Source organism: Solanum dulcamara, chromosome 8 (assembly GCF_947179165.1).
Source record: "Solanum dulcamara chromosome 8, daSolDulc1.2, whole genome shotgun sequence".
Taxonomy (NCBI): Eukaryota; Viridiplantae; Streptophyta; class Magnoliopsida; order Solanales; family Solanaceae; genus Solanum; species Solanum dulcamara.
The window spans coordinates 5,107,125-5,179,213 of NC_077244.1; the positions used below are offsets into that span (position 1 = coordinate 5,107,125).

The following is a 72,089-nucleotide window of genomic DNA, read 5'->3' on the forward strand; positions in this document are numbered from 1 at the left end:
CATTCAAAGATAAAATTTGAACCATACTTTCCACTATTGCCCTTTGTAAAATCATAAATATAACTTTTCAAATAGTGTGATTTATCTTCTAGAAAATATAAAACTTCAATAAATGAAAGGGCAAATATGGAAAAAGTTTCAAACATCCATCTTGAACTTTGAACAATTCAATTATTTTGAACAATGAAAAATCCCTTAGAAATTCAACTAATATGAAATATAGGGAGTAAGAAATAGTTATGAATGAATCTATATATTGTTTTATGAAGGTATTAGTCATGTAAAAAATTAATTAATCATGTATTACCTATTCACCTTTTATCCTACATAAAATAATACATAGATTCTCTTATAACTCATACATGTATTAATTATGCGAGTTTCTAAGTTATAAACCAAATATAGTATTAATTATATACATAAATAACTTATTTGGTATCTACCTACCAAACGTCATATAAATTATTAATCTTAATGAAGAAACCTAGACCACCTAACGATTTCAAGAACCCTGTTCTTGCATAAATAACAAAGTAATAACACAGAAAAACATAAGAAACGACGTTATTGTGGAGAACCTCCTTGCTCAAGGGAAGAACAACTAATACCTACACCTCATAGGATTTCAACCAACTTCACTAACTTCACCGAGCGGTTTTAGATTACAACTCAATAATCAAAGGGACTAACTCTAGTACATCAACTCTCAACTAACTAAACTCTCTCAAGAAGTCAAACCCACTTCTTGTTACAAAACTCACTTTCCATCTTAGAGAATTATCACTAAATAACAACTCTAAACAGAAATTCAATCGCTCAAATTTATCAGTAAGAAAATCTAACTCTAGTTCTTCTTTCTTCAACTACTTCGCTCTTGAATGCTCTTGCTCGAAAAAGTCTCAATGTCAAATGTGCAAAAGCCGTTGTGTTCATTGACGCACTTTTCTTTTATAGTGTTTGCAAACCAAGACCTATTTGAGTTCTATAAGGAAAACAATTTACCCAATTAATTCTTTTCCTTATAGGAATTTTGTTACACTCGCTTTCCTTGTTTTTGCCGTCTTGCCTTTTATTTCTAACTTATGTTGTTTCCGCATCTTTAGTTTTTATGTCATGCAACGATGTGAACCTGGTTCACTTTGTCATTATCAAAACCAGAACATTGTCATGTCATCACTGAAAATACAACTCAGATCAAGGAGAAGAGAAGGATGCAGAGAGCAAATTTGGAAAAATAAAGGAGTTGGACATGGCTTTTGATGTGTTTCTTGCTGAATACATCATCGGTCATTTATCAAGATAAGATCCAATTTTTCTTGTCGCAACAGACTCATAATATGTGTCTCTAGTCATCCCAGCCATTAAAGCATCAAAATTTACATTCCATTTGAATTACTTTTGTTTACTGAAATTGAAATAGGACAAAAACTTGCATTATGTAAGAAAAGTCTTCAGTTCTCTTGTTTTGGAAGAAAGTGAAATGAAGTTATTTGTAAAGAACATGTCTTTAACTAAGCTTATGTACAACCTTGGCAATTGCTAATTTGCTACGGAGAAAATTAAAATCCCAAAATCTACTTCACTGGCCAAGAATCAACTCATCATGGATTACTTAAGCTGGTTCTACTACTTGTTTGTAGTGCTCGTAAGTAATATTTAGGTCGTCCTAAGATGACATAGGTCCAATAGGACCTATACTTAACGTGATGAAGCATATTTCTTTTCAAGATTTCAGTTCCAATAATCTCAAATTGAAGCAAAGATCTTACACTTTTCGTAGTGCTATTGTCTCGAATGAAAAAGCATCCGTCCAAATTCCTGATCCCAAGCGAGAAGGCGATGATCTTTACCATCTAGCATGATGAACTATATATGCTTTCCCTGTCCATTTCTTCGTTCCTCAGACTCAAACATCGACTTCTTTTCAAACAACCTTCTCATTTTATTTCGAAGTAAAGTCCAATTCGAGCAATGAGACGACAGATCTCGACAAATCTGCTGATAGTAGTGGCCTTACTTTTATAATCATCCCGGATGAATCAACTGTTGGTATCAGGAAGCACAGGAGAACGTTCGTTTGCTGATATTAATAGTATAAAGGTGACCAAAAAAATTTCTATGATCATCTTTCCTATTCCTTAATGATTGATCAACACCACTACAAAATCCTTTTTTACACTGCACCGAGATATTCCTATCAGTAAGCATAGAAACAACAACAACATGACACAACATAACAAATTATTGTCTCAAGTATTAAACCTTCAAGAGATGGCTAGCTATAGATACAATTAAAAGGCCATATATATAAATATGGTACACAGGATTAGAGTATTTCCGTGAACTCTTTACCCAGAAAATTAAATATGTTAATATATAGCAGTTAAAGTTAGGAAAACATCAAACCAGACCCCTTTTTCTCTTTTTGTCAATAAGTTGAATTGAGCAAGCATACCATCAAAGACAAATTCAATATAGTTACTAAGAGTTAGTATAATTCCAACATATTTTAACTGGATCCAATATTTTTTACACGAACCTTAAAAATATATGTGAAAATTACAAAAGTTTTCCAGAAACTCCAGGTTACTGAGTTCATAATTGCAGAAATTCAATAGTAGGAACATAAATGTTGATTCCATGAAAGTTAAATCATGAATCCATCTTTATGTAGGGATGGTGATTACTATCAATAGGTGTAAAGGCTACCAAGCATTGTAGTTGACTAAGATTTCCTTGGGAGAAATTGTAGTTGACTATGATTTCCGCTATTGACTTTTAAATTACCTATTTTAAATTGTTTCCACATTTATTTTCAAATTTGTTGGGTTTAGGCTGACTTGTCCGATGGGAATGGATGAGTGCCATCACACCCAGATTTCGGGTTGTGACAAATGGTATCAGAGCCCTCAGGTTCATAGGTCTCATGTGTACAAACCAAGTCTAAGTAGAGTGTCAAGGATCGGTATGGAGACGTCTATACGTATCTTCGGAAGGCTATGAAGACTGTTAGGAAAGATCTTCACTTCTTGATTTTCTATCGCGCATCCTTGAAACGATCCAATTCCTATCGCTTCACTACATCCTCTCTCTTATATTGATGACTCGTGCTTGGTCCTGCATAAGTGCAATTGAGATGTCATCACTTGGTTTAGTGTTAGATCTAGTATTGAGGTGGAAGCGATATACTTATAGAAATGATGTGTGGTCAAACTTGAAATGCTCTGCGATCTGAAAGGAATGAGTGAGGTTGTTGTTCATTGGTATGTTTTGAGGATATAGTATTAGAAGGTGAACAATGGTTGAGAGACTGGGTGAACACCTCATCTTGTCTGGTTAGTTATTAAGCAATGAAAAATAGCACTTGTCTGGCTTATTCTGTCACACCCCGGGAGGGTACCCTAGACGTAACCGGCACCCGAAGGCCATTTCTGACCTCCGAGCGAACCACTTGGTACAGTCACTCATTCATTCAAGCACATTCTCTTAGCGGAAACTCAATTAAGGAAATACTTCTCATAACATAAGGGCCGAAGGCCAAACATTTCAAACCAACAAGAGTAGTAAATTAAGACTCATCAAAATAACAGTTCAGTCTCCCACACTCCAGTCTATGAAGCCTCTATTCGGGTCAAAAGGGTGCCAATGACAAGTCCATGGCTACCGACAATCTAAATAAAGAAAAGACAATTAAAAGCGGTACAAGAAGGCCCAATATCCTCCGGAAACTAGGAGGACTCACCGACTGGCTGGAAGTGTAGTGGATCTTCAACGGAGCGCCGGTTGATGATCTCTTGTACCTGTCTCTGCATCATGAAATGATGCAGGCCAAACGGCGTCAGTACATGGAATGTACGAGTGTGTAAAATGGCCGAATACAACGAATATCAATGAAGAATCAATCAACTCGGGAACTCAACTCAAAAGGGATGACAACTCAATCAAATGTCCTAAGTCTAAACAAGGATATGATTTAGACTGGACCAATCATATACAATTCAACTCAATCTGACTCAGAGTGCTATCAAAACTTATTTAGGAGTTTCTCTTAACCGACAACCAACACTTATGAGCCAATGAAGGTACAACGAAACGACATTGTTGCCACTCCCGGTCATACCTTGCCAGGGCATGAACGACGAACACTCATGGATCCAATCCACCCGGATTGACGTCTTTCGAAATATAGGGTCGTTAAAAGTCGACCCTTATATGAACTCGTCCTAAACTTAGCCATGATGGATATTTTGGACTTAGCTCGATCCTAGAGGCCCTTAATGACCCCACATCACCTCTAACGCTCTTAAATTTACTAGGGACTCATCTCAACTCAAGCACATACTTCGAAGTAAACACGATGGGCCCCCACACGTATGCAAAGAAGGCCCGAATCTTAGGAAAATTTTGAGGGGTGTTACATTATCTCCCCCTTGGGATCATTCGCCCTCGAATGACGAGCAACCAAGAATGGACTCGGGGTACAAATCACAATCAAAACTCAGTCATTCAATTAATCAAATTTTCAATCAAGTATCAATCAAACTCAAAAAGGCACAAATGAATTCGAGTCAAGGAAATAGTCATTACCTTCATATTCTCCTCGGTAGGCACGAATAGATGTGAATATTTAGATTTCATGGCTTCCTCCGCTTCCCATGTGGCTTCCTCAACAAGTTGATTCCTCCATAAAACTTTGACTGAGGCGACTTCTTTGTTTCTCAATTTGCGGATTTGGCGATCAAGAATTTGGATTGGGACCTCCTCATAGGATAAGCTATCCTTAATTCCAAAGCTTTCACTAGGGACTACCAATGAGGGATCGCCCAAGCACTTTTTCAACATTGAAACGTGGAACACCGGATGAATGGAAGTTAGCTCTGAGGGTAGGTCCAACTCATAAGTAACACTCCCGATTCGCCTCAAAATTTGGTACGGGCCAATATATCGAGGACTAAGTTTCCCCTTCTTTCCAAACCTCATGACACCCTTCATGGGTGACACTTTCAAATACACCCAATCATCCACCTCAAACTCTAAGTCTCTCCTCCTCACATCGGTGTAAGATCTTTGGTGACTTTGGGCTGTCTTTAGCCTCTCCCGAATAACTCGTACCTTCTCGATGGCTTGATGAACGAGGTCAGGCCCAATCAACTCGGCTTCACCTACTTCAAACCACCCAATGGGCGATCTACACCTCCTCCCATACAAGGCTTCATAAGGAGCCATTTGAATGCTTGCATGATAGCTATTGTTATATGCAAACTCTATGAGAGGCAAGTGATCATCCCAATTTCCCTTGAAGTCAAGCACACACGCCCTCAACATATCTTCCAATATCTGAATAGTGCGCTCTGCTTGGCCATCTGTCTGGGGATGGAAGGTTGTACTCAAGTTCACCCTCGAACCTAATCCCTTCTGAAAGGATTTCCAAAATTAGGAAGTGAATTGAGCTCCTCTGTCAGAGATGATAGACAAAGGGACCCCATGCAATGTGACGATCTCCTGTATATACAACTTTGCATAATCTTCTGTGGTGTCAGTAGTCTTAACCGCCAAGAAGTAAGCTGATTTCGTCATTCTATCCACAATCACCCAAATGGAATCATGTTGCTTTCGGGACTTCGGCAAGCCTGTAATAAAGTCCATGTTGATCGTCTCCCACTTCCATTCTGGAATTTCTATGTTTTGGGCTAGACCACAGGTCTTTGATGCTCAACCTTCACTTGTTGACAATTCGGGCATTTGGAAACGAATTCTGCAATATCCCTCTTCATCCCACTCCACCAATAGATCTCCCTCAAGTCATGGTACATTTTTGTGGAACCCGGATGAATAGAGTATCTAGAACTATGTGATTCGGCCATAATCCTCTCTCGAACATCATCAACATCTGGCACACATAATCTATTTTGGTACCGCAATACACTATCTCCCCCTTGGGTAAAAACCATTACCTCTTGTTTGTGTACTACTCCCTTCAATTGGAGAAGGGCGGGATCTTGGTCTTGCTTTTCCTTCACTTCTGCCACAAGTGAGGATGTAGACCCATCCTGAACTGTAACTCCGCCTTCATTATTCTCTTCCAGATGAACTCCCAATCGGGCTAATCTGTGTACCTCCTTTGCCAATTCCCTCCTTCCTTCCTCCACGTGGCTAGTGCTACCCATGGACAACCTGCTAAGAGCATCAGCAACAACATTAGCTTTACCTGGATGGTAGAGGATGCTCATATCATAGTCCTTGAGTAGCTCAAGCCATCTCCTTTGCCTCAGGTTGAGTTCCTTCTGGCTAAAGATGTATTGTAAGCTCTTGTGGTCGGTGAATACATCGACATGCACTCCATACAGGTAGTGGTTCCAAATTTTAAGTGCAAACACCACAGCTGCCAGCTCAAGGTCATGAGTTGGGTAATTCCTCTCATGAAGCTTAAGTTGTCTTGAAGCATAGGCTATCACCTTCCCCCTTTGCATCAACACACAACCCAAACCAATTCTGGAGGCATCACAATAAATCATAAAACCCTCTGTTCCATCGGGCAAAGTTAGAACATGAGCAGTGGTTAGCTTGGTCTTCAATTTCTGGAAACTCTCCTCACAAGCATCAGACCATTGGAACTTGGCCTTCTTTTGGGTCAGTTTAGTCAATGGTGATGATATGGATGAGAATCCCTCTACAAACCTTTGGTAGTACCCGGCCAAACCCAGGAAACTCCTTATCTCTGTTGGGGATGTGGGTCTGGGCCAATTCTTCACAGTTTCAATTTTCTGAGCATCAACTTGAATACCATCTCCAGATACAGTGTGGCCTAAGAAGGCCACTGATGCAAGCCAAAATTCACATTTAGAGAACTTTGCATACAATACCCGGTCCCTCAAAGTTTGTAAAACAACTCTAAGATGATAGGCGTGCTCCTCTTCATTCTTGGAGTAAACCAGGATATCATCTATGAATACAATCACAAACATATCAAGATACGGTTTGAATATTCGGTTCATGCGATCCATAAAAGCGGCGGGATCATTAGTCAACCCAAAAGACATGACCAAAAATTCAAAGTGGCCATAACGAGTTCGGAAAGCAGTCTTCGGAACATCGCACTCTCTCACCTTCAACTGGTGGTAGCCGGATCTCAAGTCTATCTTTGAGAAACAAGTGGCACATTGAAGTTGGTCGAATAAGTCATCTATTCTAGGGAGAGGGTATTTGTTCTTTACGGTGACCTTATTTAATTGCCTGTAGTCGATACACATTCTAAGGGACCCATCCTTCTTCCGCACAAATAGGACCGGAGCACCCCATGGCGAGACACTCGGCCTAATGAATCCCTTATCTAATAAGTCCTTCAGTTGCTCCTTCAACTCAGCCGGAGCCATTTTATATGGAGGAATTGAGATAGGCTGGGTATCAGGAAGAACATCAATCCCGAAGTCGGTCTCCCTATCAGGAGGGACTCCAAGCAGATCTTCAGGAAAGACATCCGGAAATTCGTTGACAATTGGAACCGAATCAAGAGATGGGGACTCAATGCTGCCATCTTTCACTCGGACAATGTGATAAACACACCCTTTCGAGATTAGCTTCCTGGCCTTAAGGTATGAAATAAACTTACCCTTAGGCACACTAGGGCTACCCTTCCACTCTATGACCGCTTCATTCGGGAATTTGAATGTGATAATTTGAGTCCTACAATCAATAGAGGCATAACAGACATAAAGCCAGTCCATGCCAAGGATCACGTCGAAATCAATCATGTCTAACTCAACTAGGTCGGCCAAGGTATCATTGTAATGAATTGACACGGTGCAATTTCTATAGACTCTCTCATCTAGGACAGAATCACCGACAGGAGTGGCCACACTAAAAGGCTCAAGAAGACGTTCAGGAATTTTATTGAATTTGCTAGCCACATAAGGAGTCACAAAAGACAAGGTGGCACCTAGATCCATCAATACATAACAATCAAAAGAAGAGACTCGAATCATACCCGTCACAACGTTTGGAGAGTTCTCCTGATCTTGGTGACTACCATGGCATATAGGCGGTTTGTACCCCCACTCGTACCTGGAGTAGTGCCCCTCTAATTACCTCTATCTGGTGGTATGGTGGCAGAGGACTGGGCCCTGTTCCCCCATGTTGGACACACCCTCAGAAGATGGCCCATTTGGCCGCATTTATAGCAACCAACCCTTCCTGCTCTGCATTCTCCCAAGTGGAGCCTACCACACTTACCGCATGGTGGCTTTTCCTTCGAACCTTGACTTACATCGGCCAGGGATTGAGAAATCTGGGGTCTGAAATTCTGGCGACTTTGTCCCTGCCGATCATACCTGTCCTGCGGCATCGGTGCGCTGGCGGTAGATGAGGCATAGGTGGAAGGCCTCTTCTAGAAGAAGGACTTGTTGCCCCTGCTTTGCCTCTGCTCATTCTCATGCCCAGCTGATCTTGCCTTTTTGCTCAGGTGCTCTTCTCAGTCTTTTCTTTTCTCCTCCTCTACCTGTTGAGCATACACCATTAATCTGGAAAGATTCATATCCGAGATCAACAATGTTGCCTTGCACTCTTTCTTCACATGCCTCCCTAATCCGGAGACGAATTTCCTTATCTTTGACCTCACATCACGAATCATCTCTAGAGCATACCGGGACAGCTGGATAAACTTTAGGCCATACTCCTTGACCGACGTACCTTCCTGTTTCAGATTGACAAATTCCTCCACCTTCGCTTCCCTCAATTCCCGAGGAAAGAAGTAGTCAAGAAAAGCTCCCTCAAATTCATCCCACCTAGAAGGTTCAACATCTTTACCTCTACCTTGTTCCCATTGGTTATACCAAATATTTGCCACATTTTTGAGTTGATAAGACACCAACTCGACCCCCTCGATTTCTGTAGCATGCATAGCTTTTAGAATCTTCCACATCTCATCGATAAAGTTTTGGGGATCTTCATCGACCTTAGAACCCGTGAATGTTAGTGGATTTATCCTCAGAAAGTCTCTAATTCTAGTGGTAGCAGATGGCTCTTGGGAACTAGAGCTGAGAGTCGGCGAACTCTGGTTACCACTTTGGTCAACCATTAGTTGCGTGAGCATTGCAATCGCCCCTCGAAATTCAGCCTCTGATGTGGGTGCAGGTAGGCTAGATGGCACTTGAGGTGCCTCCGCATACCTTGTGGGTCATCCTCTAGCCCTTACTGGGCGTGCCTCTGACTGTGGCATCCCTGCATTATCAACATTCCTCTGGCTAGCGGTACGTTTAGGAGGCATTATCTGTAATGTATAAATGCACGAATTAGAAAGAAGGTTTCATGGAGTTTAACTCCATTACACGAATTCAGAGTATGAAAGAAGTGAAACAATTTCTAATGTCCTATAGCCTCCTGCTTATAAGTGTGATGCACAACACACCCATAAGCAAGACTCTACTAGACACGACTTCATAGACTCCCTAAGACACTTGAAATCTGTGCTCTGATACCATGTTTGTCACACCCTGGGAGGGTACCCTAGACATAACTGGCACCCGAAGGATATTTCTGACCTCCGAGCGAACCACTTGGTACAGTCACTCATTCATTCAAGCACATTCTCTTAGCGGAAACTCAATTAAGGAAATACTTCTCATAACATAAGGGCCGAAGGCCAAACATTTCAAACCAATAAGAGTAGTAAATTAAGATTCATCAAAATAACAGTTCAGTCTCTTACACTCCAGTCTATGAAGCCTCTATTCGGGTCAAAAGTGTGCCAATGACAAGTCCATGGCTACCGACAATCTAAATAAAGAAAAGATAATCAAAAGCGGTACAAGAAGGCCCAATATCCTCCGGAAACTAGAAGGACTCACCGACTGGCTGGAGTGTAGTGGATCTTCAACGGAGCGCTGGTTGATGATCTCTTGTACCTGTCTCTGCATCATGAAACAATGCAGGCCAAACGGCGTCAGTACATGGAATGTACGAGTGTGTAAAATGGCCGAATACAATGAATATCAATGAAGAATCAATCAAATCGGGAACTCAACTCAAAAGGGATGACAACTCAATCAAATGTCCTAAGTCTAAACAAGGATATGATTTAGACTGGACCAATCATATACAATTCAACTCAATCTGACTTAGAGTGCTATCAAAACTTATTTAGGAGTTTCTCTTAACCGACAACCAACACTTATGAGCCAGTGAAGGTACAACGAAACAACATCGTTGCCACTCCCGTTCATACCTTGCTAGGGCATGAACAATGAACACTCATGGATCCAATCCAACCAGGTCCTATAATGTCAGGACAAAAGCTCTCAGGGAAGCATCCGACTTTAACGGTTCAATCCCCCCTACGTTTGGCAACACAGGTATTGGGTTTGAGTATGGACTATACTCTTGCCCAATTCGGTGCTCGATACTCCTCCCAAGACTCAATGCTCAGAAAACTCCATCAAATCAACTCAATCAACTCATCAACTCTATCACAATCAAATCTCAATCTCAATGCTCAATCTCAATCATATCTTCAAGGAAGTTTTAAATGCACATATATAACATCATCTAGATATAATCAATCATTACCTCCATCTATTTGAGAAAATCCTTGTGACTCATCACATCCTCAAGACTTCAAATCGACATTTTTATAATAAGCAATATATTTAAGAAAATAGTATACTTTATCAAGTCTACATAATTAAGAAGACCAATAAAACATATTTAGCAACTCATTTCTTCATTATCTCATACTCACATAAGGGCTCATTTTAGGAACCTCTTAGCTGAACAACATCAATGCACATAGAATCAAATAAATATGGGACAAAACTCATTAAACTTAGACCATATCAAGAAACTCCATTTTCATGGATATCTAACCTCAAAACAAGAATAGGGCACATGGGTGGACTCAAACCATGTTTTGGATAGCCTTACATACCTTAGAATAGACTTGAGGAAAACCTTGTGGTTGGGTCTTCAATGGAAGCTTGAGGTCTTGAAGCTCTTGGACTCCTTTTTGGTTGGAAATAGAGAAGAAGAGAAGAGAGAGGAGCTAGGTCTTTTTAGAGAGAGTAGGGGCTGAAGAAATGACCCCAAAATACACAAGGCTTGTATATATATAATTTGGGAAATTTCCCAAATTGCCCTTTCTCCAAATTCTGAAAATTAGGCAAAAACGCCCATGGCGCGATAGTGGCGCGTCGCATCCTTACAGCGCCAAGGCCAATTACGCCTAAAACCTGCACAACCTTTAGTGGCACGTCGCGCCAGGGACCAAACTACTGAAGCATGTTTCTGGCGCGATAGTGGCGCGTCGCGCCCTTACAGCGCCAAGCCTATTGTTCTGAATTCTAGGAATTTGGCCTGAAAAACCCTGCACAACTTTTAGTGGCGCGTCGCGCCAGGGACCTAACTACTGAGGCATGTTTCTGGCGCGATAGTGGCGCGTCGCGCCCTTATAGCGCCAAGCCTATTTCCCCAGCAGTTGTAACCCAGGCCAAAATGAAATTCCTGTCGTGCTAGTTCGTCTTCGAATCATCATATCTTTTGACTCCGAACTCCAAAATTTACGTTCTTAGTGGCATTGGAAAGAAGACTCGATGATCTTTAGTTTGATAGGTCGTGGGCCACCCGGATTGACGTCTTTCGAAAGATAGGGTCGTTAAAAGTCGACCCTTACATGAACTCGTCCTAAACTTAGCCATGACGGATATTTTAGACTTAGCTCGGTCCTAGAGGCCCTCAATGACCCCACATCACCTCCAACGCTCTTAAATTTACTAGGGACCCATCTCAACTCAAGCACATACTTCAAAGTAAACACGATGGGCTCCCACACGTATGCAAAGAAGGCCCGAATCTTAGGAAAATTTTGAGGGGTGTTACATATTCGGTATCTGAAATGGTTACAATGAAAAATGGTATAATAGAGGAATGACTATGTTGTGAGCATTGTGCCTTTGGGGACTACAATCTTTGAAGTTCGTAATAAAAGAATGGGTTGCATAGTGTGTGATTATGCTGATGTTATGCCAATCGAGATCAGAATTTTTATGGTAATTTTATAGAGTGGGTATATATCAGGAAGGGTTATGATATCTATTGCCGCGATACATATGTTTACTTGGGTGAGATTATGGGTTGTGTTTTTTCTGCTATCGACTTGTTCTACAAAAAGGTGTCTATCATTTTTGGTTGGAAACTGAAATGTTTTAGTAATGTATGGCGGTTCCATAATGGGTAGAAAGGTGTAGAGCATCTGGGAATGATTTCTCCAGTGGGTATGATGTGTTCTAGTGGTGGATCTCTTGGGCTCTCACTGTATGGTACTAGAGATATATGGGAACTGAGACATCGGTTGGCAAGCGCGAGTACTAACTATTAAGGAGTTATCACTGGTTTCACCTACTTGGGCAATAAAGTTCAATGTTGCATTCACATTTGAGAAACCAACTGGTTGTTACTATGGACACTTGAGTTAGGAATGGTTTATAAGGAAAATTATAATGGTGGATCTTTGGTGGGGTATTAATGTGTTTGGATGGTGACGTCTATTTTGAGGTTCTAATTGGGGATTGGTGAGTTATTTCTCAACCAAAAGGAGTGGATTAACATTGAAAGAATAAGGTTAAGGGTAAAGGAAGTTCCATCAAGGATACGTGTGTGAAGGGAAGTGAGTGTACCAGCGGGAGAATACAGACGGAAATTTGTTAACTCACGGGATTAGATAGTATAACAAGTTTAAGATATCACATAGATGATAAGGTTAACTCCGTGATGATGGCAAGGGTGGTTGAGCATGGTAATAGTAGTTTGGGATGGACTCAGATTAGGATGCAACTATATGGTGATGAATTTTGATTAAGAGGATAAAGTATGATAATGGAGACTTATGAGTATGTAAGGTTGCGCTTGCTACCACTTGATGAGGAGTGTAGTTATATGAAAATTTGTATGATGTGTCGGGGACCACTCGAGTAGAATTGAAAAGAACTTCAACTAAGATAGGAGAATAAGTGGGATGTAGTTTGGCCTTTAGAATAAGGTAGGGGAAAGAATACTTACGTTGATTGCAGTGTTCAAGGATTTAACTTTAGGGATGTTGGAAAGTTTGATTCAGGAACACGTGGCTTCGTCCGTTTTTTTCTAGTTATGGGAATATTATCCGGTGTTCATTACTCAGGTTGAGCATGCTTTGAGATTGGAGTCTACGGATATTTGGCTCTAGCATTATGATAAGTTCTATAGTGGTCTCGAGTTTGACGACAAGCGTGATTTGGGTTTCTAACGAGGGACAAGGTAAGATTAACGTAAAAGTGTTTGATAAGTTAAGGTATGTAATTGCATGAAATCTTTAAGGTATGGGCCAATGTTGATTGATACGGGGATTTGTTTACATGATTTGAATTGAAATTCAAGTTTTGCATCATAAGTCTACATTCGTGGTGGTTTTTTTTGTCAAGGTATGAATTGGAAAGGTAGGAAGGGATTGCTTGTGTTGATTTTTGAGCATTTGGAAGAACTTGTACATGGTTCGAGTTGTGGAGTGTATTACTTTTGGTTGTAAAAGTGTTCGATGAATTCTTCATATGAGAAGTTTGATTTAAGGTAAAAGGTAATATTTTATGGATGTTTAGCTAAGAAATAATGATGATAAATGAGTTAAGGAAAGGAATATGAGTCTGGTGCGTCAAAGAGTTCAAGCATTTGGTATTGGGTCATGAGTATGAGTCAATAGTTTGAATGTCCTAGCAATATTGTACAGTGGATACAAGATAAGAAATGTGAAGCAATAAGACTTCATGTGTAGATCCCTTAGTTGAAAGTTAATGGTTGTATGCCTTTTCGACTTTGAGTTTCGACATGACAATGCAAGGTGGGCTGGTTCATCACAGATGTATGATGGGTCATCAGGGACTTTCTAAAGATTTGGTTTGGTTTTAGTTTGGGTGACAGACAGTAAGGACCCATGGGGGACTCACAGTCCATATACCAATCACAATCTCAGTATCTCATAATCTTTCCACCTAGCTCGTAGTGAAGGATCAAAAGGTGACACATTTTCTTTCTCAAAAAGATATTTCATGGTTATCAACTTCCCATGATTAATGATGTAATGAATAAGGATGAATGCATCACAATACATATGGCATGAAAATAATATTCTACTCAACATGTAAACACAAGGTTCAAGTTCTCTCAACTCAACCTAAACATGATATTCGCCCTCAATAGATAGCTATGGGAAGGAAATACATCAAAATAAGTGTTCACCCCTTTTAGAAAATGTTTGAGTGCCCAAGTATGCTTAAATCCCCCAACTCGACCCCTCATGCAAGCATTTCAAGTCAAATAGTCTCCCCACGCCTCTCTCACATGCAAACCATGAATTATATTGTAACGCCTCTCAAAAATTTTCCCTAAGATTCGGACCTTTCTTGTACACGTGTAGGGTCGATCGTATTTATTTCAAAGTATGTGCTTGAGTTAAGATGATTCCCCGAGTAATTGAAAAGTGTTGGAGGTGAGGTGGGGTCCCTAGGACCAAGCTAAGACCAAGAAGGTTCGTCGTGGCTAAGTTTTAGGATGAGTTTGTATGAGGAGTCGACTTCTAACGACCCTATCTTTTGAGAGATGGAAATAAAGGTAGACCACGACCTATTAAATTAAAGGTCGTTGAGTCTTCTTTCCAACGCCACCAAGAATGTAAATTTTGGAGTTCGGAGTCGAACGATATGGCGATCCTAAGATGAACGAGCACAACAGAGATTTTCAGACCTAGGGTTCAACTACTGGAAATCTGGGCTTGGAGCCGTAGTGGCGCGATGCGCCACTATCGCGCCAGGAACATGCCTCAGTAGTTTGGCCCATGGTGCGACGCGCTGCTAAAAGTTGTGCAGGGTTTTTCAGGCCAATTTTCCAGAACCCAGAAAATATGGCCTTGGCGCTGTAAGGGCGCGACGCGCCACTATCGCGCCAAAAACATGCCTCAGTAGTTTGACCTCTGGCGCGGCGCGCCACTGCGAGGTGTGCAGGTTTTAGGCGTAATTGGCCTGGCGCTGTAATGGCGCGACGCGCCACTATCGCGCTAGGTGCATTTTTTGCCTATTTTTCAGAACTTTTGAGAAGGGGTAATTTGGTAATTCCCCCAAATTATATATGTATCAGCCCTAACACATTTTGGGATTATTTTCAATCCCTCACTCTCTCTCTAAAAGCCCTAGGAGCTTCTCTCTCTCTCTCTCTTGTTCTTCTTCTCCATTTCCAACAAGAAGAGTTCCAAGAGCTTCAAGATTTGAGTCCTCCATTGAAGACCCAATATCAAGGTTTTCTTCAACTCTTCACTAAGGTATGTAAGGCTATCCAAAACATGGGTTGAGTCCACCCATGTGCCCTATTCTTGCTTTGAGGTTAGATGTTCATGAAAATGGAGTTTTTTGGTGTGGTCTAAGTTTAAATGAGTTTTGTCCCCTATTTATTTGATTCTATATGTATTGATGTTGTTGAGTTAAGAAGTTCCCATTATGAGCCTCTATGTGAGTATGAGTTGATGAAAATGAGTTGTTAAATATGTTCTATTGATCTTCTTGACTATGTAGATTTTGATAAAGGATGCTATTTTCTTTAAAATGTTGCTTATTATAAAAATGTAAATTTAAAGTCTTGAAATTGTGATGAGTCTCAAAGATTCCTCATATGGATGGAGGAAATGATTGATTATATCTAGATGTTGCTATATATGTGCATATTGAGATTGATCGGATAGTATGATTAGAAGAGATTTGATTGTGATAGAGTTGATGAGTTGACAAGGTTGTAATAAGACTTGTCGATGTGATTTGATTGAGTTGATTGGATGGAGTTTTATGAGCATTGAGTCTTGGGAGAAGTATCGAGCACCGAATTGGGCAAGAGTAAAGTCCATACTCGAACCCAATAACTGCGTCGCCAAACGTAGGGGGGATGGAACCGTTAAAGTCGGATGCTTCCCCGAGAGATTTGTCTTGACATTATAGGACCTGGTTGGATTGGATCCATGATTTGTTGATTTGTTCATACCCTGGCAAGTATGAACGGACGTGGCAACAACGTCGGTTTATTGTACTTTCACTGGCTCATAAGTGCTGGTTGTCGGTTAAGAGAAACTCCCAAATAGGTCTTGATAGTACTCTGAGTCAGATTGAGCTGAATTGTATGTGATTGGTCCCGTCTAAATCATATTCTTGTTTAGACTTAGGACATTTGATTGAGTTGTTATTCCTCTTGAGTTGAGCTTCCAAGTTGATCTATTCTTCCATGATGTTCGTTGTATTCGGCCATTTTACATACTCTTACATTCCATGTACTGATGCCATTTGGCCTGCATCGTTTCATGATGCAGAGACAGGTACTAGAGATCATCAACCGGCGCTCCGTTGAAGATGCACATACACCCTCAGCTAGTTGGTGAGTCCTCCTAGTTCCCGGAGGATGTTGAGCCTTCATGTACAGTTTTGTTGACATTTCCTTATTTTGATTGTTGGTAGCCATGGACTTGTCATTGGCACCTCTTAGACTTTGATAGAGGCTTCATAGCCTGGAGCGTGGGGAGGTCGAACTGTTATTTTGAGAAGTCTTATTTTATCATCTTGTTGGGTTGTAAATGTTTGGCCTTCGGCCCCCATATATGAACAGTATTTCTTTAATTGAGTTTTCCGCTAAGAGAATGTGATTGATTGAATATGTGACTGGACCAGGTGGTTCGCTCGGAGGTCAGAAATGGCCTTCGAGTGCCGGTCACGCCTAGGGTACCCTCCCGGGGCGTGACATTGAGGCTCTAGCTAACATAGTCCATATTGATGAAGCTTTTGATATGAGGAAAATCAAACAAGTCAGAATTACATCAACTTACCTGACATTGTTGTGTGGACTCCTTGAACTACGGGTTGTTTTACACTACAACAAATAAAGGATTTTGTGGCAAACATATAATTGCCGCCATATTATATTTAGCGGCAACAATAAATATGATTATTTATAACCAACACTCTATATAAATATTGCTAAAGGCTTTAGCGACTCTGGATGCAATGACATTAACTTATTGCCGCTAAATATTTTAGCAGCAATAAATATTATTGCTAAAAGAAAAATTTATTGCCAATAAATATCTCTTTGTAGTGTTATTACCTTTTCTGCTTGGCATATTCTTAGACATACTAGAAATCAGGTGCCCGTTCTTCAAAGTCTTAGGCTTTAATTTCTTCCTTTTAATGTTGAGAGTGGTTAAAAGGAAACTTTCTTTATTGTTAACTTTGGACAACAGTTTGCCTCTAGATTTTCTTGTTGTAGAATCCCGCAAAATAACATATTCAAAAAAATAAATTTAAAATTATTTTCTTACTCCCGTTAGATCAAAAGGGTATATCTAGACTATTTATGTAACAATAGGAAGCATATGTGAGCCAGCTTTTTAATGAGGGGTATATCATCTCTAATTCGCAAATTTGAGGAATATATGAGGCTCTTTTCCTTTATGATAAAGCAAGCAAAAGTTTAGATTCAGTTCATACTAATTTTTCTCAGAAACCCAAAGGTATATTATTAAAATCTAACCATCTGAAGAGGTTTCACATTTACCTCCATATGAATAGCTCTCACATTTTTCTTTATTAAGATTTTATGTTATGTTTGTTAAGCCTTTTTGATTATTTTTTTGTAGAAAGTATATATACTTTTTTGCACCCATGTTCTTGAAATAATGCTTGGCTTGAAGGGAGAAATAATCATTTAACTTTTAATGCTTGGTTTTTCAACTTTTCAATTTGGAACGAGAGTGAGTTGTTCGGATGGTAAGCATTTCCCGAAGGTTGTGAGTTCTAGTAGGGCACAAAAAGGTGGAAGCTTCCCAATTATAATATAGTATGATGATGATATGATACGATATCTATTGATGACTACTTGTTACGCCACAAATCTATTGCTTAAGAATGCAAATATGTGCTGCCACAGTGCTATAAGATTGAAAATATGAGTGCAGTTTTCTATTTCTATCATGTTAATTACTTTATCTTTAAAACATTGGGACCCAACAATACTTTTGATCAGAATTTTTCCCCTATGGATTATTTCCAAAAAGACCTCCTCTAGTTGACTCACTTTCACTCCTTTGCTCCCACCAGAAGTCAGAAAGTGCATCTCTCAACAGTTGCTAATATTCTTCTCCCTGAAACATCCTAAAAAACTATTTCTATTTAGAGCCCAAACATAAAAGTAGATCCAGTCTCGATTCAATAATTCCATTAAACCTTGAGCATGAGGAACATGGTAAACGGGAATTCTTTTCCAAGATTGTCTTAGCATTGAAGTAAGGCACCTTAATTTCCAAAATCCCATTAGATGGCAAAAAAGTATAAACACTATTAGGGGAGCTTTAGTGCACCGGGCTGCCCTCACTATCAGGGGAATCCCCTGGAAGCCAGCTATCCTTCACACTCATTTCCTATTGATAGACTTGGAATTTTTGGAAAGAGATAATATTTCCAGTTAATAGCCTCATTTACCTTTCATATTATATGCACTCCTTACTCTTCAATGGATCAAATATATCTATTCACGGTGATAACTTAACGAGAATTGAGACAGTTAAAAATAATGACACAGTATTTTTACATGGAAACCTCCCGGATCACAAGGATAGGTAAACCATGACCTACACTTTTGCAAGATTTCTCCCAATCTTTAATAAATCAACGAGCCTCAATAAAATTAAGATTACAACTCTTGCAACCTAGGAACCAACTTTAATTCCTAAACTCAACAATCAGTCGATGGTCGAACCCTTTCAAGTTATCTCCAACTTGAAGTTAACACGTACTTCAATATTGTTCCCTAAACACAAACCTAGGAAAGCAATAGATTATAACTCAATTGAACTTCCTAATACACGGTAAAAAGACTAGAAGACGGTTAAACATATTGACTATGAAACAGACTCTTCAAGTTGGTCCTTTGTATCAGGTGCACTTAGATCGTCACTCAAGAAGAAAAAGAGTTTTTATGAGGTTATATATTCTGTTAGAGATTGGATCTCTCCTCGCATTGGCCGTTGGATATGTGGTGGTAAGATTGAGAAAGATAAAGAAGAATGCAAGTGAAGAAGATGTGTCAATGGTAAAAGGGCATGAAAGAATTTCCTATTATGAACTTGAACAGGCAACAAAAGGGTTCAACGAAAGCACCTTTCTTCGAATTTTATACTAATACTTGCCTGATTCTCTTACCTAAAGTTGATTGTCCTCGAACTTTTTCCTCTTTTAGGCCTATAAGTCTTAGCAATTTTCTGTATGCAACCGTTACACATTTTCAATGCATCATTTAAAGGTGCATATTTAAAAATGTCAAATTACTGCATCCCTTTCTTCCTTTTTCCTTTTAGAAATAGAATAGAAATTTTCTATACCGTTGTGCATTTTTCTCAACATCATCTCTTTACACATATTAGTATAAATATTTCTCGTGTTTCTTTTCCCTTCCAACTGATTCATCATTTCGATTTTCATTTTCATTGTTTTTATTGAAGATTTTTGTTTGTGCTTATGAGTTATAATCTTTTTCACAATACAATCTTCACAACCAATTATTCTTTAGTTCATTTCTTCTTCTCCATCGTTTGCAGTTTTAGGTACTTAATGAAGTATAATAATAGGTAACTTCTTACATTACCAATTTTTTAGGTTTAGGTTGCTATACTAATATTTTTCATACATGATGTTGCATTTTCCTTTTTATGTGTTGCAATAATTAATGAAAAAATTACACCAAATAGACTCAATTGTGAAACTATTTATCAAAATTGGACTCAATCCAAACTATTTACCCTTAATAGATTCATTACCCTCTTACTCCACTTTCTCCCTTTTAATTTCGTGCATGACATCATGGTAACGTCAACATCATTGTTATGAAATAATCCTCTGTGATACTCCATTGGTATATTGATACCATATCGGTATCATATAGAATTGAGCTTAATTCTCTGTAACACTCCATCGGTATATTGATAGAGCTTTTTTTAACAATAAAACTAACACAATTAAGAAAAAATTATTAAAATCACAATCTTATTTATTAACTCTAAATTAGTAAATATATTTTGTGATACTTCATCGGTATATTGATACCATATCGGTATCATATAGGACTAAGCTTAATCCTCTATGATACTCCATCGATATATTGATACCATTACCTTTTCCGCTGGCATATTGTTTGACATACTAGAAATCAGGTGTCCATTCTTCAAGGTCTTAGGCTTAAATTTCTTCCTTTTAATGTTGAGAGTGGTTACAACAGTTTGCCTCTAGGTGTAATTGTTGTATAATCCAGCAAAATAAAAAATCCAAAAAATAAAGTTAAAATTATTTTCTTCACTCTCGTTAGATCAACAGGGTATATCCGGGCTATTTATATAACAATAGAGGCATATGTGAGCCACTTTTGGAATGAGGGGTATATCAACTCTAAATCGCAAAGTTGAGGAATATATGAGGCCCTTTTTCAATTTGATAAAGCAAGGAAAAGTTTAAATTAGACTTCAGTTCATACTATTTTTTCTCAGAAGACCAAAGGTATATTATTAAAAGCTAATCATCTGAAGAGGTTTCACATTTACCTCCATAAGAATGCCTCTCACAATTCTCTTTATTATGAGTTTACGTTATGTTTGTTAAGCCTTTTTAATTATTTTTTTGTAGAAAGTATATTTACTTTTTTGCACCCACATGTTCTTGAAATAATGCTTGCTTGAAGGGAAAAATAGTCACTCAACTTTTAATGCTTGGTCTTTTAGCTTTTCAATTTGGGACAGGAGTGAGTTGTTCGGATTGTAAGCATCTCCCGGTGGTTGTGAGTTCTAGTCACTAAGAGAGCAAAAAGGTGGGAGCTTACCATTAAAAGTATGATGATGATATGATATCTATTGACGACAACTTGTTGCACCACAAATATATTGCTTAAGAATGCAAAAATGTGCTGCCACAGTGCTATAAGATTGAAAATATGAATGCAGCTTCCTATTTCTACCATTTTAATTACTTTATCTTTAAAACATTGGACCCAACAACACTTTTGATCAGAATTTAACAACTTTCACCTGTCGATTATTTCCAAAGAGACCTCCACTACTTGACTCACTTTCACTAAGACATCATTAAATAGATCTTCTTTGATCATTGGCTTGCATTATCAAAAAACAAAGAAACTTGCATGTCATATATAGTTATGGCCAGAATTTGCAATCTCCCCTTTGCTTTTGCAATTTTCATTCTTCTCCATCACCATACTTCACATGCTATTGCACCTAATATTAGCACCGATGAAGCTGCTCTTCTAGCACTGAAATCACACATTTCGTCTCACCCTAACAACATCTTAGAAAGCAACTGGTCTTCTTCTAGCCGGGTTTGCAGTTGGATTGGAGTCACTTGCAGCTCCCGCCACCATCGAGTCACTGCTTTAGACATTTCTAGCATGCAACTTCATGGTACCATTCCTCCACACCTTGGAAACCTCTCATTTCTCATCTCCCTCAACATCAGTAACAACACTTTCCATGGAGAATTTCCGGAAGAGTTGGCTCATCTGCAGAGGTTGAAAGTGATTGATGTCATAGGCAATAACTTCACCGGAGCCATTCCATCATTTTTAAGTTTGTTACCAAACCTACGTATTATGCACCTCTGGAACAACCAATTTTCGGGGAAAATTCCATCTTCCCTCTCCAATATAACAAAGCTGAAAGTGTTGGGCTTGCAGAATAATTTTCTCGAGGGAGAGATCCCTCGAGAAATCAGTGATCTTCGTTACTTGACTGTCCTAGATCTGCAATTTAATCAACTTACTGGATCTATACCACCATCAATCTTCAACATTACTACAATGCAAATAATTGCTCTTACGTACAACAGGCTTACTGGAAAACTTCCAAAAACTATATGTGATCATCTTCCAGACTTGGAAGGACTTTTCCTCTCAAGAAACTCCCTAGATGGAGTCATTCCACCAAACCTGGAGAAATGCAGAAAGCTTCAAGACTTGGAATTGTCTTATAATGAGTTTACTGGAGCTGTACCAAGAGAGCTAGGTAATCTTAAGAGAATTCAGACATTGGGATTAGCACAGAATGGGCTTACTGGATCAGTCCCTGAAAGCATTTTCAACATGTCAGCATTGCAGATGCTACAGTTTGGACAAAACAAGCTTTCAGGTACTCTTCCTTCAGATTTAGGTCGGGGAATACCCAACCTAAAAATATTTCTTTGTGGAGGAAATAATCTGAGTGGTTTTATATCTGATTCTATCTCTAATTCATCGAAACTCAGAGTACTTGAACTCTCAGGAAACAGTTTCACAGGTCCAATTCCTAAATCACTTGGTAACTTAGAATACCTTGAGATTCTTAACTTGGATTGGAATAATTTTGTCAGTGATTCCACATTGAGCTTCCTTGCATCATTGGCGAACTGTAGGAATCTAAGAGAACTCTGGTTTGGTGGTAATCCGTTGGATGGTGTTTTGCCTGCATCTGTTGGTAATTTATCCAAATCTCTAATTCAATTTGGAGGACACGATTGTAAATTGAAGGGAGTCATTCCCCTAGAAATTGGTAATCTTACTGGATTAACAAAGATTAGCCTTTCTAACAATGATTTGACGGGATATATTCCACAAACTGTACATAGCCTGTTGAGCCTTCAAGAGATTTACCTAGATAGCAACAAGATAGAAAGAACCATACCAGATGTTATCTGCAATTTAAAGAACCTTGGTGCATTAGACTTGTCAGAAAATCATTTTTCCGGTTCAGTGCCCTCATGCTTAGGGACTGTTACTAGTTTGAGGTATCTTTATCTAAGTAACAACAAGCTGGATTCTAGATTACCTTCAAGCTTGAAGAGCCTTCAAGATCTCATAGAATTCAATGTTTCATCCAATTTATTGAGTGGGGAAATTCCACTGGAGAGGGGAAACTTAAAGGTTGCAACACTCATTGATCTCTCAAAAAATTATTTTTCTGGTGAGATTCCTAGTACTCTAGGGGGTCTAGATAAATTGATTAATCTTTCTCTAGCACATAATAGATTAGAGGGACCTATTCCAGAATCATTTGGCACACTTGTGTCCTTGGAATACTTGGATTTGTCCTATAATAATCTTAGTTGTGAAATTCCAAAGTCATTAGAAGCTCTTGTGTATCTCAAATACCTTAATATCTCTTTCAATGAACTCAGTGGAGAAATCCCCACTGGTGGTCCCTTTGCAAATGTCACCAGTCAATCTTTCTTGTCCAATGATGCACTTTGTGGTGACTCCCGATTTAACGTAAAATCATGCCTAACCAAATCTACAAAGAAGTCAAGAAGAAAAGGAGTGCTTACAGGTTTATATATTCTATTAGGGATTGGATCACTCTTCACGTTGGCTGTTGGATTTGTGGTGTTAAGATTGAGAAACACAAAGAAGAGTGCAAGTCAAAAAGATGTGTCTCTCATAAAAGGGCATGAAAGAATTTCATATTATGAACTTGAACAGGCAACAGAAGGATTCAACGAAACCAACTTGCTTGGTAATGGGAGTTTCAGCATGGTTTATAAAGGGATACTTAAAGATGGTATCATTTTTGCAGCAAAGGTATTCAATGTGCAATTGGAGGGTGCATTCAAAAGTTTTGACAAAGAATGTGAGATACTCCGGAGCCTTCGACACAGAAATCTGACTAAAGTCATCACTAGCTGCTCAAATCTTGATTTCAAGGCCCTAGTGTTGGAATACATGCCTAATGGGACACTTGAAAAATGGTTATACTCGCACAACTTGTTCTTGAGCTTTTTGCAGAGACTGGATATAATGATAGATGTTGCATCTGCAATGGACTATCTCCACAATGGCTATTCAACACCTGTGGTGCATTGTGACTTGAAGCCAAGCAATGTCTTGCTAGATCAAGAAATGGTTGCTCATGTAAGTGATTTTGGCATTGCAAAATTGTTAGGTGCAGAGGAGGCTTTTGTTCAAACAAAGACAATTGCAACCATTGGATATATTGCTCCAGGTATATTAAAACTTTTTATAGTTCTCATATCGTTTATACTCAAAACAATTCCTTCCCCTAGGTATAAATTGATTTACGATCAGTTTCAACCATGATTGCAGAGTATGGACAAGATGGCATAGTATCCACGAGTTGTGATGTTTATAGTTTTGGCATCCTGATGATGGAGACATTCACACGAACAAGACCAAGTGATGAAATATTTACTGGAGACATGAGCATACAAAGTTGGGTTAGTGATTCATTCCCAAGTGGAATTCATAAAGTGGTGGATTCTAATTTGATACAGCCAGGGGATGAACAAATCGATGCAAAGATGCCATGTTTGTTATCAATCATGGAACTAGCTTTGAGCTGCACTTTAGTGACACCCAATACAAGAATTAGCATGGAATATTCTCTTTCAACGCTGAAAAAGATTAGGCTCCAGTTTGTCAATAGTCAGCACTAGGTGGAATTAGGCAGGCTACTTAACCTATGTCAGTTAGGTTAAGATTTCAATTCTGCACAAGTACTTAAGTTTGTTTAATCATGGTTGTTGGGGGAAACTCATTTCTTTATATATGTATTTCTGATGATGTATGGAAGTCGAAAATGCAGTCTACTCAAGTTGGACCTTGTTAGATGCATTATTTTGGACCTTGTTTGTCACAAGCTGCATTCCAGTTTGTTTCCCACAAGAAATTGTGTCCCATTAGTATTAGAAATAACATCGGAATATGCACTGCTATTTGAGCCACCAGAATTTGGCAGTTAGAACAAATTTCCATATTTTGAAGTTGTAGCTCAACCAATACACTTCCATATTTTAAAGAACTAGAGCTTGTATTAGTACACGAGTATCATCAAAAACATTGTGCTCTGCACTAGCACTTTCACCTCTGTTTCTAGCACTTAATTGCTGCTCAATATCAACATTCAATATTTGAGCCACCAGAATTTGGCAAATAAATCAGGCAGCAAACAAAATCCATACCCATGCCGTTGACGTTTCTTCCTTGGGATTAAATAATAAAGTCCATGGAACTAGCCTATACTGATAATCAGAAACATTGAACTTTATATAACCTATACTGATAATCAGAAACATTGAACTTTATATAACCTAAAGATTTCGACGCTACATGGTTGTAATCTTCAAATAGATCAAACCTGATTATTATATGTCGATAGATGTTCCAATTGTCCAAGAAGGAACTAACAAAACTGTTTTGGAATCAAATTTCATGACTCAGATTGTGCATATGAGGTGTAGATCGCCCATTGGGTGGTTGAAGTTGGTGAAGCCGAGTTGATTGGGCCCGATTTTGTTCATCAAGCCATGGAGAAGGTGCGAGTTATTCGAGAGAGGCTAAAGACAACCCAAAGCCGCCAAAAATCTTACACCGATGTGAGGAGAAGAGACTTAGAGTTTGAGGTGGGTGATTGGGTATATTTGAAAGTGTCGCCCATGAAGGGTGTCATGAGGTTTGGAAAGAAGGGGAAACTTAGTCCTCGATATATTGGTCCGTACCAAATTTTGAGGCGGATTGGGAGTGTTTCTTATGAGTTGGAGTTACCCTCAGAGCTAGCTTCTATTCATCCGGTGTTTCACGTTTTGATGTTGAAAAAGTGCTTGGGCGATCCCTCGTGGGTAGTCCCTATTGATAGCATTGGAATTAAGGATAGCTTATCCTATGAAGAAGTTCCGGTCCAAATTCTTGATCGCCAAATTCGCAAATTGAGGAACAAAGAAGTCGCCTCAGTCAAAGTCCTGTGGAGGAATCAATTTATTGAGGAAGCCACATGGAAAGCGGAGGAAGCCATGAAATCTAAATATCCACATCTATTCGTGCCTACCGAGGAGGATGTCGAAGGTAATGTCCCTTTCCTTGACATTGAATTCATTTGTGCATTTTGAGTCTTGATTAATAAATGACTGAGTTTTGATTGTGATTTGCACCCCGAATCTATTCTTGATTTCTCGTCATTCGAGGACGAATGATGCCAAGGGGGAGATAATGTAACACCCCCCAAAATTTTTCTCTAAGATTCGGACCCTTCTTGTGTTTGGGTAGGATCGGACTCGAGTATTGTGGAGCCTTCGCATGAGTAAGACGAGTTGTTGAGAAATGTTGTAGCATTAGAAGTGATGTGGGGTCATGAAAGACCCCTAGGACCAAATTTAACCCAAAGATTCGTCGTGACTAAGTTCGAAGAGGAGTTCGCTTGAGGGGTTGACTTCTAACGACCCTATCTTTTGATAGATGACGATCTCGGTAGCCCACGATCTATTAAATCAATGGTCGTCGAGTCTTCTTTCCAACGCCACCAAGAATGCGAATTTTGGAGTTCAGAGTCGAAAGATATGACGCTCCTAAGACGAACTAGTGCGGCAGGAATTTCATTTTGACCTGGGTTGCAACTGCTGGGGAAATGGACTTGGCGATGTAAGGGCGCGACGCGCCACTATCGCGCCAGAAACATGCCTCAGTAGTTTGGTCCTTGGCGCGACGTGCCACTAAAAGTTGTGCAGGGTTTTTCAGGCTAAATTTCTAGAACCCAGAAACTTTGGCCTTGGCGCTATAAGGGCGTGATGCGCCACTATCGCGCCAGAAACATGCCTCAGTAGTTTGGTCCTTGGCGCGGCGCACCACTACGAGGTGTGCAGGTTTTAGGCATAATCGGCCTGGCGCTGTAATGGCGCGACGCGCCACTATCGCGCCAGGTGCGTTTTTGCCTATTTTTCAGAACTTTTGAGAAGGGGTAATTTGGGAATTCCCCCAAATTATATATGTATCAGCCCTATCATATTTTGGGATCATTTTCAATCCCTCACTCTCTCTCTAAAAGCCCTAGGAGCTTCTCTCTATCTCTCTTCTTCTTCTTCTCCATTTCCAACAAGAAGAGTTCCAAGAGCTTCAAGATTTGAGTCCTCCATTGAAGACTCAACATCAAGGTTTTCTTCAAGCCTTCACTAAGGTATGTAATGCTATCTAAAACATGGGTTGAGTCCACCCATGTGCTCTACTCTTGCTTTGAGGTTAGATGTTCATGAAAATAGAGTTTCTTGGTATGGTCTAAGTTTAAATGATTTTTGTCCCCTATTTATTTGATTCTATATGTATTGATGTTGTTGAGTTAAGAAGTTCCCAAAATGAGCCTTTATGTGAGTATGAGTTAATGAAAACGAGTTGTTAAATATGTTTTATTGATCTTCTTAATTATGTGGATTATGATGAAGGATGCTATTTTCTTTAAAATGTTGCTAATCTTAAATTGTTGACTTGAAGCCTTGGAGTTGTGATGAGTTTCAAAGATTGAGTAAATGGATAGAGGAAATGATTGGTTGTGCTTACATGTTGCTATAAATGTGCATTCAAATTTCTTTTGAAAGATATGACTGAGATTGACCGAATAGTATGATTGGAAAAGATTTGATCATGATAGAGTTGATGAGTTGACAAGGTTGTAATGAGACTTGTCGATATGATTTGATTGAGTTGATTAGATGGAGTTTTATGAGCATTGAGTCTTGGGAGGAGTATCGAGCACCGAATTGGGCAAGAGTAAAGTCCATACTCGAACCCAATAACTACGTCGCCAAACGTAGGAGAGGATTGAACTGTTAAAGTCGGATGTTTCCCCAAAATGTTTGTCCTGACATTATAGGACTTGGTTGGATTGGATCCATGATTGGTTGATTCGTTCATACCCTGGCAAGGTATGAACGGACGCGGAAACAACGTCGGTTTGTTGTACTTCCACTGGCTCATAAGTGATGGTTGTCGGTTAAGAGAAACTCCCAAATAGGTCTTGATAGTACTCTGAGTCAGATTGAGCTGAATTGTATGTGATTGGTCCCGTCTAAATCATATTCTTGTTTAGACTTAGGACATTTGATTGAGTTGTTATTCCTCTTGAGTTGAGCTTCCAAGTTGATCTATTCTTCCTTGATGTTCGTTGTATTCGGCCATTTTACATACTCTTACATTCCATGTACTGATGTCATTTGGCCTGCATCGTTTCATGATGCAGAGACAGGTACTAGAGATCATCAACCGGCGCTCCGTTGAAGATCCACATACACCCTCAGCTAGTTGGTGAGTCCTCCTTGTTCCCGGAGGATGTTGAGCCTTCATGTACAGTTTTGTTGACATTTCCTTATTTTGATTGTTGGTAGCCATGGACTTGTCATTGGCACCTCTTAGACTTTGATAGAGGCTTCATAGACTGGAGCGTGGGGAGGTCGAACTGTTATTTTGAGAAGTCTTATTTTATTGTCTTGTTGGGTTGTAAATGTTTGGCCTTCGGCCCCCATATATGAACAGTATTTCTTTAATTGAGTTTTCTGCTAAGAGAATGTGATTGATTGAATGTGTGACTGGACCAGGTGGTTCGCTCGGAGGTCAGAAATGGCCTTTGAGTGCCGGCCACGCCTAGGGTACCCTCCCGGGGCATGACAAAACCTCAGACTAAGCTTGCTCTTCTTCCTGAATCTCATCACACCCTTCATGGGTTATATCTTGAGCCACACCCGGTCACCCACCATAAAATCTAAGGGATGGACCCTCCTCTCAGCATAGCTTTTCTAACGACTCTGGGCTGTCAATAGTCGATAATAAATCAAGCGTACCCATTTTGTAGCATCTCTGAGTAAATCAGTATCTAATGCATCCACAACAACTGAATCAAACCACCCAATAGGAGATCGACACCTACGACCATACAATGCCTCAAATGCTTCCATTTGAATGTTGAATGGATAAATGTTACTATAAGTAAACTTCGCTAAGGACAAGTGTTGGTCCCATTGGGCACCAAAATCAATCACACAGGCCCTAAGCATATCCTCTAACACCTGAATAGTCCGCTCAGACTGGCCATCAGTCTGGGGTGATATGTTGAAATTATGCCTAGCTGGGTATCCAAACCACGTTGTAATGCCTACTAAAAATGAGAGGTGAACACCGAACCCCGATCTGATACAATAGAGATAGGCACCCTATACAACCCAACAATCTTGCGAATATAGATCCGAGCTAACTAATCCGCATTGTAGCTAGTCTTCACCGAAAGAAAATGATTTGATTTGGTCAATCGATCCACAATCACCTAAATAGAGCCATACTTACCCAATGCCATGAGTAATCCAGTCACAAAATCCATGGTGATGCGCTCCCACTTCCACTCAGGAATGGGCATCCTTTGCATAGGACCACCCAATTTCTGAGGCTCATACTTCACTTATTGGCAATTTAAACATCTACCACAAAATCAACAATGTCTCTCTTCATGCCACACTACCAATAATGTTGTTTCAAGTCATGAAAAATCTTTGCCGCTCCCGGGTGAATGGAATACTTGAACAATGAGCCTCATCTAATATCATACGTACCCAATCACCAATCTTGGGCACAAATGCGACTATTTAATCCTCAAAACTCCCTCCGGATCAAGAGAGGCTGATTTAGCTTCACCTCTCGACACCTTGTCTTGAGTAGCCCTCAGTTTGTCATCATCAAACTTGTGTGCCCGAATATGATCCATCAAAATAGACCTAGCCTCCAAAATGCTATGATATGAAGAAATATCAAGGAGGACCAACTGCCTAGCCAATGACTGAACCTCTAAGCCAAGGGCCTCTCATTCGCCTTAAGGAAGGTCAAACTACCCATACTAGATGCTTTGCAACTCAAGGCATCAGCTACAACAATAGCTTTGCCCAGATGGTAAAGAATGGTGATGTCATAATCTTTGAATAACTCCTACCACCTATGCTACCTCATGTTCAGATTCGGCTGAGAGAAGATGTACTTAAAGCTACGGTGATTAGTAAAGACTTCACAATGTACATCATAGAGGTAGTGCTTCCACAACTTCAGAACAAACACTACCGCCGGCAACTCCAAGTCGTGGGTAGGATAGTTCTTCTCATGTGTCTTCAATTGTCTAGAAATATAAGCTATAACTCTACCCTTTTGCATCAATACACCACCCAAACCGACTCTAGAAGCATCACAAAATATAATAAAGGTCATACCCTCCTCGGATTAGGTTATAATAGGTGATAAAGTCATTAACTCCTTGAACTTTTGAAAGTTCGCCTCACACTCATCATTCCACTGAAATGCCATGGTCTTTTGAGTTAGACTAGTCAATGGGGCTACAATAAAAGAGAAGCTCATGTCGACGATAATAGCCTGCCAACCCAATAAAACTTCGAATCTCAGTAACTGAAGTAGGTCTAACCCAATCATGAACCACTGCAATCTTGGCCGGATCGACCATAATACTGTCACACCCCGGGAGGGGACCCTGGATGTGATCGGCACTTGAAAGCCATTTATAGCCTTCAAGTGAACCACCTGATTCGGTCACACTATCATTCAATGGAGGATTCAATCATACACACTATTCACATCAAGGGGCTGAAGGCCAAACACTATCAACTCCACAAAACAAATATAATAAGACTCCTCAAAACAACAGTCCAATCTCCCCACACTCTAGTATATGAAGCCTCTATCAAAGTCTAGGAGGTGCCAATGACAAACCCATGGCTACCAACAATCAAAATAAAGGAAAAAACAAAATGGTAAAAAAAGTCTGGCATCCTCCAGAAACTAGGAGGGCTCACCAAGTAGTTGGATGTGTGTAGATCTTCAACAGTGCGCCGGTTGATGATCTCTGGTACCTGTCTCTACATCATGAAACGATGAAGGACAAATGGAGTTAGTACGTGGAATGTACGAGTATGTAAAATGGCTGAATAAAACAACATCAGAAAAAGATCAACCAACTCGGAAATCTCAACTCATAAATAAGTAACAACTCACTCAAGTGTCCTAAGTCTAATAAGAAATGGATTAGACGGGACCAAATAATCACTTGCCACGAAACTCAACTGACTCGGAGTACTATCAATGACAAACCCATGGCTACCAACAATCAAAATAAAGGAAACAACAAAATGGTAAAGAAAGTCTATCATCCTCCGGAAACTAGGAGGGCTCACCAAGTAGCTGGATGTGTGTAGATCTTCAACGGTGCGCCGGTTGATGATCTCTGGTACTTGTCTCTGCATCATGAAACGATGCAGGCCAAATGACGTCAGTACGTGGAATGTACGAGTATGTAAAATGGCCGAATAAAACAACATCAGAAAAGGATCAACCAACTCGGAAATCTCAACTCATAAATAAGTAACAACTCACTCAAGTGTCCTAAGTCTAACAAGAAATGGTTTAGACGGGACCAAATAATCACTTGCCACTCAACTCAACTGATTCGGAGTACTATCAAGACCTAAATGGGAGTTTCTTTTATCCGACAACCATCACTTATGAGCCAGTGATAGTATAACAATCAGATGTTGTTGCCACGTCTGTCCATACCTTTCCAGGGCATGAATGCCTCCCTAATTATGGATTCCATCGATTAGTCAAGTCCTATTATTTCAGGACAATAAAATGGGAAACATCCGACTTTAACGGTTCGATCCCACGAGAAGCATCCGACTTTAACGGTTCTATCCCTACCTACGTTGGCGGCGTAGTTCTGAGGTTCGAGTATGGACTATACTCTCACCCACTTCGGTGCTCGATACTCCTCACATGACTCTATGCTCATAAGACTCCATCCAATCATCTCAAACAAGCCCTCACGGCTAGTTTCATGTAGGACCTTGACAACTCATCAACTCTATCCTCAATTCGACTCATTCAACTCACAATAGCAAGTCTCATTTAGGACCTTGTCCACTCGTCAATTCTATCCTCCGATCAACTCAATCAAACCTAAATTAGATATGCATTTATAACATCCTACAAACATAACAAACCATTCCTCTCCTCATTTGTCACCTCCTTAGGACTCATCACAACTCTAAGAATTTCAAACCAACAATTCAAGAGGAGTAACACATTTAAGGAAATTGACATATTCAACATAATCACATGGTTAAGGAAATCAACCGAGCATATTAGCAAACCATCTCCATCAACTCCATGCTAACATGAAAGTTTTAGAAATTCTTAGCTCAACAACTTCAACACAATAAGAATCAAATTAGCAGGAGACAAGACTCATTCAAGCATAAACCATATCAAGAAACTCCATTCGCATGGACATCTAACCTCAAAGAAGAGTAGGGCACATAGGTGGACTCAACCCATGCTTTGAGTAGCCTCACATAACTTAGAATAGATTCTTAAAAAAACCTTGTTGTTGGGTCTTCAATGGAAACTTGGAGTCTTGAAGCTCTTGGAACAATTCCTTGTTGGAAAAGGAGAAGAAGAAGAAGAAGAAGAGAGAGAGAGGGATTTCTAGGGATTTTTAGAGAGAGAGGGAGAGGCTGAAAATGGTCCCAAAATGTGCTAAGGCTGAGACATATATAATTTGGGACAATTCCCAAATTGCCTTTTCTCCAAAATTCTGAAAATAGGCTGAAAACGCTTCTGGCGCGATAGTGACGCATCGCGCCATTACAGCGCCAGGTCGATTAGGCCTCAAACCTGTAGTGGCGCGCCGCGCCAAGGACCAAACTACTGAGGCATGTTCTTGGCGCGATAGTGGCGCGTCGCGCCACTGCGGCGCCAAGCCTAGATCCCCAGCAGTTGCAACCCAAGCCTAAAATTCCTGTCGAACTAGTTCGTCTTAGGATCGTCATATCTTTTGACTCCGAACTCCAAAAATTATATTCTTGGTGGCGTTGGAAAGAAGACTCAACGACCTTTAATTTAATAGGTCGTGGGCCACCCAGATTGTCGTCTTTCAAAAGGTAGGATCGTTAGAAGTCGACCCCTTAAACGAACGCATCCTAAAACTTAGTCTTGACGAATCTTTTGGACTTAGCTTGGTACTAGGGGTCCTTTGTGACCCCACATCACCTCTAACACTGCTTAATTTCTCAAGGACTCATCTTAACTTATGCGTATACTTCACAATACTCGAATTCGACCCTACCCGAATGCAAGAAGGGTCCGAATCTTAGGGAAAATTTTTGAGGGGTGTTCAAAATACCCTCCTTGGTTACTACGTGACCTAAGAATGCCACGGATTCAAGCCAAAATTCACACTTGGAGAATTTTGCATACAACTTCTCCTCTCTCAATCTCTGAAGGATGGTCTTCAAGTGACTAACATGATCGGCCTCATTCTTGAAATAAACAAAGATATCATCAATAAACACAATTACAAAAAATTCCAAATAAGGCCAGAATATCTGGTTCATCAACTCCATAAAAGCAGTCCGGGCATTAGTCAACACAAAGGACATAACCACAAACTCATTGTGCCTTTAACGATTCCTGAATGCAGTCTTCAAGATATCATAGTCCCAAATTGTCAATTGATGGTAACCCGACCTTAAATCAATCTTAGAGAATATCTATGCACCCTGAAGATGGTCAAATAAGTCATCAATGCGAGGAAGAGGATACTTGTTCTTAATGGTGACTTTGTTCAACTGTCGGTAGTCAATACACATCCTCATAGTACCATCCTTCTTTATCAAAAATAAGACCGGTACACCTCACGGTGATACACTAGGTCAAATAAACCCTTTCTTCAACAAATCTTCCAATTGTTCCTTCAATTATTTCAACTCCGCCAAAGCCATCTGATAAGGATAAATAAAGATGAGTTTGGTGCCCGGCTCAAAATCAATCACAAAATCGATATCATGGTCAGGAGGAACACCCAACAAGTCTATAGAAAATCCATAAACTCTCTCACCAACGTCATAGTCTCTAAAGGAGATATTGAGATCATGTATGTGAGCCAAATAAGACAATCAACCCTTATCCAATAAATGATGAGCGCGAATATAGGATATCACCCTTTTAGGATACGAACTCGAATTACCCTTCCACACCAAGCTAGGAAAATTGGGATAAGTTAAGGTCACGGAGGCTATAAGGCACAAACTTCACAAAAAACACATAAGGGAAACAGTAGGCCTATAAGCAAGAACTGACCTCCACCACTCCTTGGACACTCTTGTAAACTGATATGAGGTGTAAGATACTCCATGTGCCTCTAGAATACCCATGTTGAACAACATGTCCTAGTACTTAGTCAAAAATTCATAGGCATTCTCCCCGGCCGTACATCAAATCTAAAAGGTGCCAACCGAACAAACCTCTCAAAGATCTTTTGCTCAGCTACCGACATGGCAGCATTAGGGGAAACTGGCTGAGTTGCAAATCTAAGAGGTATGATAGAAGGCAAAAAAGAAGAACCCAGAGTCTAAAATCCAACATTCGGCCCCTAAATTGGTGGTGAAGTACCAAATGCGATAGGAGATCCTAAAGTACCCGAAAGAACACTAAGAGTCGAAGAACCATCTAACCTAGTCAATAGTCTCACCAGTAACTCCTGAAGCATCGGAGCACTACCAAGAACCGCATGAGGCTGGGCTGGCCTCTACTCCTTATTCTGCTACTCATAATCATCCTTGTACTCATACACGGGCTCAAGTGATCACTCCCATCGCTTGAACTCATCCCCTGAATCCACTGCATCGCCCGAAAACTAAGGCTTGGGCAATAGGTGCAGTCTCACCCTCGATGACTCTAGCTCGATATGAATAACTCACACGAAGGAATCAAAAGAAGGAATTTCTCCTAATAAGTACCTTATAGCCTCTCGAATATAAGTACGAACGTCTACGTACTGATCTACAAGACTCTACTCGATACCTTGCTCTTTAACTCATGAGACCGCTAACCTAGTGCTCCGATACTAATTTGTCAGTACCTAAAAATCGAGTCATGATGGTACACATACCAAACCCAACCTAATGTGCAAGCCTAAAAAGTAAAAGTCATACGAGACTCTCAAAAGGGGAAGGCAGGCCATAATGCAAATGAAAGAAAAGATAACGAAGAAAAGTACTACCAAAACCTGGTGTTATAAGTATAAAGAGCATCTATTATATGATTTGAATCTGTTAATACAACACGAGTTTCTGAATAAAATAAAGACTAAAATGAAGGATAGAACTAGTGGTAATCCAGATCCCAAGGTCTCACCACAAATCTGATAATGAGATGTCCGCAAGAAAATCAGTTGCCATGTAGGATACCCTAACTAGAATCTATATCAAAAAGAAACAGAAGTAGGGGTGAGTACAATCCACATGTACTCAGTAGGTTAAGCCGATTGAGTATAAGGATTTAATCAAACCTATGAAATAAACTAAGGACGTTTCCACTTGCATACAAAACAGTCTCACTCTGGCTACGCTGCCGCCAATTTATGTAGAACAGTGTGATTCAAGTAAACATATAAGTACAATTTGTATCACTATTAATCTGCTAATTCAAGTATCATCGATGTCAATGTAATGCAATGCAATATGATGATGCAATGATATGGCGATATGGCGGGATCAAGGTTATCGCACAACCTGTCTTATACACCTGTCGAGCTAAGGCTTCCAAAAAAGGACCCATAAAGAACTCGCAATCCATATACTAATCTCAATATCAGTATCTCATCATCTTACCACCTAGCTCGTGGTCAAGGATCAAAAGGTGACACATTTTCTTTCTCAAAGAGACATTTCATGGTTATCAACTTCCCATGATCAATGATGTAATGAATGAGGATGAATGCTTCACAATACATATGGCATGAAAGTAATATTCTACTCAACATGTATACAAAAGATTCAAGTTCTCTTAACTAAACCTAAACATGAAATTCACCCTCAATTGATAGCAATGGAAAGGAAATACATCAAAATAAGTGTTCACTCTATTTAGAAAATATTTTAGTGCCATAGTATGCTTAAAACCTCCAACTTGACCCCTCAAGCGGGCATTTAAAGTCAAATAATCTTCTCACGCCTTTCTCAAAGGCAAACCATGAATCACATATTCGTAAAATAGATAAGGTAGCAAATAAGGCCCCCACACGGGCTACACAACACAAATAGGCCCCCATATGGGCATCATAATGTAAATAAACTCCCACACGGGCATCGCAAAGTAAATTAACAATCTCAATTTATACTACAACCCCATCTCAAAGTCTATAACATAGGAATGACTAATTACCCCATCTCAGTCTCAAGAAAATTTGCCAAACCTACCTCAATTGCTGAAAACGCACTCGAACACTTCTACTGAACGAACAACCCTTGAATTCAACACTCGAAATGATAACCACTATCAAGAATGAGACATACACGTCACAAGGAGTTCAATGACACCCATATTAATAGGCTTTAGAACCGGGGGTAAAATAGTCTAAAAATTGGTAAATTTTGAAAGAGGTTGAATCTGGAAATTTCTTTCAAAAATGCGTTCTACTCATTAAGGGGAGTTCATGGTTGAAAAACTCACAAAATTAGACCAAGAATAGAGTTCAAAATCCTCATCTTCTTAAATTCGGGTTAGGGAAGTAAATATGGAATTTGGGGTTCAAAAACAAGAAATTGGAAGTTAAAATCATAAAATATTAAATAAGAACCATGGGTTTTAGTTAGAAAGTCACTTACCCAAAGTTGTTCCTCAAAAATCTCCCTCAAAAATCGCCCCACCGTGCTCAAAAATTCCAAAAAGGTGAAAATGGGGTTTCCCCCAACATTTTGCTGTTCAAGACGATTTTTTTTTTCTGCTATGTTGCTTACTGCTCTCTTTTGAAAGAAATATAAATATAAATCTTATTGCATAAGCAAAAAAAGCTTTAAACATGATTAACTCTAAGGAAAAAAACTTTAAGCTTGAAAGACTGCATATTATGTTTTAGAACTTTATTTAGAAAAAGAACAAGTTAAAGAAACCAAAAGCCAGATTAAAAAAAGTTTTAGCTATTAGTCTTCTCCTCTTTAATTTAGTTTCCCCCTATTTATTTGCTTATTAATGTGTAATAATTTATTCAAACCAAAAAAAATAAAAATAAAGGGAGAGTCATAATAGGTTTGTTCATATTTTACATTGAACATATACATAATAACATCTTCTTCTCCACATAATAAATTACTACACCATTATAGTTCCCTCCTCATGAACAATATTTTTTTAAAGAATCATTTTTATATATTTCAGGGAGACACCCAACAGTAGATAAACACACACATGATCTGATTACGATCATAAATGAAACAACGGCTTCGATTCTCGGTGAATCTGTATTCAGTCCTTTTTACTTTGAACAGGTGAGTACAAAAAATTTCATCTTTCGTTCCAAGAAACATTCATACAGATTTCGAATTAATCGTTGCAAACGGATTTCGTTTTTCAAAATTTTTTCGATAGATTTAAAAACAAAGAGTCAGACTCTTATTTTCAAGTGTAATTAATGCGAAATTGAAGTAATTTAACCACACTCTGATACCAATGTAATACTAGGTATAATCTAAAATTTGTGTACCTTATTGTTGCAGCGAATTGAAATCACAAACAGGCAAGTGTTGCTCCAAGTGTCTTTCTTTTAATCAATAGAAAATAAAGACTTAGTTTATCACAAACTAGATGCCCTTTTGGTGTTAATGTTTAGTGAAAAAAGATAGTTCCTCTTTTTGATTTTTCTGTTTAGTTTTTCATCACTCTCATTTCTGAGGAAGAAGCCATCCCTTCTTAAAGGTTGTTGTTTAATCAATCAGTTAAAAATTTAATTGTTTCCCACATATTTTTTAATCAAGAAAAAAACTTTATCTTCTTTTTCTGAGAGTAAACGAAAATGGGTCGATGATCAAGAAGGATGCGCTAATAAAATTGACAGGACAATAGACATTCTGTGTCTGAGAGTTTTCATCTGAAATAAGGGGTTGAGCATGGTTGGTGTGGTAGATCGAAATGATGAGCAGATGCATTTTTGAAAATTATGTTCTATCTTGGATATGATATACAAACTCTATACATCTATACAGGCTTTATAGGGGAATGTTTTAGATCTCTTCTGTTTGCATTTAATGAAAGTTTGAATCTAGGTTGGAATTTGAATGGTTCAGACCTTAAGTCGTTAAAGCATTTGTTTTTTATTAAGATTTAAGCATTTATTTGGTCTGAATAGGTCCTAATCATTAACTTTTTGAATAAAGTCTTAACATCATTACGTGGTATTTTTGTGTAGATAATTTTCACAATCACTATGTCCACAACCACAAGCTACCATCATTAACCACTTTTGTAATCACAACCACCGTTATCACAAACCATATGTCACCACCATCAACCATCTTTGTTATAAAATCACCATCGCCGCAACAGCTACTGTAAGTTGCTACTGTATCTATCACTGTTACTGTATCTATCACCTCCATCATTATAATTATATCCACTTTCAACACCACCACCACTGCTGCAGTCGTCGTCGTCAGTGTTATCACTATCTATCATTGTCACCATTGCAGTCAATCCCTACTATCAACCATCTCTACTTTAACAACTAGCACCTCCTCTAACTGCCAACAACACCATTATCAATTACCATACATTCTTCAGAAACCAACACCCCTAACTACAAACATCAACCAACTCTACCATTATAATCATCATCGCTAACCACCTCTGTCATCAGAATCACCACCACCATTGTCAATCACCACTACCACTACCAACCACTAGTTAACACCACTAGGGTTGTACATATATTGGTTCGGTTCGATTTTATGTATTATCGATTCGGTTTTTAATTTTTAAATACGCTAAACCAATAACAATCCAATAAGATATTTTTTATCGATTTTTGATTTATCTAATTTTGGTCATTAACGGTTCGATTTTCGATTTATCCAATAAGAAAATGGTCATAAATAAATATATGACTTCTTCTTCTCTAACAATTTGGCGTGATGCAGTAAAACAAGCAAATCAATTGTAAATGCTTTGATATAGTGAAACAAGAAAGTTAATGAGAAATTGCATCAATAAGAGCAAATGTAGTACAAGGCTACATCAATTACATATTACATCCTAAACAGAATATGAAATTTTTGATGTTAATCAAATTACATATGTTTACGAACTTGCAAAAGCTACAATTACAAACTAAAACAAAAACCAAAGTAGTCCAACAAGACAACTTGAAGAGTTGCCAGATCCCCGAGTGATATAGATATAAAGTGTCTAGTTAGGTTAATTATTAATATTTAATATTAATATTTATGAAGGATAACGTAGGTAAGGCTGCGTACAACAGACCCTTGTGGTCAGGCTCTTCCCCGGACCCTGCACATAGCGGGAGCTTTAGTGCACCGGGCTTCCCTTTATGAAGGATAACGTAATAAATTACTATTGTTTTAATGAGTTATAGGTTTACCCAATAACCCAATACTAAAAACCGAAATCGAACCATTAACCAATAATTTTTTTTTTATAAAACCATTAAAAACTCGTTAACCCAATAACCCACTAGCAATAACCCAATAATAATTTTTCGATTCGGTTTATCTGTCGTTTTAATTTTTGCACACCCCTAACCACCACCAACCACCTCTACCATCATAATTATCATCGATGTCAGCCACTATTGTCAGTCGCTAACACACCTAACATCTCCATCATTATAGTTATATCCACTGCCATCACCATTGACGCCACCTTCTCCATCACTATAAGCTACTACCACCACTGCGTTCAATCCCTACTACCAACCACCTTCCCCATCACAACTAGCACCGCCATTAACTACTACCAACATATCTTCAACCATCGCACATTCTTTAGCTGCCACCACCAACACAACCAATTACTAACATCAACAAATAAATAAACTATGCATATTTAGATGTTTAAAAACAAACAATTTTATTTATTCAGTGTTCAAATCTAGAAACAACATCATAATTATTCAAATGTATATTCAGATTCAAATATTTTAATCTTAATGAAAACAAATGATGCCTTAGAACGGCTTGGTAGGCAGAGCATACTGCCTTTTCTATTATGTCTTTTGTAAGCAAACATGAAAATTTGTAGCCAATGATGCTACAGTAGCCACTCTTGCAGGTTCTGTAGCCCTTTCTCAAACCTGAGGCTAATGACATGGGCGGATCATGAATTTCCTACAGGCATCCATGGTTTTTGCTTTTGTCATCTCATGGTTTTTTCACTTCAATTTATTGCCGTACATGCTACTGAAGATCGTCCTGGCAGAAATAATGTGTTCTATATTGTCAGGATTCAACATAAATTAACTGGCTTTTATGTTTGGATATCAACCTACCGCAACTTTCCTCCTTCATCCGAGCTTAGAACTTGCAGAAATGCATTCTTAACTCACAACATCAACAGCTCCACCGACAGAAATTTCTAATGTCGAGCTACATCTAGGTAGATAACAGGTTTATAAAAGGCGAACTGGCATCCGGTACAGAGGCGAATAAAGAATTTGACGTTTGTAGATTCTCACCCATCTCAAATTAAAAAAATAAAAAAAGACAAAATAAAGGCCTACATGGTGACCAAGGGATTCGAATCCTTGACCAAGAGGGCAACAAGGCTTTAAAAAGTTCTTTTCAGCTACTAAACCAAGTCATTTTTCTTATACGTTTACTAGAGTTTTCAATACAAATACAGAATCCATGCAAAAGTTACTGGGCTCCCGAGAACCCCTATCCAATGACCTATATTCGCCCCTGATCCTGTATTGGCCATGTTGTAAACATGTCAACAATATGAGTTTCAGCTATTAACTTCTCGATTTTGTTCGCCATGATGACAATTGGCTAGAACAAAAGATAGTTCGTTCATCAAACCTCTTTGATGAATTTAGAGTTCTTCCCAGCTAGTGTACCTATGTAAGTATGTATAGACAGTTTTCACAGACCAAATTGAGAGTGGACACAGTTTTCTCGCTTCAAAGTCGTCGGGAAAAAACTACTCAAATGGAAAATGAAGACGTAAAATTCTTCTCCTTACATATTCTTGTGGCATATGAAATGAAACATGATAGCATATTGAGTCATATATGAAGCTCTAATCTTTTACAAAAGGTATTCCTCCATAGACAGCCTTCAAGCACATTCTGAGGGTGCTCTTAGTTCTTGGACCGAATGGAAAGTTTATAGAGATGTGAAAGGCTTACACAACTAAAATAACAGAAGATAAGATTACTCTACAATAACAACTAAAGAATAGCAAAGTTTAAAAACAAAAGGCCAACCAAGTTTGAGAACTTGTTGGCCTCATTTACATACTAAGGTTTCTATGGGTGGAATTCATAATGCAAAAACTAAGACAATACGCGCATGAATGCAAGCTGATATGAGATCCATGATTCACTATCACATAAACTAGAACATAAAATTACTACTTACAACAAACAATGTGCAGATTAATATTGCCATACAACCCAAGGTGCATTCTTTAGCATGATTTTGCAAAAAAAGCAACTTAGTGCACCAAATAAATAGAGCAATTACATTAACAGGTTTCCTCGTGTTTGCAAAACGGAAAAAAATTGCAGATGAACAGAAGGCTATATAAACTATTAGGTCAAATTATTTCTTGATATCCATAGCGCTCAGACCTTTTCCGGTTTTAAACTTTAAAACAGCCTGATCAAATGTGCCTCTAACGTGCTCGCAGATAAGCATTAGATCCTGACATGAATCATTCAATACCTCCCTTGCTGGATCCCCTGCAATAGAAGAGCACTAAATGTTGCAGAAAAATCTTAATGTACCAAAACTCGAAAAGAGATCCACAGCATTTCTCAGAATAGAAGTGTATAAACATATGGAAGCATAAAAAGACTATTGTAAATTGTTTGAAAGGATTTCCAAGCAGTCATATCATACAATATACAACCCAAGGGTGTGGCTTAGTGGTCAATGAAGTAGATTGAGAACCATGAGGGTTCAAATCCCAGCAGAGACAAAAAACACTAGATGATTTCTTACCATTTGTCCTAGCAATCCGTCCGAACCTTGGTGGATAGAATTACCTAGTACCTGTTGTTGGTGGGAGGCGGCAGGTGTTCTGTGGAATTAGTCGAGGTGCGCGTAAATTCTCCCAGACACTAGGGTTATGAAAAAAAAATTATCATACGATGTACATAGGCATGCTGTAGAAATATCTAACAACATAATCTACTGCATGAACCAGATCAAATAAGCTGAAAGAAAAAGGCGAGTTTTTATTGGGAAGGGCATCAAAATATTTTCTACAGCAAAACCAAATGGCCAGAAAGTCCTGAAGCAGCTATTTAAAAAGTTCATTATGAAAGTTTTCGCCAATATCAAGCATGTTATGTTAATACGGAAGCAGGATGCAAATTCCAGTTATAGATAAAATAAGTTCAAAAAAAATCAGAAAATATAAGCTTTTCTTTTTTTATAAGTTATAGAAATATCTAGACATTTAAGCTTTACCAGTAGTCTGAACCCTTATATTCACTCTAGCATCAGAGGGATGTGGAATGCTGTAACCACAAAATGTTACTCTGGGACTGCAAAAAAGTAGATATAAGTTAATCATTGTCCTAAGCTTGTTGCATAAACCACTCTAGAAAAACGAGGAAGGGTGAGGCAGGGGGGGGGAGGGGAAAACAGAACATGTCAACATGCAACAACATTAACATAAGATCAGTGGAATGTAACAAAATGAGATAAGGAGGCTATCTATTTTACGAGTTGAGTAATAATCTTCAAGCAAAATTCTAAAAGATAGTTTATATTAGTACTTGCAGTGATTACGGCATAATGAAAGAAGAAAGGAAAGAGGAAGAGATGAATTACTAACTCTTGATTTAGAGAGAATCTAACAGCATTTGCCAGTGTATGGTCCTCATCTGTCAGCGAGAATGTTGCTTGTGATTGATCTTCGAATGAACCGTGCTCCATTGACTGTTTACAGAAATGAGGATAATTTGAAAATAATTACCAAATTTTTGAAAAAAAATGTAATCTATAATCGAAACAGAAGAAAATAACCATATAAGAATTGAGATAAGAGTTGTCAAATTGGTACGAAAGCAAACTTCTTTCACCTGACACATGTTAATCCTGACTAGTGCTTTCAGTGAACTATTATCTAAAGAGCACACAATATTATACTACTATTTTTTGAGAAAAACATTACTGTACTACTATTAGAAAGCAGTCAAAACCCTAAGGACCTTAATTATGTGATTCAATGTTTTACAAGACCAAAGCATAATCAACTATGAATGTTTAGTCAGTGTTGTCAGAGGCACAAAATATGTTGAGTGCTTCGCCTCGCTTAACGAGTGGTGTCGTCATCAAGACATACTTTTCCTTGTTATTTAGCGTAATCCCGACGAGGTGGCACTAAACAATTGATATGTCACTTTATCATAATCTTTTTTTCAATTTCTTTGTCCATATACTTTTTATTCATGCTTATAAGTAGTAGACTTCATGTCTTGTCAAACACCTTCACATAAATTGAGAGGGAGGGAGTACTATTGTTCAAACAATGACTAAGATCTCATAGCAGGCCCGAAAGCTGTTCATCTCATCTAATTTTTTCAGAATTAATGCATTATTCCTAACATACTTTTATGCCTTTAGATCTTCAATATATTTCTTATCCAATATCTATTTTTTCTATTTCATCAAATTAATCGGACTACACATACATATTTGTATGTTTTCTCCATTTGTGCCTTTCTTCATTAAAGTCCACGCTTTATTTGCGCTTTGCACTTAAAAGCCCCAATAGACCTTAGAGTTTTTTTGCACTTTTTGCCTTTGAAAACACTGTTCAACTAGTCAGAGGTACTGCTTTTCTAGCTTTGGATCATATCTAAAAGTATTTCAACAGACTACAGAGGACAAAATGTATGAAAAACATGAAAAAGTGCCAAAAGGAAGGTAACTTGAGGAAACAAGTAACCGCAGATAAAACAGCTGTAGAAGCAAATGTAGTATCCAAGCAAACTTTGGAGTTCCTTAGCCAGTGATGCACTATTTTGGAGGCTATGGGTGCAATATTGCTTCTTGCCACTGCATGACTCATGTTTTTTAAATATTTTTTTATTTGAACAAATCAATCACCTACTCCTCATTCCCAAACTCTTTTCCTGTACCCAAGTCTTTGTATAAAATCTTTGTATTCATATTCAGAGGATTCATCATATTTAGACCATTTTTATCAGCTATCTACCAACACCAACTCTCTTCCTTTACCCAAGATTAGGACATGATATATTTTGTAACTCAAAATTCAAATAGACAAAATACCTTGAAATTTAAGGTTTGATTTGTTCAATTTCCAGCCAAACTACTGTTTTCAGATTCAGAAATCAATGAAACCAACATGAAGCAAAATAAATTTTTTTCTTCAACTACGATTTTCTCAAACTCTTTTTAATTTTTTTTTAATTTCTCACCGGAAGTCCTACCTTGGGAAAAAGTTCTCCCTAACAAATGTGACTCCATAATAAGTATTTACCACTCCATCACAATCTTTGTTGGTAACACTTTTTAAATCATTTGAATTACCAATTATGTAGTTTTTCCAAAAATGTAAATTTTACTCTTTCAAGAAAAATCTATGCCCAAATAGACAAAAAAATATAAGATGCTTTGACTCATTCACCTAAATTGGGACAAAGAAAGTACTAATACATAATTTAATCCAATTAAATAATATTGTGAAATTATAATCAAGAAACTTGAATCTTTGAGTAAAAGAGGGAATTTTCAGCAATAGAGATGAAAATAAACACTTAGAACAAATGGGTACCTTAATTCAAGGTCAAAGATGTAAACTTTGATCCTCCACCGCAAGCAATTTAGTTGTTTAGGGCAAGACCTAGGTTTAATTTCATCTAAGTTATTTCACTTTTTTTATTAAATTAATTTTGTTATAAAGTGAATATTCAACCAAAATAGATTATTTGTTTAGTTTCTCTTAAATTCACCTTATTTAAAAAGTGTTTTTGTGAAATTATGTTTTTTATAAGAAGTTTTTTTTATTGGAAACAGCCGTCCTACCTTGGTAGGAGTTAGGTCTGCGTACACTTTACCCTCTCCAGACCCACGTTGTGGATTTCACTTGATCGTTATTGTTGTTGTTATAAAAAGTTTTTATGTTTGGTCAATAAATTTAATATTTTTGAGCAGTAATTAGTGAATGCCTATATTTTTTTAAAAATAATTTTTGCTACTAACTAAAAGCTTGGTCAAGCACTTTAGAGTCTGTTAGGCTTAGAGCCCGTTTGCATTAGCTTATAAGTTGTTTATAAGTTGTTTTTATTTTTTTTGAGTATTTGACTGGTCAATTTAAAGTTATTTTGTACTTAAAATAAGCTCCAAAAAATAATTGAAATTGTTTGACTTAACTTATCAAAAACAGCTTATAAGCTGAAAACTAGGGATGAACAAAAATACTGAAAAATCAAAATATCGAACCGAACTGAACTATTTTGATTTATTTTTTTAATTTTAATATTTTGGTTCGATTTTAGATTTTTGGGTTACATAATTCGTTTTTTTTGGTTTAAACCAAAATTTATAATACTTTTTTATAATATTTTTTTAAAAAAATTATTATACATACATATATATATATATATATATATATATTATTTTTTTAATTTTAATATTTTGGTTCGATTTTAGATTTTTGGGTTACATAATTCGTTTTTTTGGTTTAAACCAAAATTTATAATACTTTTTTATAATATTTTTTTAAAAAAATTATTATACATACATATATATATATATATATGAACTAGGCAGCATAACAACAAATTACACTCAGTGGTCATTCGATTAAAGTAATTATTAAAAAAATCGTCATTCAAATTATAGACATATATATTCAGTGTATATATTCAGGGTCTCTAAAAAACAGTCTTCCTACCTTGGTAGGAGTAAGGTCTGCGTACATTCTACCCTCCCTAGATCCCATGTTGTGGGATTTCACTGGGTTGTTGTTGTTGTATATATTCAGTGTATATTTTATGTATAATCAAACTATATTGAGTTTTTGAGTATATCATAATGTATATTTAGTGTATAGATCATGTATAAGTAGTTTATATTGTATAATCAGTGTATAGTCACGTATATTTTCTATGATTTTAATTATTTTTTATTTAAATAAAATATAACTATATTTATAATAAACTAATTAATTTATTATATATATTTAAAATTGTCCCTATTCTTAATTTGCTATTTCCTAAAAAGTAAAAAACTAAAAATCCTAATTCTAATTTCCAAGAGAGTAACGAGACTAAAGTCTAAAACACAAAAAATCTAAAATAACCTAAGGCTAAGAGGCGACATCTTCAGCAGCGACGGCGAACCGGCGAACTCCATCTCCAATAGGGGCGAACTATCAGCAACGGCGGGGAAATACAGTGGTAAACGGCAGCAACCATCGTCGAACCAACGGCAGCTAGCAGCGGCGATTAAGGTACTGTATTCTTTTTATCTTTTCTATTTTTTGTTGTCCTTCTTCCCTTTCTGATTTTTTTTCTGATTTTGTGAAATGAGTTCATGACGTTGTTGGTTTTACTGTTTTTAGTCTCTCTGTCTACTACGTATGCTACTAGATTCACTGAACAAATAGATCTTTTTGTAGTGTGTGACTGTGTGTAGTCTATGTAGCATAATGCTACTCGGTGAAACACAAAAAATATAGATCTGTTTTACTTTTTGGCTGAGTCAAAAACTAAAGTCACGGAATAGAAGTCATCAAGTCAACGTTATCTGCAATTTTGCATTGCTTTTTTTTTTGAAAGCGCGTTGATCTTGAAATATTGAAAATGGAGTTAGTAGTATTTATTATGCATGCATTGATTGAGTTTAAAAAAAAAAATTATCCTTAAATAATAGTCCAATTTACAAACAAAATTTACCCCATTAAACAGGCCCAAAAACGAAAAACCCAAAATTATTAAACCGACCGAAACTGAACCGAACCGAACCGAATTTCCAAAAATCGAACCAAACGGAACTAATGCTGTTCGATTTTTGGTACACATAATCTTAAAACCGAAAATCGATATAAAAAAAATAAAACCGAACCAAATTACCGAACGCCTACCCCTGCTTAAAACAGATTATAAGCCAAAAAAGAATAAGTTGGGTTACCCAGCTTTTTTTTAAGCTTATAATAAGCAGTTTTCCGCTTATAATAAGCAGTTTTCCGCTTATAATAAGCAGTTTTCCGCTTATAATAAGCAGTTTTCAGCTTATAATAAGCAGTTTAAAAAAGCTTATCCAAATCATGGCAAAAGATACTACCCTTGCCGTCTATTGTGATATTTTCTATTTTTTTTTGCCATGTTGGATTGTCTAGTGGACTGCCACATCAGGTCTTGTGGCAAGAATAACGTTTAAAGGGCATTTGTGGTCCAAATCATAGACGGCAAGGGTAGTTTTGATCTCAAAAATTAATAAAGGATAAATGTGAGCTATTTTAAATAGTTTCAGGTGACCCTCTTCCGTTTAAAATATGCATTTGACTCTCGAATTATATTTTTCAAAAATAATGTAAAAAATTGGCACAATAATTTTTTCTGTCCCCAAAAGTCAAAACCATAACATTCGGGTCGGGTCTACCTGTTCCTCTTTCACTTGGAAGAAAAAACCTAATAAACCAAACATCCTTCTTTCCCCCCCTCTCTGAAATACGGGAAAGAGCAGAAGATACTTTTATCGGTAAATTTCGTCACTTTTTTTTGGTTTATGCTTGTTTCAATATGAATGTAATTATATCTATAGTGGCTAGGGGTGGGGTGGGGGGAGATATGTTTGTGAAGAGGGTTCAATTGAATCCCCTTTATTGGAAAGTTACTTGGTATAATTAGCATTAAGACTAATTTTTTTGTGAATATTGTAGTTGTTGAATCTTGAGCTGAGTGTCTATCGAAAACAGTTTTTCCAAATCCTATTTTGTGAGATTATACTGGATATGTTGTTGTTGTTGTTGTTTATATTAATTGTTGAATCCCATTGGTATAGTTAAGTATTTTCACTCATTATGGAAGTTTGGATATATTTTTTTTTGAATCCTCCAAGTAGAATTTTTTGGCTCAGCCCCTGTTATGTTTGCTGGCAAAATGTATGTTTAGACAGATGGAGTTCAAGGCAGATTGTGCATTTAAACTTGCTACACAAATAGAAGATTCAGTGCCAAAGGCATAATGGTATGACTATTGGGCGTCGTCCTTGGGCTAATGTTATCTTAGCACATTTTCTGTATGATTTTATTCTATTGGATTCAGACCTGTAATTAGACTTTTGTACACACACTCGAACAACATTGAGTTGAAGGCAGTGGGTGCAGTAGCAATTGGTACACATAATACATTAGATTCATCGCACAGATTGAACAACATCTGCATATTCCTTGGGTTTATTAGGATAAAGTTCTTTCAGCATATTTTCCCCCAGGGCTGCCTAGTGGTGAAATTGTAGCTTGTGATATGTGGGTTAGGTGCATGTCATGTGTTTGAACCTTGCCACAGAAAGAAAATATGGTATATAAGTGGAGAAGGGTAGGAAGGATGGGCCCATTATCCATCGCGTTTCAAACTGAGCATCATTAAGCCTTAGAGATTTCTCAGTTTTTTCACGAAACAAAAGATCCTTTTTAGCATATTTGTATTTTGCTTTTTGCATTGAGATCAGACCTGTAACTAGACATTTTGATCCAAGTGTTGTTTTTTGTCTCATAGCTCCATAAAGATGGCTACTAATAACCTACCAACAGAAATTAAGAAGGAGAAGGTTCTTTATTTTTGTGATGTGCTTATCATTTTAGTTCTTTGTTTATCTGTAAGGAAGAAATCTTTCTGTCTGTATGGTCATCACACATTTGTTCGTAATTCCAGCCTCCCAAGTTTCTAGTTATTTGCATTCTGTGTGAGGCGAAGAATCTGAAACTTTTCAAGCTAAACTTTTCTGGGTTATCTTAAACCCCCTCCTCCTATTTATATATGTATGCATTGTCCAATAGAGGTGACATTTGGTGAATTAATCCCTCTACACAAAAAAGGGAGTGAATCCTTCTCATCAGACTAGCCTTGGTAGGTAGGACTATGCGGTACCTGTGCTAGTTGCACGTATCCAGCGGATTAGTCGAGATACTTGCCAGATGGGTCCGGATATTACTGCATTACTGCAACAAAAAGGAACATAAAATAAGATAGAACTTTCATATAATACGGTAACTGGAGGTATGGTGACCTCAGTTGAATCAAAGCAGGCAGGCATATATGGTGAATGTTGTATCCTGTTAGTAATATGTTTTTTGCATTTTTCCTGTTTAACCTTTCGTGTTTGCTGTTTGGGAATGTCAAAGTGCTTAAATTTTACTTCTAAACACATTTGTTTGAATTATTTCTCTTTGTAGATTGCGAACATACCATTTGGTGGTTGAGTAGATGATGGATTGATTGCTACTTTACAAGCATCTTTTTGCCTACTCAATAGTAGCACATACAAGAGATTTTAACAATGTAATCCCCCCTTAGCATTGAGATATGTGCTCATTGATTATGTGTATTGCACAATGTGAGCTCTTTTACAAATATTGGCTAAAATATACCTGATTTTAGGAGAGAACAAACATTAGCCAGCTCCTCCCCTTTGTCAAAATTTGGAAGACAAATTCGAAGTGATCTAATTAGCGGTTTGCCTTAGCCTGTATAGAGTCGAGTGATTCCTGTATTACTTTCTCCAGTTATGATATTGCATTTTATTAGAGTTCATTTTTGAAGGTTCATGCATTTTTAAAAGCTTTCAATAAGCTTATGTTTTATCAAATCGTACTACTACAGTACTCCTTGCCTAAAATTATTGAGAGGGCTGATTGAATCGATTCGAAGCAATTTACATTTTCACTGGGTATGTTGTTGTTGTTGTTTAGGCCAAAAAATTTGGCTAGGTCAGCTGTTTTATTGGTTTTGCCATCCAGTTATAAGTGTTATGATAATGTTACATACTCTGAAGTCTCTTTTAGTGAAGAGTTCTAATTATATTTTATGATGTGTTACAATGACTAAAATCCTTGGTGCTCTACTGTTTTTCTGTATAATCATTAAACCAAGACATCTCTTGGACTCACCTACAGGGGACAATTCTTTTCAGAAGCTGATGGCTGGAAAAACAGGGTCGACGCCAGCGACCTATTCACCATCTCCAGCAACGCACAAGAAGAAGAGAATCCCCATTACTGATGCTGATTGGGTTCGTCCTGATAATCGTGGCTTCTATCAGTGCCGTCCTGCTTATCTGAGGACTGGTGCTGTGAGTACTGCTGCAGGATCAGCATATGCAGAGTTTGGAAACACCAAGGTCATCGTATCTGTGTTTGGGCCAAGGGAAAGTAAGAAAGCAATGATGTACAGTGATACAGGACGCTTAAATTGTAATGTTAGTTACACAAGTTTTTCCACCCCTAATCGTGGGCAGGGATCAGACAACAAGGAACTTTCCTCAATGTTACACAAAGCTTTAGAGGGTGTTATAATTCTGGAATCCTTCCCAAAGACTTGCGTGGATGTTTTTGCTTTGGTATTGGAATCCGGTGGAAGTGATCTCCCCGTGGTCATATCATGTGCTAGTCTAGCTTTAGCAGATGCAGGAATTTTGCTGTATGACTTGGTTGCCTCAGTTTCGGTATCTTGTCTTGGAAAGAACCTTGTCATCGATCCCATTTTTGAGGAAGAAAGCTACCAAGATGGAAGCTTAATGATAACTTGTATGCCTTCGCGTAATGAGACCACTCAACTGATTGTAACTGGAGGATGGTCAACACCAAAGATTAACGAGGCAATGGAGCTATGCCTTGGTGCTTGCTTCAAACTTGGAGAGGTAATGAGATCATGTTTAAAAGATGCTGTCACTGATTTAAAAGAATAGAGCATCACTACTTTGTGCCTTGACGCAGTGAAGTGTCTATGCTTGTTTTCGTCATCTCAAAAAGTGGAAGTTCTTTAAAATACTTTTATCTGTACTTCTCCGACACCTTTTGTTCCTCTTGTCTTATCCTTTATATTCACTCCTCTATTTTCATTAAGCAAGTCACCATGGTTATTTCAATATATTTTCTAAGAACATATATAAAATTAATTAAAAAGAGTATATTAGTTAATACTTATTATAATGTCTTTACATTAACAATAGATAGATTAAAACAATAGTTACAAAGAAATAAAAATGAAGGTAGTAAATGTAATATCTTAATTCAAATGAGAGGTCAGAGGGATGAAATTTAGGAAGAAATACTAAATGAAAATAGGAGCTTTGAAGATTTTAATCTGAGGAAATGTAGAAGTTTTATTTTATATATATATATATGGTAGATGTTCAGACCCCATGTTGTGGGATTTCACTGGGTTGTTGTATATATGGTAGATGTTGAAACTATTTGGCTTCTTCGTATATATCTACTTTTTATATATTCAACTCTCTTAGTGAAAATTCTGACTTTGCTCACCATACATGTCATTTCATGACTATTTGAAGCACCAGATCTCCACAGAGCTTACTACTTTTGTAATATAAAAACATACAAAGGCAGTGTCATATTGAAAGTCAAGTAGCTAACATAGTTGATTGCAGCAGCCATAATAGCATAATTGTTTGATATCTATGCTGATGGAAAGTAACATATACTTAGTAGAGTAGTCAAGATGAGCCTAAGCTGGCTCGAACATGCTGTTATCAAAGAAAACATTTTGATGCCAACACAATTGCAGCAGCCAAGAGAGATTTGTACAGAATTTTCAAGGATGATATACAACAGAATACTACTGCTTCATCGACATACTTTTATACATACTTACATACATTAACTGGAATAACTTCAAAATTCATCAAGGTATTTGATGAACAAAACTATCTTCTAATCTAGCCAACAATCATCATCGCAAACAAGATTGAGAAGTTAATGGCTGAAACCCTATATCCTCTACATGTTTACAACATGGCCTATACTGGATACCAGATCACCTTTCAATCTTTCATAAACCCAGGTAACTAAGATAATATCTGAATATTCCTCTTCCTAGATGTAGCTCGACATCAGAAGTTACCGGAGGTGGAGCTCTTGTTGCGAGTTAAGAAAACATTTCTGCAAGTCTAAGCCCGAATAAAGGAGGAGTGTTGCTGTAGGTTGACAACCGGAGTATAAGCTTAGTTAATTTATGCTGAATCCTCATAATACAGACCACGTCATTTCTGCCAGGACGATCTTCAGAAGCATCTAGGGCAATATATTGAAGTGAAAAAGCCATGAGATGACAAAGGCAAAAACCATGGATGCAAGTAGAAAATTCATGACACGGCGCCCATGCCAAAAGCCTCGGGTTTCAGAAAGGGCTACAGGTGCTGCGGACGCTGCAAGAGTGGCTCCTGTAGTATTATTGGCTTCGGTCATTTGCTCTCCAACAATGTTCAGTGCATTGGTACCACAGATTTCACAAATTCTGAATCATAGAATACAAGGAATTACATAACTGAAGACACACACACAAAGGTCAAAGGGTAGGGAAAGAAGTCATTTCACTTCTTTAGCTAATATATTAGTACAATTTTGCATTTTGATCGTCACAGAGGCGGATCTTAGTGCAATAGTTACAGGTTCACGTGAACTTGTATAAGAATATTTAGCGCAGAACCTAATACGTTCATCTGGTTATTGATGTATATCAACTTGAATCCGAGAAATGAAGTAGATGACAGAAGTATAGTTGCAGTTATAAATAAAACAATATACCAGGTGAAAAAGAACATGCGACAAATTTAAAGGCCCTGAGAAACCTTTCAGGGTTGAAGCTTTTCCATTTTGTCTGAAGGAAATGCGTGATTATTAATGGCGGCTTCTGGTAGACGATTATACTTATACCATGACAACAAAAAGGGCACAAGAACAAGGGCAATAAGAAAATGTTAATAATGGTAAAGGAGCACAATGTGGTTTAGAGTCAAACATCAGCAAAATTCATCAAACCATTCAATGTGGGAAGATGGAGTAGACATCTGAATTGTTATTCTTGGATGATGCATCAAATTATTAAAAAAGACAGTCTTGTGCACAAAGCATCCCACATTAGCAAGGTCCGAGGGAGGACCGCACCCCAAGAGATGTGATGCAAACAACCTATCCTAATGCAGGCATTAGTAGCTCCTTCGATTGCTTGAATAGCTTAAAATCATCTTTCCTTCTAAAGATAAAGGCCTATTAATCATCCCACCAGTCTCTAAGTCACATATAGTGAGAGGACCAACATCTGTTTCAGGAGGCCAATATTTTTGGGAAAGAAACTAAATGTGGAGTGTGGAAATACTTAATCGAACTACCAACGTATTACACATTAGAGAAAAAAATTGGTTATCTCATCAGTAAAATTTTCCAGTAAATGGTAGTAGCAAACAAAATTTTGCATTCTGAAGAGCCCGTCGTAAAATCACGACGCTGATTGCTTTTAATACCTAGTATGCCGAAGAATTTCGAACAAAAACTCTATTGGCAGAAGCCAGTTCAGTAACCTAGATTGAACAACTTCAGTGCTTCTATCACTATAGTAGATACCAAGAAGAAAATAGAATCCTAGGTTGCCCCAAAACATGGATATACCAAATCAGGATGAAAAAAACTTAAACGGAACAGGAACAAACCACACCACCAAAATCCTAACAACTTCAGGTTCAAAAACTATAATGTCATCGGAGATTTCTGTGGATGCGCCATTGATGAAGTATTGAAAGAGGTAGAAAGTAAAGGAGGGGATGTCATATGGGAAGGGTATAAAGAAAATGGTGCCATGGCAATATTAGTACACCAATTTGGCCCAGAGTACCACGTATTCATCAAACAGACAGATATTATGGGAAACAGATCATGAGCAGATTATAAGAATTTGCTTAAAGATAAAAATTATTCCTATCATGCATGCATGTATGATAGAAAATTAATCAATCAATCAAATAGACCTCAATCCTAAACTAATTGGTTTGGCTCTACAAATCCTTTATATTCACTGCACTCTATTCAGGTGAATCTTACACTTGCATACAAGCAAAAGCAGATGCATAATGTAATTAACAAGTTCAACTAAAACTAGCATCTGTTATGTTGTATAATAAGGCACTAAAATTTTGATAAATGTTAAAATCTGAACCTATAATAGCAGAAGTGCATTGGGTTTTCAGGTGATAATGTAAAGTTTGAAACCATCAAATTTAAGTCCTATATTCGCCTCTGCATGGTAAAAACTTACCCGCACCCCGGTGTTTACTCCAAATCAATAGATGCATGATGTGTTTGCATGTAAACTTTTACCACTTGACCATGGTTAATTAACATACATTCTCACTTTATTAAATCACTTAACCATAGCAAATTTACCAGCAAAACAAAATAATTACTTAACAAATACAAGATTAATACAATGGGCTGAGAAACCTGAGATCTCATGTTCAATCCCAACGGAGGCAAAAACTCTATTCTCCAACAATAGAGTTAGCCGCAACTTATCCTGGTGTAAGGAACGCAACAGGTAACATGTGAATTAAAATAAGCTAGGTGCGTCCAAGTTAATCCAGACACCAACAACACCAATAACAACAAACGTAGTGTAATCCCACAAATGGGGTTAGTGAGAGGGACGTTACCCCTACAGGTAATAGGCTGTTTCTTATAGAAACTCGGCTCAAGTAAAGCACTTTAAAGCAGATATGAAAAGTACATACTGGATTCGGATGCCACGATTATAATTGATAAAGTGGGGGGGGGGGGGGGGGGGTTACTCACGTGTTTCCCTTGGTTTTGAACCAAGTCTCAGCACATTGTTTGTGAGCAGCACCCAAGTCACCTTTGCAAGAACATCCTAATTCAATAGCCATCCCTCCTGAAGTCTCTTTTACTTGGTCTCCACCACTACTAATCCCTCCACTTTTCAACAAACTCAAATGACAAATCCTACAATCCCTCTCTTCTTTATTATGCAATTTCATCTCCAATTCACCACTCTCCAAATCAATCTCATCATCTGACAAAGAAAGAGACCCTCTTTGCTTCTTGTCCCTCCTCAGTGGCTGTTGATCACAATGTACTGAAATATCATCCATAGAGCCTAAAGGTGAGTGCCAAGATTGGTCGGAATCAGAATCAGTGAAGTGAAAACTCCCATCAGTAGTGGTTGTCTCGCTGCTAGCCGCCATGGATGGCCTCCGGCGTTGTCGACGGCGGCGATGACGGCGGGAACCACCATTCTGGGCACTACCATTTCCCTCTGTCTCAGCTTTATTAGCTCCAAGATTAGGCATTTTTCAACCAAAAAAAAACTATCTTTCTGTTTACAGATTGAGAAAAAAGATGAAGCAATTGAAGAATTTAAGAAAATTCATCAAAATTCAAGATGAGAATTATTAAAAGTTGAATATTTTTCAGTACCCATTACCCAAAAAACTGTCTTTCAGCTCACAGATTGAGAAAACAAGGACAAATTGTAGCATTCTTGATGTTCTGCATTAAAAGTTTGACACGTTTCAAGTACCCCTTATCAAAAAAAAGAAGTTGTCTTTCAGCACAGAATGAGAAAAAGATGGAACTTTTGAAGCATTTCAAGAAATTCTTTTGAGCTTAAAGATTGAAGAAAAGATGGAATTTTTGAAGCATATAAAGGAAAATGGCTTCAAGAAACTGCTCCTTAGCTCATAAATTGAGGGGAAAAAGAAAAAATGACTGTTTTTGAGTATTCAAGAAGCTGATTCTCAGATCAGAGGCAGCGGAAAAGAGGGAACAATTGAAGTATTTCAAGAAACTCTTTTGAGCTCAAAGATTGAAGAAAAAATGAATTTTTTTTGAAGCATTTAAAGGAAAATAGCTATTTATGAGTATTCAAGAAACTGTTCCTTAGCTCATAAATTGAGAAAAAGAGAAAAAAATAACTTTTGAGTAATCAAGAAGCTGAGGAAAAGAGGGAACAACTGAAGCATTTCAAGAAACTCTTTTGAGCTCAAAGATTTTGAAGAAAAGATGAAATTTTCTGAAACATTTAGAGGAAAATGGCTGTTTATGAGTATTCAAGAAACTGTTACTCAGCTCATAAATTGAGTAAAAAGAGTAAAGTTCTGAGTAATCAAGAAGCTGAGGAAAAGAGGGAAAAATTGAAGGATTCTAAAGGAGTTGATAAAAAATTGATGATGACAAGCGTGGGTGAAATTGTGAAAAGAAAAATGAAGGCTGTGTGTTTGAGTGTGTTGGGTGCTGGTGCTTTAACAATGGAGTAATTTCTTGTCTTTGCTTTTCTGAAAGTGGAGAGTAATTGTGACTTGCAATGGATTAAAGGGGAAAAAAGACTATGGAGTAGAGTTTCCTTTTTTCTGTGGTGCACAAGGGACGCAATGACAGTGGGAGGGGACCCTCCATTTTCAGTGAAAAAGAATTGCCAAAAGTGTCTTCCAAGATTTAAGGGCATGTTTGGATGAAAATAATTGTTTGGATATATAATTATTGAGAAAAAGCATCAACTAATTTCCGTTCCTTTCAGACTGCATTCAAGCAGAAAATAACAGAGAAATTTAAAGAGAATAATTGTCAAGACCCAATTCTGAGTGTGATGGCACCTGTCATTTCCCACCGGACAAGTTAGCCTAAAATTCAATATTTACCGGAGAATAAAGCGGAAATAGTCTAAATAAGTAATTGATAAAAAAAAATCAAAAGTCTTTCAACTTAAATACCCCTAAAGATTGGTTGTCACATGTACAAGTCGCTAAAGTAAAAAAAAAACTGAAATGAAATTCGGTCTCAATATGTCTTCAACTCTCAAGTAAAGTAAAGCATAAAAGTACAGAAAATCTAAGAGTATGCTGAATGTCAATAGCTATCTCTCCCAAAAATCCTGAAAGCCTCAAATGCTTAGAAGGAGAAGGTGATCAAAGTCCCGGCTCATAACCTACATAAGTGTAGAAGCAAGGGTGAGTACCAAACAATGCGGTACCAAGCAAGCTAACTAGAAAAACTAAGCAAATCTAATAGAATACACGAACTCCTTTCCAACCCAACCAAACCTCCAGACTACAACCTGCACACTGCACAGAAATCAGCCCAACCTAATAGTTCATACTATACAGTTCAAATAAGGTTCAGATCACAACTCAATATCACAAGATATATCGTACAAATACTCACAAGTCACAAATAGGCATCAAACTGTCAACACAGATATGCAGAATATGTATATGCACACTCAATGATCATGCATGTGTGCACTTGTCGGCAAAGACCTCGGCATAATAAACTCTGACCAAAAATAACCTCGGCCGCATAATCTCTAACCGAAAATGACCTCGGTCCTACAACCTTGCCGGAAATGACATCGGCCATATAATCTCATCGAAAATGACCTCGATAATGTAATCCCGCCGGAAATGACCTCAACAATATAACCACGCCGGATATAACCTTGGCAATATAATCCTACCGGAAGTAACCTCTGCAATATAATCCCGCCGAAAATGACCTCGGCCTATAAATTTCTCATTGAAAATGACATCGGTCATATCATATTTCTGACCGAAAATGACCTCAGTCTCACAATCATGTACCTCTTATCATAGTGTATCAGAACCAATGAAAACAGCATGCTCACACAAATAATGAGGAATAATCATTTCAAATAAATCGCAATTACAATTAGACTATTAAGTATTTCATCAAATACACATAGATATCTAGATTACGGCATATAAGTTTTAATACTCATCAATATCATACATCGTCTTTTATAAACCTCGTCGATTCATTTTATATTAGTTCATATCACAATTATACCCATAACCTCATCCCTATTACGCCTCAACACATATACAACGGGATATTCGGGAATTCTAAAAGATTCACGGAGTTTTAAGAGTCCACTTGCCTTAGCCAATACGCGATCGGTCACTCCACGTGAGCTTTTCCCTTCCGAATGCACTCTAAATCACCACAATCTATGAAAATTCAAGTTTCCAATCAAAATATGGAACCAACGATATCCATACCATATTTTTGAAAATCGGGCCAAAACTTATTCGAAATGCCCAAAATACTCGATTCTGAAACGAGCAGAAAATTCCAGAAATTTTTACATGAATAACATCCTCAAGATATTTGGAATTTACGAGTGAAAAAGGAAGTGGATTTGGACTTAAAACGAACTCACAATCCTCAAAATATTAAAATCATGTTTTCTTGAAAACCCCCAAACTTTTGGACTCAAAATCACTGATTGAAGATGAAAATCACTATGTAATCAACCGGAAATGAAGTAAATGGGTTGAAATTACTTACCCACACGTTTTCACGCAAAATCCTCTATTAATCACGTGCACCCAAGCTCTCAAAGTCTAAAAATGGGGGAAAGGGTCTAATTCTCGTTCTTTAGGAAGAACATTGTCCAGGCACATTTTACTCTACGCGATCGCGGTGGCTTGCTCCTCGCGATCGCGATAAGTCAGAGGGTCAACTCATTAATTAACCCTCGCGATCGTGGAGTGGGCCTCGCGATCGCGATGACACACCCGCCTAGTGCTTCGCGATCGCGACTAGGCCTACGAGATCGCGAAGGGCAATTATCCCTGCACCAGATTACAGATACATAACTTTTTCCTCTAAGTCTCCAAGTCTTCGAATGACCTCGAAATTAGTTCGGAACACCGTATAGACGAACCATATATGCAACTCTACTAAACTTGATATTTCGGACTCAACAGAACCATTGAAATTTGATTTTGAGGCCTCCTTGACCCAAAAACTAAAAAGTCTCAACTAAAATAACTTCATGCCTCAAAAGACTAAAATACCCTCGGAGCTTTCAAAAAATACACAGAAACTCTCCCTATGACTAAAATCACCCTCCAAATTCAAGGAGTTGTCGGAATTCAATTCTGAGTATCCGATCCTTAAATATTGACCAAAGTCAAATCTATGGCCAAAAACTCAACTATTTCCAACTCAACTCCTCAAATCCACGATATGACCCCAAATATGATTCCGCCAACTCTCCTTCAACAATTTCAACGTTCTGGAATTGATGGAATCGATGAAATTCCATTCCAAGATTCAAAACTCTGAATGACCTCAAATACCATTTTTGAGTCATTCTAAATCTCTAAAACTCAAAGTTTACCAAAAATCTCAACTTTTTAAGAAAACTACAGAACCGGCATCAGATATCATTCAAATATGACTCGTAGAAACTATCAGAAGGGGTAAAATAGTCTATTTATGAAAATTTCCCAAAATGACCTTCAGGGTCATTACAATAACAACACAAAGATTTAACGTGGAAAACTCCCCAATTGTAGAAAAATTACGGGCATCTTAGAAAAATATTTATTATATGAAAATTATTATATCATACAATACACAATATTTTTCGTCACACCCCAATTCCTAAAATACTATTTCTAAAGAGATCTTTAAGAGAATTATGTCTAAACCTCTCCTCTAGTTTACAAGGAATTGAATTTATGGTGATATACTAAAACCAAAGGAGCAAGCCTCCTTATATAGCCTCCAAAATCAAACATGTTTTTCTATTTCCCCGATGTGGGATGCCCAACATATTTGACTTTTTTTTCTTCTTTATCAAACCAAAACCAACAAATCTCCACCTCGGGAAAAAAAGAAAATGCAGTTTGTTGGCCCTTTACAGTTGTTCAGTTACACATAATAGAATTAGTTCTCCACCTAACTTTAAACTCGACCAACCATGTGCAACTGCAACTTTCACATTGTCTACTACTGACAATCATAATTCTAAATTCAATAATTATATCATACCCTCACCATAAAGAGTACATCCAGTCAGATTGAAAAACCAATCCAAGAATTTTAACTTGAAATCACTTTTCAATTTCAAGAATTTCAATTTCTGTTCATGTCGGAAAAAAACTTGCTAATAACTTATGGTGCAACCCTCTTGTTGATTTCTTTAAAGTTCATTAGCCATTGACATCTTTTCCTCCACACACCTTGCATCACCTATCAACCAATGCTCATGTGCAAACTTGTGGACCAACTACCAATTAAACATCCTCTTCCATGGCAATTCTAAAGGTAGTATTCATGCCATGAGGATTTTTCATCTTTCTTACAAAAGAATATCATCCCTCTCTTCTAGGGAGATAATATTGGCAGCATTTCTTTTGGAGTTTCCAGCCAAACTAACCTTATTATTTGGGCATTTACTCTTAACATGTCCCGGTTGATTACAATTCCAACAAACGACCTTCTTCTTGGAGATTTTATTTTGCTTTCATTTTCCTTCAACAATAAGAGCTGAATTTTCTTGAGATTTTTCATCTCTATTTTTCAATCATTTTTCCTTAGAAATCAATTTGCTTGTCACTTCTGAGAAAATCATAATTTCCTTCTCATACATTAAAATGGGTTGCATGTGCTTAAGTGAAAGGTCATTAACCTTAGTATTACTTTCATGTTAAATAGGTTCAAGAGACGACAAGGCGAACGTGTAAGAGTAATCCGTAAGAGGTATGTGAAGCTTACCCTTTCTTTTCTTTTGGAATGTCTTAGCCTTAAGTTATATATATACGAAATTTGGGAGTCATTCCATTCATAAAGTGTTGAGTAGGAGTCAAGACCCTTGTTCATTTTTGGATGTTAGAACTCCTGCAATAAGTGGAGTCCTCGCCTTTCAAGTCTTCTGTAGGATGATAAGTACTACATATAAGGCTTGTCTATTTCTCTCTTTGAAAGGGGCTTAAGGTAAGTTGTATCTCTGATTGCATAAGCTATGTGTCTGATTGCATAAGTTGTGTCTTTGATTGCATAAATTGCATGGCATTATCTTGGTACATGCCTGTGGTTCCTGAGGCCCTAATTGATGAAATCTCTAATAACATCTAAAGGGTACCTCGGAGAATTACTTCCCTGGTCTTCAGGTGACGGTTCACTTGACTGTTTTATTGAGTCTTATTTGATGACTTAGTTGCATATTGTTTCTTACTACTCTACTCATGCATACTATAACTCATCCTTCACCGAGTCCCACGAGGGGCCAGGAACGTATTCATGCACAGTTTTATTACTTTTTTACCGAGTCCCGGGCCGGGTATGTATATATGTATGAAGTATATGATGATGAAATGCCGTATATGATGAAGTTAAAGCATATGATGACGCCATATGTGATGAAGTTATTTACCGAGTCTCGGGCTGGATATATATATATGATAAAATGTGGATCGGGTCGTACGTTCCTCAACATTATTTTAAATTATGAATTGGGCCGAATGTTCCTCGGTATATTTTACTATATGATAATGGCATCGGGTCCCATAAAGGGGTCGGGTGTGGTACGTTATGTACACTACTCTTTCACCGAGTCCCTCACTAAAGGGTCGGATACTTACGTAGGCATGCATATGAAAATATAGGGATACACTTGTGACCCCGAGCCCTATAGTAGACTGGATGTACTATGATGACATATACGATAAGATTATACCGTATATGATGACCTGATGAAATACTATACATGATGAAAGGGGTTGATGATATGGTGATATAGTAATATGATGAAATAGTTATGATACCGAGTTCCTTAGCGAGTCGGGCACAGTGTATGATGATGTATATGACTATGTGTCCTAAGGTGCAGGTACATTAATTTGTGAATTGTTACACTTGTCCCCTACATCCTTGTTTTAGTTATGGTCTCAGTTATGATGTGTTATGTTTTACATACTCAGTACATATTTCGTACTGACCACCCTTTCTTCGGGGGGCTGCATTTCATGCCTGCAGATACAGACACGTGACTTAAGGATCCACCAGCTTAGGATTCTACCCAGAGGGTTTGAGAAGAGCTCTATCGTGTCGGAGCCCAGCTTTTGGTACTGAACCTTGATGCATATATTGGTTGTTCAAGGGTACGACGGGGGCCCTATCCCGCCTTATGTTACTGTTTACTTTTAGAGGTCTGTAGACATATATGTGGGTTATGTATATGCTATGATAGCCTCTTCGGCTTATATATTGTCTTGCCTATTGGCATACTATGACTCAAATAGGAGACAAGTTTACTTATAATTAACAAGGGTACACGTGAGTGCCCAGGTTGGGCATCCCATCACGGCCTACAAGGTTGGGTCGTGACAGTAACGACATTCCTTTGTAGGATGTCTTAATTGGACAATCAATGCTTAAGCTAGTGGATCCACAAATAGTTCATGTTAATGGTCCTTACCTTGGCAAGATAGATAATCTCTTTTCGGTGTGGGAGGGATGACACCAGACTCCATGTTATAGCTCACATGGTTTATGTCGGTTATGATATCTCTCACTTATGTTATGTTAAGGTTATAATTTTCTTATGAATATTGCATTGATCATGTTTTATCTTGTGAATGATGTTTTAAATGATTATGCCATGTTTTAGCTTGGTCATTGCATTATTATGTTTTATGTAATGCATTGCATATTCTCCATACTTAGTATATTTCATAGTACTGACCGCATACTTCTTTTGCCTATATAGTTTTATAATATAGGTCAGGACGCTCCCACTCACTCCTGTGGTTAGTACTTGGATCCTATCGGCGTAGCTTTGCTTGGTGAGTCCTCATGCTTCGGGGGCATACCTATCTTTTGATGTCTTTTATCTAATGTCTTTCAATTTTCAGATTATTTTAATGAGTTAGGGCTTGTCCTATGCCTTATGTCAAACTTAATATGTTTTCCGCATTATCAGACACGTACCCAAATTTTCTTTCTTTATATTGAGATTGCGTTTTAGACTTTTCTTCCGCATATCAGTTTATGTTGAATATTGTAACACCGAAGATTGTTTTTCGCCAATCCCCGAACTATTCTTCATATGCATATAGGATCGAACTCGATGACTTGTAATTTTATATATGAGTTAGGATCAATTCCTAAGTATTTGAAGGGTATTAGATGTGGTTTAGGTTTATGAGGGATTTCTAACACGAAGCCAAGTCTAAAGAATTTCTATCGGTTTAATTTTCGAATGAGTTCGTATAAGGGTCAATTTCAAATGACCATAATTCTATAAGTAGTAAGATTTATGTGGCCCATTACCTATCAAATTAAAGGTCTTTGAATCCTCTTTCTAATGCCACTAAATTTGCCTCATTCTGAGTTCAGAGTAAAAGGTTATGACTGTTTTATCAAAGACTATTGATGTAGTAGTTTGGGTGATGGCGCTGCGCACCACTATAGCGTCTGCAGAGCGCCGAAACTAGCTTCAGTAGTTTTGGCTCGGGCGCGGCACACCACTATCACGCCTACAGGCCTCTACATCCATTTTTTTCCAGATTTTTCTTGAGGAAGAGTATTCCAAACTTTTCCCCACTTTTCCCAAGTATAACCCTAACCGTTTTGGGAAAAAATCAGTTCCCTCATAATATCCAAGGAGGTTTTCCTCTCCTTAGGAGATTTGAGAGAAGAGATTAGAAAGGAGAAGAAAAGTTAGGATTTTAGATCTTCAAGTCCTGTCTTTGATTTTTGGTGAGATAATCTTCATTTCAGTATGTAAGGCTACTCACAACATTAGATTGATTTCATTCACGTGCCCTACATCTTCATTGATTCTAGTTGAGTTGAGTTTTGAGATTCCATGAATTGAGTTCTTGAGTTATCTAAAATCTCTATCGAGTTTTGTATATAAATTCATATGTGTTGATGATGTCTTTGAGTTGAGTATTTGAGGTATACATTCAAGATGAGATTTCATTTTTGTCATAATTTGTCTTGAGGTTGAGATTGATGGTTTTTATGTATAAATAAAGTATTGCTGGTTTTCATGTATAAATAAAGTATTGCTTTCAAAGTGAGATGATGCATATTTTAATGAGTTTGATGAAATTGAGCATAGAGTTAAATGAGGATTTTTGAGCAAGATGTTTGATGATGATGTAAATAATATTTATTTTTTAAAAAAAGTAAAATGATTGATGAAGAGGTAATGTTGATGATGATGTTTGGAGATAGAGTGGATTGAAGTCTAATGTGACTACATCATATAATTTACATAATATGATTTGATTGGAGTCTTATAAGGATTTTGAGTATAAACGAGTTGAGCATTTTTATATTAAAACGTCTATTTTGAGATTGAGTTGAGGAGTTAAAATTATATTTTAAATGCATTTAATATCTACTGTATTGATTGAGTTTGAAAGTATAATTTTGAATGTCTTGAAAAAGGATGCATTAAGTAGGACTCAAGTTGATGTCTTTAAGCATTTTACTACTTTGGAACATGAATATTTCTTTGGCATAAATAATCATTTTGAGAAAGAGTGATGGGACAACATGATTGAGTTAAAATCATGTCTTAATGAAAGCATTAATGATTGTTGACTCGGAGTCCCGATGAGTCATGAATGAGTCTTGAAAGGATTGCCTAATTGAATAAAGTGATGATTGAAATTGATTGAGTTTTGAAAAAAAGTCCAATGAGACCAAATTGATTGAGTTTTGAGAAAGGTCCAATGAGACCAGATGAGATTGAGTTTTGAAAAGGGTCCAGTGAGATCATATGAGATGATTTGAATATTTCATCCGATAGATATGAGCATATTGAGTCTTGGAAGGAGTATTGAGCACCGATTTGGGTAAGAGTATAGTACAACTGAAATCCTATGAACTATGTAGCCAGCGTAGGATGGAGGGTTAAACATCTTAAGTCTCAAAATAATGGACTTTGATTGATTGTGGATCTAAGAATAGTGATTCGTCCCTTACCCTGGCAAGGTATTGGACGGGTGTTGCAACGACACCGCTTCGTTGTGCACCACTGGCTCATAGGTGATGGTTTTCGGTTAGAGAAACTCCCAAATTGAGTGGATTGTGTGTGATATGATTGGTTCGATTGAGATTGTAGATGATTGAGTTGATTTGAAAGGCATTTCTAAATTTTAATTTGCATACCTGTTGAGTCGAGTCCTTTGAGTTTATGATTGAGTTGGTTGAATATGATGTGATTGGTTTGATTGGTATTGTAGATAATTGAGTCGATTTGTAAAACATTTCTAAATTCTAATTCACATATCTATTGAGTTGAGTCCTTTGACTTTATTCATTGAGTTGATGATATATGATTGGATTGGATGGTATATGACTGGATTGGATTGGATGGTATATGATTGGATTGAATGGGATTATATATGATTGGATTGGATCGAATTATATATGATTGGATTGGATCGAATTGTATATGATTGGATTGGATCATATTGTATATGATTGGATTGGATCGAATTGTATATGATTGGATTGGATCGAATTGTATATGATTGGATTGGATCATATTGTATATGATTGGATTGGATCGAATTGTATATGATTGGATTGAATCGAATTGTATATGATTGGATTGGATCATATTGTATATGATTGGATTGGATCGAATTGTATATGTTTGGATTGGATCAGATTGTATATGATTGAATTGGATTGTACATGATTGGATTAGATTGTATATGATTGGTCTCTGTCTAAACCGTATTCTTACTTTAGACTTATGACACCTTGGTTGAGTCTCCCACCTTCTGATTTGAGATATCTGAACTGATATTATTCTATCTTGATGCATGTTTCATTTTGTCATATTACATACTCGTACATTCCACGTACTGACGTTCATTTGGACCTGTATTGTTTTATGATGCAGGAACAGGTATTAGAGATCATCAATTAGTGCTTCGTTGAAGATTTACTTCTTTCCTGATAGCGGTGAGACCTCCTTGCTTTCGGAGGGATCATATTCATTTTTTTCATTGCTTATGAGTAGTTCTTTTTGTTACATTCTGTATTTTTGCATCTAGATTATTCGTAAGCTAACGGTTATAAATTCAAGGACTTTTAATTTTGAATTTTAAAAGGACATGATTTGTTATAGATGCCAAGTTATTTGAATAATTTATGTGAAGTAAAATACATCTCAAGAAGGACCCTTGAGCCAAATCAAAGTAGAAGCCATCAAATGTTTTTTTTTCTTAAAGTCACGTTTCGGGTAAGCCAACTTTGGGAGGCCATAACCTCTTTAGAATTTGGAAATTTGGGAAATCTCTCAAAATGAAAGTTGTAGGTAATTAAAATATCTTTCCAACCATAGGTCATGGGACGAAATGTGATATCGGAGTAATAAGATATAGACGTTTTAAGTCTGACAGGCCAAACTAAATAGTGAATTTGGCACAACCCAATTCTAATTCGGATCAGGCCCAATACCCACGAAATTAATCTAATTTTTATCTCTTCCTTCATACTTTAGACCAAGAAATATCTGGAAATTTCTAAAGAGAGTAAGAGAAGGGAAAGCTAGAGAGAAACACCAACATCTACCACAATTAAAGCCCCGAATCTCAAAGCTCTTGAAGAGAAAATTGTTGTATGTCGCATTGACTTCAATTTGAGCTAGATATCATCCAATAAGGAGAAGATTTTATGTGGTGCTGCAAATTTAAGGTAATATTAATGTCTCATTTTCATTGTTAACAAGTTTAGTTAGAGTTTTAACGGATTAGAACGGAGAAAATAGTGTTCTAAACTAGTTTGGTGATTTGTTGAGATTTATGGGTTAAAGGGTTGTTTTAGGTAACTTAAATGGATGGAATTAGCTTAGTGATGATGTATCATAATGGTTGATATTGTTTTGATGTTGTTGATGAGTTGTTGTTCTTGAATTTAGAGGGAAAAGGTGTATGAAGATTGTGAATGTTCAAACCCGTTTTTGGAATTGAGTAGCTGGTAGTAATTCTGGAATATCTCATTGTGTAGACCTTCGATTTTATATATTAAACATGTTTTGGAAAGATAATACACGTATCTACAACGCATATGTTTATGTTGTAGTCTATATCTACTGTTATTATATCGAAAAATGAGGATGAATCATAAGACAAATTCTGTCCAGATTCTGGATTGCAAAAATCCCTCATGTATACCTGTTAGTGTTTTGATGATATCTCTTTGTAGAAAATGAGTTTTGAGTGGATTTCTTTTTCATTGGAAACTTAAGACAGAGATATAAATGTTTCATGAAGGTCATAAAGTCCAGTTTTGCCGTTTTCATTTTCAAAATTTAGATACAACTTGAGGTACTCGGCTTTCCGAATTTACTGCTTTAGTAACATGAGTCGGGTGGAAACATTCTAGGCTTATTGTCAATAATAAATCTTATTTTGTGTCAATATTTTGGATTGTTTATGTTTCTTGATGATTATATGGCTGGTTTGAAAGTGGGAAAAGTGAGCGGTATAGGGGAGGTGCTGTCCAATTTTTTTTAGAAATAACCTACTAACGATAGACTACGTTTTATTCTTGTCCATAGCTTAACCATAGTGCTTAACGTTTTAATATAGGTTGAGACAATATTGGACAGCATATACGTATAAACGCTAAAGGTATGTAAAGTTAACATTTTCTTCTTTTGGCATGATCCATATGAAACGAATGAATGACGTATGCTTAAATTCCAAAGAAACTCTTATTCGTAGATATACTCGGATGGCTACCGTTCTTGATTTTCAAAATTTATATTGTTATGTCTTGACTCATGTGTATGATTCCAGCCATCCTAGTTGGTATAACTCATGTTGTGGTATAATTCATATTTTAGTATAATCCATAATTGGTGTGATTCATAATGACTATTGTCTTGGTTTTCAAATGATGGACTGTTTTGCTTATTCTATTAAGTCTCCGATAATGATCAAATTTCACAAGGTTGCTAATGATACCTTATTCGTGCATATTGTTATGGTATTATTCACCGAGTCCTACGATAGGCCGGGTATGTTATCATGTATGGATTCCACTACATTATTCACCGAGTTCCTTACTAGAGGGTCGGGTACGTGATATGATAATATGATATTATGATGATATGACGATATGATTATGGCACCGAGTCCCATAAGGGGCCGGGTACGATATCAGTGTACACTACTCTATTCACCGAGTCCCTTGCTAGAGGGCCGGGTATGGTATATATATATATATGATGATATATTGATATAATTGTGACACCGAGTCCCATAACGGGCCAGGTACGATATATGATGATGATATGCATGTCTTCATTTTATAAGACACAGGTACAGTGATTTATTGATTATGATACTTGACTCCTGAATCTTTATTTCAGATGTGATCTTCTTTACGATATTTTATGCTTTATATACTCGGTATATATTTCGTACTGACCTTCTTCTTCGGGGGGCTACGTTTCGTGCCCGTAGGTACAGATACTCATTTTGGAGAGCCGCCAGCTTAGGATTCTACTCAACGGGTTTGAAGTGCTCCATTGTCTCGGAGCCTAAACTTTTGGTACTAATCCGTATAATATATATATTTGTGTATTTAGGGGTACGGCGGGACCCTGTCCCGTCATATGCTATTGTTAATCCTCTTAAAGGTCTGTAGACACATGAGTGGGTTGTATGTAGATGTTGTCTGGTGTACTAGTATAGCTTATGTTTTTGGACGTTTACATTCGGAGTGAAAGCCTTGTCGACTTACGTATTATGTTATCTTATTTTTGACAATTAAGACTCTCCAAGAAACAGGTGATTTTGGTATATATATAAGTGACAGTTTGAGACGACGTGCTACCCATATAAATCTTATATCATATTTAACTGCCGATTGACTATAGGTAATAGGTGTGTATACGAGTGTCCAATTCGGATACTAGTCACGGCCTACGGGCTAGGTCGTGACACTTTTGATGTAGCCATGAACATGTCATTTGCACCATCTAGTAGTAAAAATAGAGGCTTCATAGACTAGATAGTGATGAATTTGTTTAAATGTCTTTAACTCTTGATTAGTTTTCTTTCAAACTATGTTTTTGAATAGAATGATGGAGATTGTTGATTAAGTTAACCCACTAAGATTTGTTTTTCTCTTAAACTAAGTCTTCCGCTGAATGAATGAATGTGTGATCAGGCCAAGTGGTTCGCTTGGGAGCCAGCAATGGCTTCTGAGTACCGGCTATATCTAGGGTACCCTCTCGGGGTGTGACAATTTTCATGTTATCTTAAGTCATGCTTATATTAAGAGGCTTGTTTAAGATCTTTTGGGATCCTATTCGCCGTGTCACGTATAGAATCTAGCTTGGGTCATGACTGCCTTAAAGAGATCCTGTTGAGGCTCATCAAGAAGCAAGATTCCCTAATGTAATACATGGAGCCACATGATCGAAAGGTAGGGGATTTTCATGACATTGTGGTCTAGATAACCTATAAAACCTTGATGGGAAACAAGCAACCAACAACAACAACGGAAGGAAAGTTGGAGGTTGGCAATCCGACACAGGAATGTGTGATCGACGTGGTGGGAAAAATCCCTAAAACACTGACTTTTCTCATCGTAATAATGAACCTATTGAGAAAGAAAATAAAGACTCATTATTTGGAGCTAAATAGTAGTATGAACCATATATCGGGAGCGACACCAATCATTAAGGGCCAGACAAGAGTTACGTGAAACTACCTTATAAGGCCAGTGCATTGACCAAACCCATTCCAAAAAAGATTCAAAATGCCAGACATTTTGAAGTATGATAAGAATAAAGACCTTCAGGAGAACATTTTGTTTTTCACAACATCTATCATTAACCATGGTAAAAAGTTTGGAGAAACACTGTCAGGCGAAGCACTAATTTGGTATTCTCTTTTATCCAATTTTTTTTATTAATTTATGCTTGAAAATAGCTTTGTGAAGGCACATGTTGGCACAAGAAAAGTACAATCTTGAAGGGCGAACATCTTCAAAATAGAGCAAAGTGACACAGAGCTACTCCGATAATTCATCGCAGGATTTCAAAGGGAAAAGATGCAATTGCTAATGGTTCTAGAAGATTGGGCAATAGAGGCCTTCACAAAAGGCCTGGATCCAAAGAATTTAGTTGCATCACTTAAGCTGAATGAACTGAGTTTGAGGTTACAGCATGGGCTAATGTGCATAATCAGTACAAATAAAAAATTCGAGTTGAGAATGATTATTGTCGAACTCATGAATAGCTCCTTTAGACATGTGAGGCCAACCCAAAGCCAGTCTAGAGTCGGTGAAAAATCAATACGAGCTAGGATGGTAAAAAAACCCAATATCAACAACACAACACAAATTACTTGGGAACTAATATCAAAGTTGTTATTCTCCGCATTCACTCGGTGCAAGGAATCGATACTCATGCCATGAATAAACCATAGTTTGACAAAAAAATTGACAAAGACTATGGCGCCAGGCACTACAAGCGAAGGAAGCAATAAAGCCTACAATCTATGCGATGAACGAAGTTTCATGACATTTGTAGTATTGTTTCACCATTCGACCTACATAACTACTTTCGGGAGGTCATCCAAAAAATTAAGAAGGCCTGATATCCCAAGCTTGTCAGATCATATTCTGACACAAGAAATCGAAGCGTCTAATATGACTATTGTGGTACGTACATGCATAAAATCAAGGATTATATTATCGACATGTTTGAGAAGAAGTTGTCACACTTTTGAAATATGGCCACATGAGAGAGTTCTTGAGTGAAGAGCGAAGAACAATTAAGGGAGAGAAGCCGAGGAAGATAGGCCAATCAAGAAAGACTGACCTATCTCGATAGATCATAAACTAAAACATCTTTGGGAACCATATAAGTATGGTTATTGGGTGATGTTCTGGTATTTTTTTTTAATCTCTTTTGTGTTTACTTCTTTTGTGCTCTTGAAATAATGAAAAGTCCAGATAGCTCAGTTCAAAGTCACTTACCAATGTCGATGTGAGCCTTTTCATGCAGACTTCTCTGGATTTACTTCTTTCAATGTAGACTTCGAAAGGCTCACATGACGAACACCATGGTCATGAAATAAACAACACCAATGTCGAGGTCAATAAGAAGGGTTTCCAACATAACCCCTAAAGGAGTAAAAAAATTTAGACAAGAGCATTCAGATCCCGAAGGATGCGCACTAACTACACTCTTTTTTTTGGACCAATTTTTGTTTCAATCTTTTATTTTTATAATATTTTTAATGAGATAGCAACAAATACAATATGGGTCCAATAAGCATATTGTCATCCAACCAAAGATGAAAGATGTTACAAGTGTTCGAGTCTTCACTAACTTGAAGCCTCAAATACCGAGGGGGGGGGGGGGGGGGATAGGACAAGAAAAACTAGACATGATCAAATGTTTTTTTTTCAACTCTTTAAACTAAGTATTTTTATTTTTTTAAAATGTAAGATTTTTGGCTTCCCAAAAATTAGCCAAACCAGCTATTAATTTCATTTATGTACATTTTACTTCGTTTGGTATTCTTTTATAGGGAAAATGCTCAAATATATTCTCGAACTTTGAGAAAATCATTTATGCAAGTCGTTAAAAGTTTGACTCATTTATGTTATTGTCGTTTGAAAAAATGCTCATACATGTCATTATTTTTTAACTCATTTTTATAGACGACAAATTATAATTCAGTCACGTCATTAATTATTTTATTTTTTTCAAAAAGAGTCAATCTAATTCAATAAGACCCCAAACAACTTTTAACACTTTTCAATTGGGGTTTTCGATCAAATATACTCTTTTTACTGCTTCTTCTCAAGAACAACAAGAACATATGAATAACACCAAGAACTCCCAATTTTTCATCTTCTTCAACTCTTCACGAAATCACCTCAAATTTCAAGAGCAATGTTCCTCCAAGCTAGATACCAAAATACAATATCTTTTGAGCTCGAATTTAACATTACTTTGCAAGACCCACTTAGAATTTCTTCAAGATTTCAAAAGTTCAAAATTCTTTAATAGTAGAATTTTCTCCACAACTCCAAATCACTTGAAATTTTGAACATAGACTCAAAAAATAATAGAGAACAAGAATCTAATGTCAAAAACAACAAAAACATGAATCAAGACAGATTTTTGAAATTTTGGGACTGATTTTCATTTTTTTTGGAAGATTTTTTTAATACGGGTGGATTTTTTTTAATTCCACAAATAATTTTTGAATTTTTGATTTTTAAACTAATAATAATAATTAATGATGTGGCCGAATTATAGTGGGCCACATGTAAAAAATAGTTTCGCAAAACGGAAGTGAAAAAATAAT

General features: G+C 37.4%; 5 protein-coding genes across 7 annotated transcripts; 3 read left to right on the forward strand and 2 right to left on the reverse strand.

Annotated features, from left to right (window-relative positions):
* The first annotated feature begins 21,240 nt into the window (after positions 1–21,240).
* Positions 21,241–23,522, forward strand: LOC129899743 (probable LRR receptor-like serine/threonine-protein kinase At3g47570). The gene is made up of 2 exons (XM_055974770.1): positions 21,241–23,340; positions 23,463–23,522. The coding sequence occupies exons 1-2, from the start codon at positions 21,241–21,243 to the stop codon at positions 23,520–23,522; spliced, it is 2,160 nt and encodes a 719-aa protein (XP_055830745.1).
* Positions 23,199–24,817, forward strand: LOC129900753 (probable LRR receptor-like serine/threonine-protein kinase At3g47570). The gene is made up of 2 exons (XM_055975777.1): positions 23,199–24,070; positions 24,172–24,817. Exons 1-2 carry the CDS (start codon positions 23,602–23,604, stop codon positions 24,519–24,521), a joined length of 819 nt encoding a protein of 272 aa, XP_055831752.1. The 5' UTR covers positions 23,199–23,601; the 3' UTR covers positions 24,522–24,817.
* Positions 24,818–41,330: 16,513 nt separating this feature from the next.
* LOC129900754 (uncharacterized) lies at positions 41,331–42,871 on the reverse strand. Its single transcript, XM_055975778.1, has 3 exons — positions 42,748–42,871; positions 42,378–42,454; positions 41,331–41,644 (listed from the first exon to the last, which is right to left on the reverse strand). The coding sequence occupies exons 1-3, from the start codon at positions 42,846–42,848 to the stop codon at positions 41,505–41,507; spliced, it is 318 nt and encodes a 105-aa protein (XP_055831753.1). The 5' UTR covers positions 42,849–42,871; the 3' UTR covers positions 41,331–41,504.
* Positions 42,872–46,175: 3,304 nt separating this feature from the next.
* Positions 46,176–50,953, forward strand: LOC129901132 (exosome complex component RRP41-like). Of its 3 annotated transcripts, none has more exons than XM_055976251.1 (2): positions 46,176–46,395; positions 50,062–50,953. In XM_055976251.1, exon 2 carries the CDS (start codon positions 50,085–50,087, stop codon positions 50,850–50,852), a length of 768 nt encoding a protein of 255 aa, XP_055832226.1. In that variant the 5' UTR covers positions 46,176–46,395; positions 50,062–50,084; the 3' UTR covers positions 50,853–50,953. The 3 variants fall into 3 exon arrangements, with proteins under 3 accessions (XP_055832226.1, XP_055832224.1, XP_055832227.1); XM_055976249.1 differs by having other exon boundaries at positions 50,079–50,953; XM_055976252.1 differs by lacking the exon at positions 46,176–46,395 and adding an exon at positions 47,565–47,645.
* A 700-nt stretch (positions 50,954–51,653) lies between these two features.
* Positions 51,654–56,348, reverse strand: LOC129900687 (uncharacterized). The gene is made up of 2 exons (XM_055975700.1): positions 54,748–56,348; positions 51,654–52,420 (listed from the first exon to the last, which is right to left on the reverse strand). The coding sequence occupies exons 1-2, from the start codon at positions 55,260–55,262 to the stop codon at positions 52,198–52,200; spliced, it is 738 nt and encodes a 245-aa protein (XP_055831675.1). The 5' UTR covers positions 55,263–56,348; the 3' UTR covers positions 51,654–52,197.
* Positions 56,349–72,089: the final 15,741 nt, after the last annotated feature.

Coding starts and splice junctions, on each gene's coding strand:
- LOC129900687 (XM_055975700.1), bottom strand. CDS start 55,262: ATGCCTAATCTTGGAGCTAATAAAGCTGAGACAGAGGGAAATGGTAGT. Junction 52,421..54,747: donor TTCAAAACCAAGGGAAACAC/GTGAGTAACCCC, acceptor TCTATGATTCAG/AATTTGTGAAATCTGTGGTA.
- LOC129899743 (XM_055974770.1), top strand. CDS start 21,241: ATGGCCAGAATTTGCAATCTCCCCTTTGCTTTTGCAATTTTCATTCTT. Junction 23,341..23,462: donor GTGGTGACTCCCGATTTAAC/GTAAAATCATGC, acceptor TGTGGTGTTAAG/ATTGAGAAACACAAAGAAGA.
- LOC129900754 (XM_055975778.1), bottom strand. CDS start 42,848: ATGGAGCACGGTTCATTCGAAGATCAATCACAAGCAACATTCTCGCTG. Junction 42,455..42,747: donor AGATTCTCTCTAAATCAAGA/GTTAGTAATTCA, acceptor ACTTTTTTGCAG/TCCCAGAGTAACATTTTGTG. Junction 41,645..42,377: donor TATAAGGGTTCAGACTACTG/GTAAAGCTTAAA, acceptor CTTCTATTGCAG/GGGATCCAGCAAGGGAGGTA.
- LOC129901132 (XM_055976251.1), top strand. CDS start 50,085: ATGGCTGGAAAAACAGGGTCGACGCCAGCGACCTATTCACCATCTCCA.
- LOC129900753 (XM_055975777.1), top strand. CDS start 23,602: ATGGTTTATAAAGGGATACTTAAAGATGGTATCATTTTTGCAGCAAAG. Junction 24,071..24,171: donor CATTGGATATATTGCTCCAG/GTATATTAAAAC, acceptor CCATGATTGCAG/AGTATGGACAAGATGGCATA.